At 41.0% G+C, this 72089-nt stretch overlaps 4 protein-coding genes across 4 annotated transcripts; 2 read left to right on the top strand and 2 right to left on the bottom strand.

Moving 5' to 3' along the window:
* Window positions 1-6431: 6431 nt before the first annotated feature.
* LOC135463037 (carbohydrate sulfotransferase 11-like) lies at window positions 6432-8212 on the top strand. Its single transcript, XM_064740356.1, has 2 exons — window positions 6432-6476; window positions 7019-8212. Exons 1-2 carry the CDS (start codon window positions 6432-6434, stop codon window positions 8210-8212), a joined length of 1239 nt encoding a protein of 412 aa, XP_064596426.1.
* Window positions 8213-11989: 3777 nt separating this feature from the next.
* On the bottom strand, window positions 11990-32206 carry LOC135463144 (uncharacterized). The gene is made up of 15 exons (XM_064740460.1): window positions 32157-32206; window positions 29108-29187; window positions 28524-28736; window positions 26368-26607; window positions 25450-25613; window positions 25220-25342; window positions 24231-24345; window positions 23768-23928; window positions 21255-21356; window positions 18151-18225; window positions 17575-17695; window positions 16398-16507; window positions 14545-14724; window positions 12756-12852; window positions 11990-12653 (listed from the first exon to the last, which is right to left on the bottom strand). The coding sequence occupies exons 1-15, from the start codon at window positions 32180-32182 to the stop codon at window positions 12502-12504; spliced, it is 1959 nt and encodes a 652-aa protein (XP_064596530.1). The 5' UTR covers window positions 32183-32206; the 3' UTR covers window positions 11990-12501.
* A 5974-nt stretch (window positions 32207-38180) lies between these two features.
* LOC135463089 (uncharacterized) lies at window positions 38181-59330 on the bottom strand. Its single transcript, XM_064740408.1, has 15 exons — window positions 59291-59330; window positions 55606-55724; window positions 53787-53990; window positions 52373-52612; window positions 50725-50888; window positions 49324-49446; window positions 48278-48368; window positions 47147-47307; window positions 46549-46650; window positions 45918-45992; window positions 45483-45606; window positions 44274-44383; window positions 42903-43073; window positions 40542-40638; window positions 38181-39483 (listed from the first exon to the last, which is right to left on the bottom strand). The coding sequence occupies exons 2-15, from the start codon at window positions 55721-55723 to the stop codon at window positions 39401-39403; spliced, it is 1863 nt and encodes a 620-aa protein (XP_064596478.1). The 5' UTR covers window position 55724; window positions 59291-59330; the 3' UTR covers window positions 38181-39400.
* Window positions 59331-65944: 6614 nt separating this feature from the next.
* LOC135463096 (transmembrane emp24 domain-containing protein 7-like) lies at window positions 65945-69451 on the top strand. The gene is made up of 3 exons (XM_064740416.1): window positions 65945-66215; window positions 68220-68468; window positions 69161-69451. Exons 1-3 carry the CDS (start codon window positions 66066-66068, stop codon window positions 69389-69391), a joined length of 630 nt encoding a protein of 209 aa, XP_064596486.1. The 5' UTR covers window positions 65945-66065; the 3' UTR covers window positions 69392-69451.
* The last annotated feature ends 2638 nt before the right edge of the window (window positions 69452-72089 follow it).

The following is a 72089-nucleotide window of genomic DNA, read 5'->3' on the forward strand; positions in this document are numbered from 1 at the left end:
GATTCAGGAGCTCGATGTGCCGAGTAAGTGCTCTGTGATATGATCCTGTTGTCCGATATGACAGGAACAAAGGTAAGCTGGCTGACTGACCCGCTGTCTGTGTACTGTGGCCTGGTGACCTCCAAGACTTACCGTTGATCTCCGTTCAAGTGTTGGCTTTACAAATCTCTCTGACCGCTTGTTAGTTCTTTGTATTCAGTACCACTGAATGATGCCAACTAAACTGGATAACAGCTGCCATGTAGTGCGCATTTCTTTGTAAGCAAAGCGGCTAACTTGTGTTTAATTCCTTCTAACACGTTAATACCTGACAACATCAAAGCGTGTGGTAAACAGGGCACAAAACGAACACCTGTCCGAGATTAAGTGTTTATCAGGATTCATGGATTAGTATCAGTGGAGTAGACTGAAACTTGTTGATAACGAACGCATTACTTGCTCTTATACACTGTTGTCCTGTTGTTAATTTTTAATTCTGACACCTAGGCTGAGATAATACGTTCAATCGAGGAGATCACAGACGGGATTATCACAGCTGGAAGAATGGCCTCATGACAAAATCTACCTGATAGCCGCCTGGCCTGAAGCCTCAGCCATAACTGTGAGAGCTGGATTCAAACGCGGAACTTTCCTAGGCTTTCCTATTATACAGCCATAACTGTGAGAGCTGGATTTAAACACGCAACTTCCCTAGGCATTCCCTATTATACAGCCATAACTGTGAGAGCTGGATTTAAATACGCAATTTCCCTAGGCATTCCCTATTATACAGCCATAACTGTGAGAGCTGGATTCAAACGCGGAACTTCCCTAGGCTTTCCCTACAATACAGCCATAACTGTGAGAGCTGGATTTAAACACGCAATTTCCCTAGGCATTCCCTATTATACAGCCATAACTGTGAGAGCTGGATTTAAACACGCAATTTCCCTAGGCATTCCCTATTATACAGCCATAACAATGAGAGCTGGATTCAAACACGCAACTTCCCTAGCATTCCCTATTATACAGCCATAACTGTGAGAGTTGGATTTAAACACGCAAATTCCCTAGGCATTCCCTATTATACAGCCATAACTGTGAGAGCTGGATTTAAACACGCAATTTCCCTAGGCATTCCCTATTATACAGCCATAACTGTGAGAGCTGGATTCAAACACGCAACTTCCCTAGGCATTCCCTATTATACAGCCATAACTGTGAGAGCTGGATTCAAACACGCAACTTCCGTAGCCATTCTCTATTGTAATAGTTACTCTTTATTTAAAAAATAAAACTTATAAATAAAAACGCGCTGTTATTTCAGTGAGTCTAACTTGAATTACCTACAAAACTGTGGCTAGAACCATCATAAAGAGAGTAAACTGAACTCTCAAACAAAATTTACTTATTTTATTGGGGTTTTTGCGCCGTGCTCAAGAAAATTACTCCTACACGCTCTGTGGTGGTAGGAAACTGAGCAGAGCCCGGGGGAAACCCACGACCATCCGCACGTTGCTGAAAGACCTTCCCATGCACAAGCAGACAGGAAGCCAGGATAAGCTGGACTCGAACTCAAATCGACTTCATTTATGGGAGACTCCTGGGTGATCGTAAACGCAATAAGACACTCACCATTAGGCCACGGAGGACCTACTCACGGACAGCTAAAGTAGAAAACTTGATTTATTTACGGTGAGTGGCCGAACGAATTAGGCCAAACCAAAATAGGCATATAAAGCTTGGCTGTTGTGTCAACTGCACTCTTTGTGGGAGGGTCACATTCACAGTGTCAGTGGTTCTGTTGGTATGTGGGAGGTTTAACGTTGTGCTTAACAATGTTTCTGTCATAGGACGAAGACGAATCACTAGCTGGGTGTACATACATTGTGTCTTCTTGTAGTAGGGCGAGTCCATACCGCCGAAGTACTGTCGCCACGGAAGTATCATGCAGAGGACACCAGAGATGACACCATCAATCGGTCACATTATACTGACACCGGGCCAACCATTCATGTTTCCTTGTTCTAGCTTCTCAGTGCTGACCGCCAAGCGAAGCAGTGACTCCGTTCGGGTTCGCTGCAGGAAATTACCTCACTGAAATGAAAACTGCAGACAGTTCAATAAAGTTAAAGGCAAGCCTAAAACACTCTCTGTGCACATGTGACAGTCGGCAATATGTGAACAAATTTGTACACGACTCAATCTTTATCCATCTTTTAGACAGCACAGCAACCAACCTACGGAGCTAACCCTCCGAATGTATAGAGACTTAGGACGTATCCAAACTACACGTATGCACTAATCAAGTCCTTTCAAATTCTGTCTGATCATCTTCTAAGACAATGGCATGGGCTAGAACATTAAAAACGGATTAAACTTTTCACTTAACTACCTGAACTTAGACACAAAGCAACCATTTGTTGTCCCTCTAGGCCATGCTAATCACATTTCGTGAATTTCCGACAACAGATGTGTCAAATCAATCATTCAAAGATTATTTCTTGTGTTAGTTACAAAATCTGTTTACAGCAAAATCACAGGTGGTGGAATGAATGTATGAAGGTGATTAAACATAATCATTTATACGTACGAGGAAAAGAAAAAGGTCTGGTCGTATTAGTTTATGCCATTATCATATAATTAAATCATTTCATCTATGTTGTGTATAGTAGCTGTTTGAGTCTTTCATTGTTGCCCTATGTTGACTATAAAGGAAGGCATGTTCGAATGCCAATTTACACCCATTTAAAAAGAAAGGTCAAGTTTTGAAGGCAAAAAAATTTAGGTGTAAAATCTGACTAATTTTGAAGACAAAATGACTTTGAAATAAGATGTCAGTTTTAATGATTGGTGTGTGTGTGGGGGGGGGGGGAGGGGGGGGGGGGTAGCGGATTGCAGGATGAACCACCGAACTTTTGGCAAGATACTTTTGAACTTTCCAATAAGTGACGACAAGATTTGTACACCATATGGATAGCCAACAACGCGATATTTAACGAACGCTCCTCACCGATCCTCACCGATCGCCTACAAATAGTCAAAATATTGTCCTTACTGCTGCTGAACGTCGGGCTTTCAGTCTCCTTAGTCCGATACAGTACATGATCCCTGAGGGCCTCCGTGGCTCAGTTGGTTAGCGCGCCAGCGCAGCGTAATGACCCAGGAGCCTCTCACCAATGCGGTCGATGTGAGTTCAAGTCCAGCTTGTGCTGGCTTCCTCTCCGGCCTTACGTGGGAAGATCTGCCAGCAGCCTGCGGATGGTCGTGGGTTTCCCGCGGGCTGTGCTCGGTTTGCACCCACCATAATTCTGACCGCCGTGAAATATTCTTGAGTACGGCGTGAAACACCAATCAAATAAATAAATACACGCTCCCTATACTGACATGTCGGTGATTAATTTTGAATTAGTAAATAAACCAATTAACTGGACTTAACGGAAGAAACACCGACTCTCAAACAGTAGGATCAGATCTATCATTGTTGTGGTCTGCGTTTGTGTCGATTTTTTCTGTGTTTATGTGTTTTTTTTCGGGTTTGGGGTGGGGGGATTTACTTATTTATTAAAACTAAGGTTTTTCGCCGAAGACAAGAACAATACATTTGCCAGTCGAGGGCCATCATGCCAGTGGCATGAAAAAATTTAGTTCAAGCAACAGAGCACCGCCTTTCGTCAGAATCCTGATAAGTCCCCAATAAACTGAGAGCCACAATCAGGCCTGCGAGTGTCCGGTTCAGGGACTGAAATTTGCGATTGTAAAAATTATCCCTGATTTATGCATAGTAAATTTCTACTATCTTGTCTTTAAAGCGAGTGTTAAAATGTCAACATTTTCCAAGTGTTAAAATTATAAAACACATGAAATGCCGTACAGTATTTTAAAAAGGTGATTGATTGGTGGTTGTAACAACTAGTTAAATTGTAAAAGTTTTAGCTTTTACAATTTCTAATGCGAAAAACGTTTAAAACGGTTTATTTGACAAAAAATAGTGTTAAATCACATTTTCTAAGCAATTCGTCAAGTGTTAACTTCAAGCCACGTGAACGTAACATTATAAACGAGTGGCCTCCGTGGCCGAGGTAGTTAGCACGTGAACCGCAAGCGTAATGACTCAGGAGCCTCTGACCAATGCGGTCGTTGTGAGTTCAAGTCCAGCTCATGCTGGCTTCCTCTCCGGTCGTACGTGAGGAGGTCTGTAAGCAGCCTGCGGATGGTCATGGGTTTCCCCCGGTTTCCTCCCACCATACTGCTGGCCGTCGTCGTATAAGTGAAATATTCTTGAGTTACGGCATAAAACACCTATCAAATAAATAAACAAACGTATTATACGAGTTAGACTTCCGTTTCCACCGCCACCGCCAAAGTGTTGGATTTAATATCATTAAAGTTATACATAGCATTTCAATTGTTAAAGAATATATTTGATTGGCGTTTTCGGCTGCACTCAAGAATATTTCACGTATACGACGGCGGCCAGTACTGTGGTGGGAGGAAACAGGGCAAAAGTAGTTGGGGAGCCCACGACCATCCGCATGAGCTGGACTTGAACTCCTAGCCACCGCATTAGTGAGTAGCTAATGGGTCATAAGAGATATGAATTGACGGAATGGCAAACAAACATTCTGTACATGTGGAGGCGACTGGCCACGGTCTAATGCCCTGGAGCCCTTCCTTCTCTTTCCCCGACATGCACTGTGTGGCTCAGGCCTGCAGACTGGTCTGCCATAGGCAGGTATGTAGGGTAGCAGTTCTCTTGTCTCCGGCCAATGCTGCCCGGACTTCCGGTTGCTAAGCAGCTATGTCGAACCGCCGAGGCACGCGGGCAAGCTCCCGTACCTTGTCTGAAGACTTTTCATATCGTTACTCTTTGTAAGAGCCAATACATGAGAAATAAAGACATGTGTATATGTGTAGATACATATATATCCTGTGAAGCTATGTTGGGCCGTACGGATACAAATCAGAAGGGCTACAAGTGAACATGTGCATGTCCAGAAACTGTTGTATCTGTGAATGCAACCTCATGTGAGTGTACGTCCTGGTAGACACAACCACAGCGGCCGGTTCTGATGAAAAGTACAACCACGGCGATAGCGTAAGACAGCCTGTTTGTGATGAGAAGTGCAACCACAGCGATAGCTTAAGAGAGTCTGTTTGTGATGACAAGTGCAACCACAGCGATAGCGTAAGAGAACCTGTTTGTGATGACAAGTGCAACCAGAGCGATAGCTTAAGACAGCCTGTTTGTAATGACAAGTACAAAAACAGTGATAGCGTAAGAGAGCCTGTTTGTGATGACTATTGCGACCACAGCGATAGCGTAAGAGAACCTGTTTGTGATGACAAGTGCAACCACAGCGATAGCTTAAGACAGCCTGTTTGTAATGACAAGTACAAAAACAGTGATAGCGTAAGAGAGTCTGTTTATGATGACAATTGCGACCACAGCGATAGTTTCAGGGAGTCTGTTTGTGATGACAAGTACCACCACAGTGCTAGCTTAAGAGAGTCTGTTTTGATGCCAAGAACAACCACAAGAATAGTTCAATAGAACCTGTTTGTGATGACAAGTACCACCACAGCGATAGCTTAAAGGGGTCTGTTTGTGATGAGAAGTGCAACCACGGCGATAGTTTAAGCACAACCACGTCCGTGCTACCTACAGTGTCAATGATGAGCCAAGCGCGATATCGACGCCTGTTCCTTGTGCTGCTGGCACTCGGTGTGACGTCATTCGGAGTGCACCTACTATGCTGGACAGAATCAGGTATCTGACCAGATTATGGTAAAGACGAACGGGAGGAAGGAATAAACGCCTGCGTCATTTTTCTACACATACGTGTTGTTTTCCACTAACAATCATGTGAAGGTGACGTCTTGTACAATTCTCACCAACGTTAGATCTAGTGGCAGGTCCTCTGCTGAGGTATCCAAACCATATCTGAACTAAAAAGCACATCCACTAGTTCAGATCTGGTAGCCGTTTTTTTTGTTTATTTATACCCAACTATCTATGAAGTTAAAAACCTAATACCAATCATTACGTCGCTGGTCCAATTGAATAATTGCTTTCATACTTTAGAAAGAAAAGTCGGTGTTTTGAAACAATTTGCACAAACTTATCACCTCTCCGTGCAAAGATGGGTCACCGGGCGGCTTGAAAGTAGAGATTTCTTCTTAGCTACATATTATTAGGTACAAGTGAGTGTAAAAAGCTGACTTGTTCATAGATCTGCCTTGCTGGTAATGATTCTCTATTACAAATCGTTAGCCTACAGATACACTATGCAAAATTAAAATTTCATAACGTTTTAAACGTCAATCTGACAGAATTATTGTGCACAAGCATTGAATGTGTTAAAAACTACAACACTGAGCAACAAATTTGTTTCGCTGATGATGTTTGTCTCAAATTTCGTAACAACTTAAAACTATTCTCTTTTACAGCGATGACTTCGTCCTACCTTCCGTCACAAAATACAACGTTCGCCCAGGTGAGTTCTATGAAACTTCACGCGAGGCCAGCAATGTAGATATATGTGCGAACTAAACAGAAACCTTTATAGGAACGTCTGGCTGGGTATGACAAACAATATTTACCCGCAATTAACAAAAAAGAGTTTAATATATGTAACCCTGGTTAAATTTAAAAACTTTAAACAAATTAGTTTTCCTAAAGCTATTCTGTACCATTGTGTGCCAACGTTTCAGTCAGAACTCTTTCTTGTCTTGAAGAACAAGTGCGGCCACAGGCCATTCATGGCGTAAATGAACAATGGTGTCTGATATGAAAAGTGAGGTCGTCAGTAAACACTGAGGTCGCGTGTGAACAAGAAGACAGTAAAGAGCAATAAGGTCACTGATGTGGATGGTGAATATTGAGGTCGCCAATGAAACAGTTTATAAGTTAACAATGAGGTTGCTCACGGCTTTGAACTTTAAGTGGTCGTTTTGATCGATAGCAATTAATCTTAACTGCAAGTTATCTCATTAGTCAGTATGTCAGTTAATCTCTGATTTCCTTTCACTTTGACAGGAAACAGGTGAACAGAGACTTGCCCTGTTGCACAACGCATGCAGACAAGATTTCCCAGAAACAGAACAACTGGCGCCATCTGACGGCGACAAAATCCTTGTCAGTGAAAAACACAGTCTAGGTTACTGCAATGTGCCGAAAGTAGGGTCGTCGTTCTGGTTTGCGACATTTGCCATCTTGGAAGACTCTGTGTGGAACACGTCGTCGCCAAATGAACTGGTGTCTCGACTTGTCGAGGATGTTCCGAAGAAGACTGCAGTGAAGTCTTATAGAAAGCTGAGTTCTACAGCTCGACAAGACCTAAACCAACACGGCCACATGTTTCTGTTCGTGAGAGACCCCTACCAGCGTTTGTTGTCTACGTACGTCAACAAATTCCTCAGCCCTAACGCCTTCTACTGGGGCAGCTTTGGTAAGCAGATAATAGCCGACTACAGACCCGGTGCCTCACAACACTCTAAAAAGTGCGGCCACGACGTCACTCTCAGCGAATTCCTCCGCTACGTCACGGAGTCGAATGACTCTGATCCTCACTGGACGTCTGTTTACCACCTCTGTTCTCCGTGCCACTACGCCTACAAGTTTATCGGGAAGGCGGAATCGTTTGAGGAAGATGCGGTCCAGCTGCTGATACGCTTTAACATGACACGCAAAGTTCTGTACAAGCCTCAGTACGACAAGGACGTAAGTTTTTACATGAGGTTGAAAATAGAGCAATTTATTGATCACTATCGTCGTGTAAAACATTGCCTTACTTTACCAGAACTAGTGGATCGACTTTGGGAAACGTTCAAAGCTAAAGGTTATCTAAAACTAACGGATAAGCCTCCCCTGAGAGCGCTATATCACTATGATATAGACTCTCAGGAATTCAAGGACGTGTTGTTTGAAGTGGCGGTAGCCAGATACAAGCTCCTTTCGTTGGATGGCCGGATGTCTAGCGTCGGGGAGCAGTTCGTACGACAAAGATTTGGACAAATAGAGCTGGACATCTTACACAGAATAAAGGTCAAATTCTGGGCGGATTTCGCTTTATTCGGTTACAACCCTGAACCAAGGCACCTGTTTCAGCGCCCAAACATATCTGTTTTTCTATTCGTTAACTTTCTGTTTTTGGTCTGCGTTTTCAGTTTATGCGCCGTTTGCTTCAAACTAGACATTTGCTCTTTTCACAAAATAAAACTACGGTTTTAAACCATAATACATAAAATAAAACCAGCACCTAGCATATCTTTAATTCTGTCTGTGTTTAAACTGCATACATATATTTATTTATTCATGATTCTTTTTTAATACCATATTCAATAACTCGATGGTAGCGGACCGTGGTTAAGTGGTTAAAATGCTCATACATCTTTCAAGGGCCTCCGTGGCGCAGTGCTTAGCGCGCTACAGCAGCACGTTGTCCAGGGGCCTCTCATCAACGCGATCGCTACGAACTCAAGCCCATCTTATGTTGGATTACAATCATATCGTACATGGGAGGGTCGGACGTCTGCCTGTAGATGGTCATTGGTTTCCCGGTAGAGAGCTTTATGGTGGGAGGAAACCGGGCAGAGTACGGCGGAAAGTGAAATAGTTAATGAAATTCTTTCACTTGAATCTCCGTGAGGAATGGCAGTTTATAGAGAAACCGCCATTAAAGATGTCCTCATGTGCGGTATGTGCACAAACCTCTAGTTAACAGTTGACACCTGGCTACATCAGTACCCTTTCTAAAACTGATGCACTTCTAAAGTAGCTAGGTTGTGACACAAGTATATAGCTCCTGGACCACGTCTTTCATTAAATCCAGCATGAAGTTGTGGAACATATGTGTGCTAGGATTGCAGTCACTCATTTTGAGTAATTCTATTCCAATTCTATTAAGCATTTACATGAACAGTCACACTTAAACCCTAAATGAGGTAAATTGACAAGAGGACATATTTCATCGGTTACATGTGACAATTTGTCAACTATCACCGCGTCGTCGTTACTCTCGGTTTACTCTCTATGCTGTAAGTCTTTCCGTATATTATGTGTCTGGAAGGTTTAACTTAAATCATTTCTTTCCGAAAGAATTTATGCATTTTAACTGTTCCTATGTAATGTGCATGTATGTTTTAATTGAATGGAGTTGGCGTTGTGGCAATGTTTTTGCAAGAACACGACAATAAATATTTCCAGCAGATAAACATAAGTCTGCTAAGAACTTTGCCCGCTGGAACAATTACGTATTTCTAATCTAGAGTATATTTGGCTATATTGAGGTTTCTACTAAAACAAATAAACACAGGACGAGCTGTACCAATCAACACATGATGTTATTGATATGAACTTTGGAGAGCAACCTCTCCCATCATCAGATAGAATACACACGATTAATTTGTTTCATCTGAAGGTCTGTAAGTAACTCTGGTTGAGGCGTTCTGAGCTTGTTTGGCGAAGGTGAATTGCATAAACAATTTTTAACAAGCTTAAACCAAGTATCGAGCACTCAAGGATCTACATTTTCCCGCCCTAATCGCTGTTTCACACAGTCTTCAAGCGCCGTGGCGACAACTGTTTTATTTGTTTTCACACTGATGTTCCTAAGGGTCTCTACACGTTGCCGTCGATTACGAAAACTGTTATTCTTTGCTATATTGATGGCACAAGTCAAGACGAAACACTCACCAGATTCACAATCTCATTTAGATTTGCCCAGGGTTTACTGGTACAAAAAGTTCCTCACTTCACTGGTCTGACTGAATATAGTTAAAGACTTACATCACAAAGAGAAAAAAAAACATAGCGGCGACGACAGTGTGATAACTGGAAAATGATCATATGTAACCGGTGAAATTCGGCCTCTTGTCAATTTACCCCATTTATGGTTTTATTCCAACTGTTTACGTAAATGCTTAAACAGTAGAAAATTGCATGCCATCTACACCAAAAAGATTAATCTGTTATATTTAACAGAAAGTCTGAGAGATGCTACAATGTATTCTGTTGTTATAACATTGTGTCACATTCAACATAATATCGTGTTAATCTAATAAAATGGTTATATATAATAGATGTGGGTTATATTTAACAGAACAATCCGCTGCAACAACAGAATACATTCTAGCATCACTCAGATAACAGACTTTCTGTTAAATCTGACAAATTACATTTTTGAGTGTAGCACCATGGCTTTGGAAGTGAATGTCTTGATACGTGATTACTCGGCAAACATTACCGTTATACAGAACAAAATACTACAGAGAAGGTTTGTGAGGTAGTTGCCGTAGGTCGGTGGCTCACTGTAAGTAACAGATGGACACCGGCTTAGACAACCTTGCATTCTTACAGGAGACAAAGTTGTGATAATCCCAACGGTAATCTCCCGGATTAAACGTGTTATCTCACTCCAGGTGTTTGATTTCACCACAGATAAAGTTGGCTTAAGAACATCTGATATGGTGCACATCAGTAAGATTCGGTCTGAACCACTCAGACTAATCCCTTGATCAGACTAATCCTTGGATCAGACTAATCCTTGGATCAGACAAAAGCTGAAATAACGCTTAATATCGGGATTGACTTGGTTCGTTCTTATAGCGTGTTTTATTGAAGTTGTTTAGGGCGACGGAACGCAGCGAATGCACGATAGTACCAATAGAGAGCATGAAAGTGCGAAGTGATGGCACGACAGTGCGAAACGATGACACGATAGTACGAAGGTATGGAACTATAGAACGAAGCGATAACACGATATTCAGAAGCGATGGAATGATCATGGTTATATTCATAGTATCATCGATTCATTCTATCGTTCCATCCAGTTGAAATGCGTCATGTCGCTTTGCTCCTAACCTAAGCGTCAAATTTGGCATTAATACACCATGGTGACACCTTCTAACTCGATAATCTAAATTAAACTTGCATTTTTTGGTGGGCAAAACATAGTTCTTAGAGTTGGATTGACGATTCCAGCATCTACAAGATCAGAAAGCATTCCTGCCCATATGTATTTGGTGGAGCAAATGAGGGTGTGGCTTGGCTTCAATGTTGTCATTTGTTCAAACGTGTATTTGGTTGTTCCACGGCACTGAATCACTGTACAAGGAAGCGCGTCGTTGTTGCATTTTGGGTAATTCTAGATCAGTTACATTTAATAAATTGCAATTAACATCACTGTATTTTTTTTTTTACCTTATTCTATTTAAGTCACAGTGCAGGGAGTGTGTGTGGGGGGGGGGGGGGGTGGGGGTGGGGGGGTAATTTGCTACTAATTAAGCTTTTACATGAACATTTAGAATAAAGCCTCAATTGAGGTAAATCCTGAACTACAACAAAATCGTCAAAATCATTCACACTGACAAGCATCTAAATCCAACATCCCCACTTTTATAACTTTTCTCGTACCATCCAGAGAACAAGAAAAATACAGAATTACTCAAACTGCGACAACGATGCACTTACTTATTTTGCCGGTTATTTGTGAGCATTTGCCTACTATCTCCGCGTCATTGCCGCTTTGATTTTGCTCTCTATGCTGTATCACCATAAAATATGTGGTCAATGCATAATATTTTATCAGGTACCTCAGATTACACGGCATACTTTCAGTTAAGTGTGAAAGACAAGCCCAGTTTTGTGATCCTACAATGTCAGATGTTAGCAACTTACTGGTAGAAAGCCACAGTTTACCCTCTAATACTTATATTCCCTTCAAGTAATTCCACCATATGAGGTTTGGCCCTTGACGGCGTTTTTTCTATCTGTCTGTCAGCAACTTGTACGAAAAGATTGTGCGCGGATTTGGATGAGATTTGTGCAGACTGACTTTGAGCAAAGGGCAATCCATTAACATTTACCCGTACTAGTGATGCAGGTCCGGGAATCCAGGAATTCGGGAATCCGGGAATCCGGGAATCCAGGAATAGCTTAAAAGATTTTCCATTGTTAGGAAGTAGGATAGAAATACAAAATATTGTCTCACTTGTCTACAGCGATCGGGAAAAATTGTACATTTCACTGGGGCAGCGAAATGCACTCTCGTTTATTGTGCTTTAGATTGTCACAGCTTATGATTTAAGAAAATACTTGACAAATGTCCATAGAAGTCTCTTTTCTGATTGAATGAAACAAGTAAACAAATAACTGGTTTACATACTGAACAAAGACAGGGTACTGAAGCTTTTCTGGAACCCTGTCAAAACCCTGTTAGTGGAAATCCTGAACAAAATCGTCAAGAATATTCACACTGACACGTAGCTAAATCCAATATCCCAAATCTGATAACTTTTCTCGTACCGCCCAGAGAACAAGAAAAATACAAAAGGTAAAATAATAGTTTTTCTCCGCATGCTTTTAATGACAGTGTGAGTCACTAAATCAACTGCACTGTTGAAATGAGGACTGCCTGACTTACAAAAGTGTCTGCACACCATATCACATTTTGAAGGGAGCAACTCACGAACATAAATACACGTATAAACAATAAAAGTTATTCATAATAATACATGGAGTTATTCCTTGGAATCCGACACTGGATTATCGAAGCTTTGTGGTGCATTTTTCGAAAAGCTTCCGCCATTTTTCCTGTATACCAGATACACGATAGCCCCGCCCAGCGCGAAGCCGATGATCGCCATAACCACGCCCAAGGCCGCCATGGAACCTGGATAAGTAAAAAGGGAAAGTAAAGAAACACGCGTCCAGCTGTCTGGTAGGGAAGCCGTGGAAGATTCTCATACTTTTCTTTCTGTCAGATGGTATTTACCTGCATTGTACCCTGTTGACGAGGGCGGGATGGGATTCTTCAGGTATTCCCGGACCTCTAACTCTTTAGGTGTGGGCTTGGCTGTCAGATGCAAAGGCTGAAAAACAAAATTGTCAATAAAACATCATCATACCCGGCTGGACCGGGTATTTGTTTACGTTTTGTTTTTGTTTGATTTTGAATTATGTTTAGCGCCGTAATCGGAAATGTTTCATATATACATCAGCGTTCCGGTTAACAAATGGTGAAAACCGGATTGGCCGAGAGCTGGAGTGGCCAGAACCCATCTTTAGACGAATGAGCCGGCAATAGACTGTCTGTTAACGTCACGCAAGTATTCGGCTCGCTGGAACAGATGTAGGATATAAAACACCGAAGTGCATTGAAATGAATTAAATAAAGAAAATATCATCACGATGAGTTTCAAGACTAACAACTGGCTGTGAGGAAATACTGAGTTCACTTTGTGGCTTTTCAATTCTGTATTCCGTGACCCATACCCGTCCGTTATTAATAGACTGACCCGGTAACACATTCAATGAGATGGTAGATGACTTTTAACTAAGTATTTGTGACTGATTGAGTCAGTGACTTATCGAGTGAGTCGGTGACTTACAGAATGAGTCGCTGACTTACGGAGTGAATGGTGACTTACTGATTGAATGGTGACTTACTGAGTGAGTGGTTATATACCGAGTGAGTGGTTACATACCGAGTGAGACGTAACTTACCCAGTGAGTCGGTAACTCACTGAGAGAGTCGGTAATTTACTGAGTGGGTCGGTGACTTACCGAGAGGCTTGGTGACTTACCAAGTGAGTCGGTAATTTACCAAGTGAGTCGGTCATTTACTGAGTGAGCCGGTAATTTACTGAGTGGGTCGGTGACTTACCGAGTGGGTCGGTAACTTAACGAGTGGGTCAGTGACTTACCGAGTGGATCGGTGACTTACTGAGTGTGTAGGTGACTTAGCGAATGGGTTGGTGTCTTACCGAGTGGGCGGGTCACTTACTGAGTGGGTCAGTGATATACCAAGTGAGTCGATGAATGCTTTGAGGAACTAAACAGTATGTGGGTTTTTTTTTTCAAAACATTAGATTGGGTTAAACAGATTGTGTCCATGACACACGGAGTGAGTCGGCCGCTTACGCAATGAGTCGGTCACTTACGGAATGGATCAGTGACCTTTTTTAAAACATGAGTAGGTGGATGGGTGGTTGGATGGATGGATTCATTCTTTGGGTCTTACGTCGTAGAATGTACTTTACAATTTTTCAGTCACAGAACGACAAGGAGTCAAGTGGGCACCAACACGTACCATTTTTAAAGTCGTTGTTATGACCCTACCCATGTTTGATCCCAGGTGTCCCAATTTCGAGGCAGACGCTCTAACCATTACTATCATGTATATGTCACTTTATACGTATACGATAGCAAGTTCCTGAGAAAATTTCGCACATATGACGGACAGCAATGCGTCACCAACAGGCAAAGAACTGTTACTTGGCCTCGCAGTAGGCCTACACATTGCCCTGATGAGAGCCAGATGAGGATGCACAGAGGTCACCGATTTTAACACTATTTGCATTAAAGACATGGTAAAAAACGACCATCCGCAGGTTGCTGCAGACCATCCCACGTACGACCGGAAAGCATGACTGCACCAGCTGGATTTGAACTCACAATAACCACATTGGTGAGAGGCTCCTGTGCCATTGCGCAGCGCTAGAGCGCCATCCACTTGGCCACTAAGGGAATATAGTAACAAACAGTAGTTAAAACTTGCCTACCTCGGTGAGAGACTTCACGGGCATGTCCACCACAAATTGTCCATCCTGTACGCTGTTGAAGAATATATTGGCGGCGTCGTCTAGCGGCGTCTCGGTGGCGCCTTTGTTCACGTCCCCACCAGGTGGCGCCGCGTCTAGCATTGTGAACGTGACTCGGATGGCGGTCTCATCATAGTCTACCTGTGGTGAGAAGACACAACGTTATTGGGTGGAAGTGTGGCTGGTGGACGTGTGGATGAAGTGTATCTGCTTGGGTGTTTGGGTGTAAGTGTGACTGAAGGAGGTGTGGGCGTGTAAAAGTGTGGTTGGTGTTTTGGTGTATGGGTGTAAGTACGGTGGGTGTAAGTGTGGCTGATGGAAGTGTGGGCGTGTAAAAGTGTGGCTGGCTGACGTGTGGATGTAAGTGTATGTGCTTTGGTGTTTGGGTGTAAGTGTGGAGGGTGTAAGTGTGGCTGAAGGAGGTGTGGGCGTGTAAAAGTGTGGCTGGTGGACGTGTGGATGTAAGTGTATCTGTTTTGGTGTTTGGGTGTAAGTATGGTGGGTCTAAGTGTGGTTAATGTAAGTGTGGGCGTGTAAAAGTGTGGCTGGTGGACATGTGGATGTAAGTGTACGTGCTTTGGTGTTTGGTTGTAAGTATCGTGGGTGTAAGTATGGCTGATGGAGGTGTGAGCGGCTAAAAGTGTGTGTGGTGGACGTGCGGATGTAAGTGTATTTGCCTGGGTTTTTGGGTGTAAGTGTGGCTGATGGAGGAGTGGACGTGTAAAAGTATGGCTGGTGGACGTGTGGATGTAAGTGTATCTGTTTTGGTGTTTGGGTGTAAGTGTGGTGGGTGTAAGTGTGGCTGATGGAACTGTGGGCGTGTAACAGTGTGGCTGGTGGACGTGTGGATGTAAGTGTATGTACTTGAGAGTTTGGGTGCAAATGTGGCTGAAGGAGGTGTGGGTGTGTAAAAATGTGTCTGGTGGACGTTTCGATGTAAGTGTATGTGCTTGAGTGTAAGTGTGGCTGATGGAAGTGTGGGCGTGTAAAAGTGTGACTGATGGACGTGTGGATGTAAGTGTGTGTGCTTTGGTGTTTGGGTGTAAGTACGGTGGGTGTAAGTGTGGCTGATGGAGGTGTGAGCCAGGCCTGGCTTCATTAAAATCCGTGTCATTGTTTTTTATGTCTATTATGCTTTGATCCGTCTGTTCTGGGGGCACAGACGTTACCTTTAATTTGATTGGACTTGGATGGTATCATTATTCACGAAGAGTCCGTCTCATAAATATGACCTCGGAAGCACTCTATACCACAGCCTTGCAGGCAAGGCATGCCAATGAACGGAAATGGGGCATATGCCTTGACACCAGAGAGGTTAAGCAATGCATTCATTGTACGAATACTAAATGACGTTGTCTTTGTTTGTGAAATTACGTCATACTTAGTCAGCACATGTATACATCTGGAAGTGAAGGCGCATTGTTTACTTTTTTTAGAACTTTGTAAAAAGTACGATAGCCAAGTATAACGTAATAAGGGAGATTAGAGTTAAAGGTCAAAACAGCCCTACTGTATTATGTGACTTGTAAGGCAACCTTAAAAATGATTTACCGATCGCAACGATTTCTCTCCAAATCTCTATAAGGCCTAATACGTACTAAGAGACGCTCTTAAAAGTCCAAAAATATTAGCCTAAACAAAGCAAATTAATTTCATCCGAACGGCGGAGAACGCATCTCCGGCCACCCAAGATCGTAGAGCTTCCGGGCCCTAGGTTGCCACTGGACCCTTGCCTATTTTCCACCAGTTCCACCTCCCATCATTTTCCACTAGATCCGCCTTTGGTGAGAAACCAGCATGTAAGAGGCACTAACCTGTATGTCCGATACCCTCACAGGTGAGATGGCCGTGTAGCCGATGACTGACAACAATACAGCGTATTTAAAACCCTCCTCGTCAGACATGACGATTGACTTGAAATCTCCTGTATGTAAATACAACGGCATGTGTCAACATTTTTCCCTATCAAGCGTGTTAGTTGCATTATGATCACGCGGTATGTATTAAATTACAGACGTACACGTGGAATATGACACAGGTAAAGTAAGGAACATACAAACACACCATATAAAGTCGTTACTTATTTGTTAATTTAATTGGAGTTTTATGCCGTACTCAAGAATATTTTGACTTATACGATGGTGGCGAGCATCCGGGCATTAAAACCCAAACTAAGGTAAAATGACGAGAGGCTGCATTTCACCACTTACGTGTGACAATTTGCAAAACTGTCACACCGTCGCCACTGCTCTGGTTTTGATTGTCGTGCTGTAGACCCATATGTTCAGTCTGGCAGTTTCGTGATCCTGACACCTGGTGACGCACCGAAATTGGTGAGGCACCAAAACTGATGACACGCCGAAACACGTCATATTTACGTCATAATTATAGTTAAAGAAGAAGAAAATTTAAATATCAAACAAATACCATGGAAAAGAGTATGCATTCCCTCGCAGGTGCACGCCATAAAAAATTCTAATATGTACCTCAAGTTGATAAATTATAAATAGAGTCAGCGCCAAAATCCGCTGTGGGTGACCCCATTTTACCTAAGAACTAGTTCTGAAGCCTTCTGTGTTACGAGGAGAACTGTCGTCGGAAACCGTCGAAGTGCAGTTCGTACAATTCCGGTAGAACTCTTCTTCCCAGAAGGTAGCGAACAGTACAGTTCCTTTTCCGCTTGACGATCGGGAAACCGAAATGTTGAACGTAGGTTTCGAGTTTACATGAACAAGCCGGCAGTTTTAACAACTATCACTGGCTGAGAGGCAACAAACCTCCAGCATAAATTACAGGGTGTTAAAGATGGAGAACTCGATGAACTCCGCGATATATGCTAGCTTTGCCGTTTTCAGACTTTACGTGTATGGCGAGGAAAAATCGCAAAATTATGCAGCACGCACCACCAGATACAAAAAATGTGTTCTTTTCAGCCTATAGTGTCACTGTGTTAGGTTTTCTTCTCCTTTAAGTGACTTGCTAAACACTCACCTGGTAGTTCAAACTGGAAGTGTCTCTTTTGACTGGAACTGAAGCAGTCACTAATATCGTATTCCCACATCACTGGCTCTGCTTCGTTGTAGTTGTAAATGTTGTACACCGCGTATAATTCCTGTGAGTGTCAAATGAGACTGATTGGTTGATATATTGTCGCGTAACGCCATGATTCTCTGCAAAACTGGGCAAGATCGTCTGCTTTCGTAGAGAGGCTATTTGAGCCAAGTTTTACACACGATCTTGCAATGTATTGATAAACAAATGATTGTAAAATATTTGCATATATAGGTATAGGTAAGTTTGGTATTGGTTTGGTATATTATAATCATATATATATATATATATATATATATATATATATATATATATATATATATATATATATATATATAGGAGAAATATGACGAACGCAACTTGTTGATTTAGCTTACTAATTTCACCGTATCATGACGGTTCGTCAGAGGTTTTTTTTTATTTCAACATATCTTAAGATAAAAAAGGTACGGTACCACTTTATCAATGTGTTGGTCTAATTACATAGAGTGTTTCCTGTCCGGAGAATTGGCTTACGTTATTAACTCTGATTTCCAATCTTTGTGGTTCACCTGCTTCGTAGAGATTCCCTGAGCCTTGTATCCATTCTTTCTGCAATCATATAAAGAAAACGAACAGGCATGAAATAGCCGTACAGACTTCACAAACCTTGGACATAATCCTTCTGAAACGATGTAAAGTAAACACAAAGCACTTGTGCGGATTTGCCCAAAACTAAACCCATTCTTTCTGCAACCATACCAAACGTTATATATGCATAAAGTACATCCTGTATGGACAATGTACAACCTGTATGGACAATGTACAACCTGTATGGACAATGTACAACCTGTATGGGCATTGTACAACCTGTATGAACAATGTACAACCTGTATGGGCATTGTACAACCTGTATGGACATTGTACAACCTGTATGGACATTGTGCAACCTGTATGGACATTGTACAACCTGTATGGACATTGTACAACTTGTATGGGCATTGTACAACCTGCCGGACATTGTACCCATACCTTTGGCAACAATTTCACGGTACGAAGTAAGGCTTTGTAAAGTTTTCCTAAACCGTGCGCATAACCTGTCTGCAAAGATATAAATGACTTATACAAGTACAGACTGAAAAAAATTAATCTGTTAATTTTAACAGAGAGTCGGAGTGATGCTAGAATGTATTCTGTTATTATAATACTGTGTCATACTTAACGAGATATCCTGTTCATCTAATAGAATCTTTATGCTGAATATAATAGAATATGTGTGATATACTTAACAGAATAATCTGTTATAATAGCAGAATATAATTCTAGCGTCACTGTGACAACAGGCTTTCTGTTAAAATTAAAATTTTTAAGTGTAAATACAATGTGTACAGATTCGTCAAAATCTATGCCTGATACAAGGATATAGAAATAGTCACCGAAAATGAATGTCTAGGGTTTTACGTCGTACTAAACAATTTTTCAGTCATATGACGACGAGGAGTCACTAGGTATATGCACATATACCGTGTGTTCTTGTGGCAGGTCGCCCATGCCACCAAACTGTTGCCACCACTGAAATATACCAGACATGACACCTCACCCGGTCTTATTATACTGACACCGGGCCAACAAGTCATGTTTCCTTGCTCAAACCTCTCAGTTCTGAGCGCCAAACGATGCAGCAACAAGTATCATTTTTAAAGTCTTAGTTATGGCCCGACCTGGGCTTGATCCCGGGGGTACCGACATCGAAGTGGACACTAACCTTTAAGCCACCGAAGCGGTAAAAACAGTCAATAAATGTTACGTATAACTTCTACAGATTCTCTGAACTTTTCCCCCCAAGCACCCAATTTTTCCTGCATCCAGGGACTGAGAATCAAAATCAAGCAGTTCTAACGCAAAGGTTCTAAACATTTTGGACGACCTGAACGCAAAAAGGGTAGTGACATGGCCGGCTTAATTAGGCTGATCTTACTTCTGATTTAATTAGCGAACGGACAGTATAAGGAGCTGCTACTCAATCTGTCTTCAGTGAGACTGGGCACGCATCCGGTCGTATAATCAGCGTGTTAATTAAGACAGCCATGTTTGTATATCAACACTTGATGTGCAAACGCATCTAGATTTTGATACTGATGAAATTCATGGGCCTAGAGCATTCCTTGCGCCATTGAAACTGTTAATTACTTCTCTTAACCTGAATTCATCCTAATCTATTACTCTACATAATTTCTTAGTTCTTTGGCGATTTGTGTTCAAAGTAGTTTTTGGAACTGGTCTTGTCAATACCTACCCAGAACATCCAAAATGTTATGCGGCTGGAATGCGAATATCTGTCAGGACACCTATATTACCAGCTACATATGCCTAGTATGGCAATTGTCGTTGACCGCTGGTATACGAATGTCTGTCTGGACGCCTACATTACGGTTTACATAGACGTACTATGGCAATTGTGGTGGGCGGCTGGTACACGAATGTCTATCACAACGCCTACATTGCCGTTTACATAAGCCTGCTATTACGGCAATTGTGGTTGACGGCTGGTGTACGAATGTCTGCCAGGACGCCAACATTACCGTCTACATAGGCCTACTATGGTAATTGTGGTTGACGACTGGTATACGAATGTTTGCCAGGACGCCAACATTGCCGTTTACATAAGCTTGCTATTATGGCAATAGTGGTTGACGACTGGTGTACGAATGTCTGCCAGGACGCCAACATAACCGTCTACATAGGCTCACTATGGCAATTGTGGTTGACGACTGGTGTACGAATGTCTGCCAGGACGCCAACATTACCGTCTACATAGGCTTACTATGGTAATTGTGGTTGACGGCTGGTATACGAATGTCTGCCAGGACGCCAACATTGCCGTTTACATAAGCTTGCTATTATGGCAATTGTGGTTGACGGCTGGTGTACGAATGTCTGCCAGGACGCCAACATTACCGTCTACATAGGCTTACTATGGTAATTGTGGTTGACGGCTGGTATACGAATGTCTGCCAGGACGCCAACATTGCCGTTTACATAAGCTTGCTATTATGGCAATAGTGGTTGACGACTGGTGTACGAATGTCTGCCAGGACGCCAACATAACCGTCTACATAGGCTTACTATGGCAATTGTGGTTGACGACTGGTGTACGAATGTCTGCCAGGACGCCAACATTACCGTCTACATAGGCTTACTATGGTAATTGTGGTTGACGGCTGGTATACGAATGTCTGCCAGGACGCCAACATAACCGTCTACATAGGCTTACTATGGCAATTGTGGTTGACGGCTGGTGTACGAATGTCTGCCAGGACGCCAACATTACCGTCTACATAGGCTTACTATGGTAATTGTGGTTGACGGCTGGTATACGAATGTCTGCCAGGACGCCAACATTGCCGTTTACATAAGCTTGCTATTATGGCAATAGTGGTTGACGACTGGTGTACGAATGTCTGCCAGGACGCCAACATAACCGTCTACATAGGCTTACTATGGCAATTGTGGTTGACGACTGGTGTACGAATGTCTGCCAGGACGCCAACATTACCGTCTACATAGGCTTACTATGGTAATTGTGGTTGACGGCTGGTATACGAATGTCTGCCAGGACGCCAACATTACCGTTTACATACCGTGGCGAAGTACCACTCCCATGATGACGGCACCTGCGCATCCGGCGGCCAGTCATCACGGAACGTGATCCATACATGACTGTCAACACCATGGGCTTGTCGCTGAAAGGAAGGGAAAGTAATTTATATACTACTTTAATTAAATGAATGAAAGAATGCTTGGGGTTTTATGTCGTACTTAATAATTTTTCAGCTATATAAAGAATTAGAATCATTAGGTATGCGTAAATATAATGTGTCTTCTCGTGGCAGATCGATTCCATGCCGCCAAACTACTGCCGCCACTGAAGTATCATGACGAAGACACCAAACACGGCACCCCATTATACAGACACCAGGCCAACAAGGCCTGTTTCCTTGCTCTTACCTCTCAGTGCTGAGCGCCACGCTGCAACAAGTGCCATTTTATAGTACAAGACAGCACCTGACTAAAACATATTTCAAACAAAAGCAGGATTCTCAAACTTTTTAAAAGTGTCATACTTTATTATTTATGATTTCACCGAATAACATATAGAACAAAATGTCAATACTGCACAATGGTGGGTGAGTGAGGGAGTGAGCAGTTGGAGTTTAACGTCGTATTTTTAGCAATTTTTTCAGTCATATGGCGACGAAGGAGTCCTTAGGGTACATGTACGTGTAATGTGCCTCCCTGTTGCAGGACGGATTTCCACCGCTCCTTTTTCTAATGCTGCTTCACTGAGACGACTTACCGAAGGCAAGTATCCCGCAAATGGCGGGTATTAATCGACGCAGACATCTTGAGAATTTTATCCAATCAAACACTTTGCTATCAGATCGCGCGGTCTAAGCTGTGAAGTAACCTTTACCCATTCACCCCATGAAATGACATATGATAACAGAGGACTACTGCATAAGACATCATTTGGAGATAGATTACAAAGACTTCCGTACGTGTAGCCGAGGGAACACTTCACACAATGTTGTGGGACAGGTCTGTATCATTTACGGACCACCTCAGACGTAATATCAGCTGACTTACAAGCCGTGTAATATTCAACGACTGTATCACAAATTATGATAGACAGCAGCATATCTTCTCGGCCCAAACTACATTCATCAGCCTGGTAAACCCTAGGCCTACTTAGACACGCTGTTCAAATTATACAAATACATTTTCTGTCGTTCATTTTACCGCTTAGTCAGCAATTTCTAAATATCAAATATCACTCAGTGAAAAATTCATTAGGGATGCCGAAGGTCTGATGGGAATGAGAAGACGACATCTCAACGGAAAATACTTAAAGTTAATTAAATCTTATGATACAATTTTCTTTCTCAAAGTTTATGACAATTAAAGAATTTGAAATTTTCTCCTTTGTCTTTCTTGTACATAAGATTTTTTACTGTTTTCTTTAATAAAATACACCAAAATGTTTTAAACGCCATGTACAAGCCGTTTTGGACGTCTGCGATAACTAGTTTAGCATAAAATTCAGCGACAGTCGAATGCCAAGATCAGCCTCAGTCGTGCCTGGATTTATTTCCATTTGTTTCAGAATTGAGCCTGAATCTAGTTGTACAACAATCCTAATGTAATTCTGTAAATATGTAACAAGGGTCATAATCACCAACACAATCCCTCCGGAGGCTACGACCTCAACCAGGAATACCCCAGCCGTGCATCGGCAGGCTTTTCAAACTGTAAATGACATATAGCAGGCTTACTCTATCAATAGTTCAAGGAGTGGAAGAAATATCTTTCCAATATGTCCACTTTCCGCGAAAGCTGTTTATCGCTTGGACCTTCATCGCCGAAGTTCACAACTTTTATCTGCCATAGGTTACTGCTTTCATTATAATAGGGAAAATAACTTCGACGTTAGAGAGTTAGAGTAAATGTGACCTCGCCTTGCTGTCGATAATGGAGACGCACTGAAACTGTGTCAAGAGGAAGTTTCACTAAACTTTTACTGGGTTGAAGAAAATCTAAAAAAAATATTTAATACCGGTTTATGATACTTTGAATGGTAGTCTTTCAGTGGACATAAACATTAGTCAGGTGCTGTCTTTCATTTTAACGTCTTTGGTTTGACCCGATTAGGGTTTCATCCCGGGTCTCTCGACTTCGTATTTTAATTCATCAATTAATAAATTAATTAATGTATTTATGTATGCAGTATTTATTTATCTAATAAATCTGTTTTGAGGAATTCAACAGTCTAACATCTCCATGAGGGCAAACACATGATGAGTGAAACCACGTGTATTGTGATATTCTGTACAACAGCCTGACAACGGAATATATTTATTTATTTCTTTGATTGGTGTTTTACGCCCACTTATTCGACGATGGCCAGCATTGTGGGAGGAAACCGGATAGAGCCCAGGGGAGACCCACTCCCATCTGCACGTTGTTGGAAGACCTGCCCACATACAACCGGAGAGGAAGCCAGAATGAGTTTGACGACCTCTCAGCGATGGCATTGGTGAGAGGCTCCTGGGTCTTTTTACAATACTTTCACGAAGGGATTTACAGTATGACTCACCACACCCTCGTACTGGAACGAGCCGATGTTGAAATCAAAGAACTCAGCCGGCGTTCTCATTCTGACCGTGTTATCGTCCACCTTCACCGCATCCACAGCCGTCGGGTCGATCACCGTGGCGGTGCAGTTGCCAAGCAATCGGTCAGTATTGTAAGAAACGCCTACAACACACCACATGTCAATGTCAAAGATAAAGAAGTCTAATGTCGTCTAATACCTGTCGTGTTGTTTGGTTGACGTAAAAAGTATTGAATATAGGGTTGTTGCCGAACTATGACGCTGAGATCGTCCCAGCTACTTCTGTTGAAATCGTTGACGGTGGACAGACGGTTAATGCCGGACTGTGACCATATACCCCCGCCCCCATCCCTTCCAAAAGATCGACACACCTACACGTGTTGAAGTGGTGGACGATGGACAGAGGGTTGTTGCCGAACTGTGACTCTGAGATCGTCATACCTACCTGTGTTGAAGTCGTGGATGGTGGTCAGAGGGTTATTGCCGAACTGTGAGCTTGAGATCCCCCCTAGAGGTTTCCAGTCATAGCGGAAAAGCTTTGTGGTGAAGTCGTACCATTGCTCAGAAACAAAGACAAAAAAGATTAAATGTTCCAAGCGTTTTTGACCCAAGAAATCAAAATGCCATGATGCTGTCTTTTCACTGTCAGAAGACAAACAGCTCTTTGTAAGCATAAGCATTTTTTGGGGGGCGGGGACGGTTATTTGAGAGGGTATAAGAGGTTATTAAAGGGAGGTGGAGGGTTTATTATTATTTTAGTTGGAATATGAACGCGGCATTGAAGAGTACTTCAATTATATACTGGTACATGAGTGGAGGAAACGGGAGTACCCGGTGGAAAACACTGGCCATCAAAAACCTCACCAAGACATCTAACAAACTTACTGACGTAAAATATCAGTCAAACAAGCCGTATTTAAGTAATCGTCCTCATTCGCTATGGGCCGATTGGTGCGAGAGAAACCACTGGGATATAGCTGGATGATTGATGAGTTGATGGGTTTATTGATTGGTTGATTGATTGATTGATTGTTTGATTGGTGTGTAAAACCATAATACAGAATTTTTCACTTGTAAGATGGCGGTCAGCTCTTTGGGTGGAAGGCCTGGAATGCCCGAACTAAACCACCGACGTTTAAAAAGTTACTGACGAACTTCCCGACGTGTGTCACACATATCTCACACCATATTGGTGGAAGACCGCCCGACTGCACAAATACCTACATGGGCGTAGACGACCAGTTATTGTCACCAAGACCCCACAAGCTGTGAGAGCGGGAAATCTGAAAACTCCGAACCCAAGGCCGGATTTGAACCCACACATCGACCTGCATCTTACTTTGGAGGCGCAGTTTACACTCCCTAAGCTAGCGGAGGGAAGAAGAGTTCTTGCAGAAACTTAGCTATTGTACCCCTGCTTGTCCGTGAACTCACTTGTTGATGACTAATGATCTTAGCCTCTGGAATCACGACTTCAGCTTCAAAATTGAAATAGTTGGACGGGGTGGGCAGTTTTTTAGACATCTTCCTCCCGGGACACAGCGTTCCTGCTGGCACCTGCAGTCACAAACACAGTAATTAAGGAAAACCTCAATGTTTTAAATTCTTTTAAATTAACCTGTGTAAAAATAGACCTGTGTAATTCCAAGCAGTGGTCAATTCACCTCGAACACTTTATCGGCGGTGTCAATGTAAGGTCTATAATGGCTGAACTCGTAGATGTGATGATAACTGTGCATCTGACCGGTATCGTCCTGACCCCTCCCTGTGATCTCACACCGCACGGGCAGCTGGTCCTCATCGATAGCCTCCTGCCAACCGCTACTGTCTGCAATACAGCAATTTTGTATTTTTTTTATTCATTAATTAATTAATTTATTTATTTATTTACTTGATCGTTGGTTAATGTCGTGCTTTAGAACATTACACTTATATACGATATGGCGAACAGTTTTATGAGAGCGGAAACAGTGCCAGGTGTAAACCACCGACGTTTGGTAAGTTACCGACGAACTTTCCCTCGAGTGACGTACAGATATGCTCACCTTACGGCTGGGCAGTAAGTTGTTTTCAACGGACGTTAGACTGTGTTAATGACAGCTTAGTGTCACCAAGGTCCGACAAAGAATGAAAGCGATGTAAAATTAAAGACGTACAACATGAGAGTAAGACCAGAGCAACAACGACTCTGTGATACTTGGCAAATGATCACACGTATCCGGTGAAATATGGTCTCTTGTCAGTTTACCTATTCGACGTCAGTGGTCTAAAAAAATAACGCTGATGACAGCAGAAATATTACTACATATACTACAATAAGGTTGATGCTTTTTACAATGGCAATAAATTTCGTAAACAATAATAATGACAATCCTAATGCTATAGATCACAAAGAATTTATACTGGAGATCTGATGAATATGTATTAAATTAAATACTACAAAGGTGTTAAATAAATTGAGTTTTTCTTCCATTTGAAGAAATATGCACTGCGTTGCAAATTACCTTTTACAGAAATACTGGACAATATATCAAACATAATATGTGTAACTGGTAATTTATTCAATGAGTGGGAAGGCATACCTGTGAAGTACCACTTGACTAGGCTAGTCGCTTGCAGGCTGGGCCAGTATGTGCAAGACTGCCAGCCGTCCACGCGAATACCTCTGACGACGAATTTGCCCAGGTATTTCTCTTTGGTATCACCCCCAAACCTGAGCGCCCCATTAGCCGTGAAGATTCTAGACATGGAGCTATTCACGGCTTTGAAACCGAACAGGAAGTTGTTTTCATCGGTGGTCAGAGCGTCAGCCGTGCATGTGTCTGTGGATAAATCATAGAAACGACAACAAGCTTTTAGTACTGCCATCCGAGTTATTGGGTCTCCACGGGCTCGTCACTGGCTGGGCGCAAGTACGCCACTTCCACACGACTACACGATTAGCTCGCCGCTAGCAGACATCTGACTTGTCAATAACACACCAATAACTCACCAATAGCACACCAACAACTCATCACCAGCACACCAATAACTCACCACTAGCCGACACTAGCACACCAATAACTCACCATTAGCCCTCCACTAACTCACCAGATGCACATAAATAGCTTGCCACTAGCACACTAATAGTTTGCTCGGGAAACCCGGAATCAAAACCGGGTCGGGTCATACCAAAGACTTTAAAAATGGTATTTGCTGCTTGTTTGGCGCTTAGTGCGGAGAGGATGGAGCAAGGAACAGGACTGGTTGGCCCAGTGTCAGTATAATGTGACTGGATGAGGTGTCTTCTGCATGATACTTCAGTGGTGGTAGCACTGGCGGCATGGACTCACCCTTCGAGAAGAAGACACATATGTACATACAAATAATGACTCCTTGTCGCCACATTACTGAAAAAAGGTATGACGTTAAACCCTACGTATTCAATCACTCAATTTTACTAATAGCTTGCCTATTGCACGCCAGTATCCCGTAATTAACGCTCCACTATAATGTCAGTAGCTTGCCACTATCACGCTACTTGCTCGCCACTAACACCAAGATAAAACACCACAAACACCACACCACTAGAACGTCATTAACTTTCCTCCACAGTCTCATTAGCTCGCCACTATCACATCCCTAGAACGTCAAAAGTTCGCCACTAACACCCGGCTAAAACATCAATAGAAGGTCATTAACTCACCACGAACAAACCACATGCACACCACATGTTTATTATTAGCATAACACTACCATACCAGCTTACCTCTATCACACCAGCTCGTCACTTGCTTGCCACTACACTACCGCTAGCCCACCGCCAGCACACCTCTATAACACGTCGCTGGCACACCTTTCGCACGATTCTACCTTTCCATTACATACCAAAACTGTCACCAAAAGTTACCGTCTCATTCATCATACTGTTTAACTCACTGGGTTCAATGTGAATTACAAATTTTGAAGCCATAGTGCATGACATCTTTCACACAATCTCACTAAAGTCAGATCTAGTAGCCGCTCCCGTACGTACTTGTCGCCAACTAGACCTAAAGTTAGATCTTCCCCTCTTGGTTCAGTTGAATTTTTCATTACGTATTTTCGGCGAATGCGCTCATAGGCCTATGTGTAGTGAAACAAGTATTTTAATTGGTTCTAAAATCAGACGTCTCAGCTGGCCTCAGACTGATCTTCTCCAAAGTAACATTTGACAAACTTTAAACTGAAGTCACCTTTCTGAAAGTTCCTCTAACAATTGTTCCGTAGAACCAAGCCTGCCTTGCGTTATTTGGCCTCTAGCCAACAGTTTGTAAACGGATCCGTTAAATTGTCTCACTCGGCTGTTCAAAACCATGTGATACGTGCATTTTGGTGGATTGTTTTATCGTGTGTCCTTGATTGCCGTGAGGTCAAGTTAAGTTCATGCTGGCTCTCTCTCCGGCTATTAGTGAGAAGCTCTGTCACCCACCTGCGGATGGTCGTGGGTTTCCTCCTGGCCCTGCCCGGTTTTCTCTCACCATTATGCTGTCCGCCGTAGTGAAAGTGACACATTCTTCAGTACGGCGCAAAACACCAGTCAAATAAATAAAGGGATGAATGTCCATGGTTGTTTACACACTAGAGAGCAGGAAAACATTTGAGCCCATTTCATGCCACATATTTTAATCATTTGTATGTAAGTTGTTGTTGTATTGGGAACGCGAGACGTTGCGCGATTTTGCGTGATAACACCAACAGACGACGACGTTATACTTACTGTCGGTGAGGTCGACAGTAAAGATTTCGTTGGTGTCGTAGTTATAAATGAGCTGTCCCGTGCTGTTGTCCTGTGTCTGTACAACTGAGCCTCGATTGTGCTGCTGATCAAAGTACTCGATCACGTCCGTGGTGTAGTTCCGGTCCATCAGATTGCACTCCACCCGAGCCGTGTAAGTCTTTGCCAGGACCGGCTTCTTGGGACCCCCTTTAGCTGTGAGCGACACAAATACAGGAAGAAACGAGAAACGTTAACTGCTGTTTTGCCACGTAACTAATCGTTTTTCTCACTGTTTATGTACGTTTCCAAGAGGTTGTTTGAACAGAATAGAAGGCCGAAGATAACAGCAAATGCCAAAATGAATATAGAATCTCGCTTTGCAAAATGTCACACTTGAGGGAAATGGCCATGCGAAAAAAAAAGTGATCATCACGTGAAAGAGCATTGAAAACTTTATCTGAAAAAAATAAATTGACTTTTTTCACCGAATTTAATATAGCCAACTGTTTGGACTGTAAGGTGGGCTTTATCAACGGAAGGTGCAATCTACTGAGGACCCTTTATAGCGCTTTGCCAGAACTCACAATCAGCGTCAGAGACGGGCGAACACACGCTTGGGTCCCCGTCAAAGGCCGTCAGGGACCCCCAAAGGCAACTGGTGAGACTGAAACAGACGAAAAAATGGGGAATATACATCCAACTATAGAACAACAGATCTCTGACATGTAGACAAATGGACTGGATTGTACTGATTGATGTCTAAAACCATACTTAAGAATATTCCTTCCCCCGGGCACCGCCCAGTTTCCTCCAAACAGAATGCTGGCCGCCGTCGTATGAAATATTCCTGAGTATGGCGTAAAACACCAACCAAACAAATAAAATAAATCAAAAAATAAGAATATTTCACTTACAAGATGACGAACAGTTTCACTGGTGGGGGAAACTGGAGAGCCTGGAGCAAAAACTACCGGCCTTTGGCAATTTATTTTAGGACTTGAGTTTATCCACCTGTTTATATATTATACACATACTTACTTATACACATACTTATCAATACAATATTTTTTTTCTGATTTAGTTCAGGAGAACTCCATTTCGCCTTTGGCGCGAATAAATCAAGCCTTAAATTATGAAGTATTTATGTATTTTAAGCGACTTTCTTTACATTCATTTATCCCATCGACTAGCCAGGTGTATAGATGAGGATTAAAAAAAAGTGCTCGGGTGCCTCAGTGGCCGATGTGTTAGCGTGCCAGCGCAGCGCAATGACCCAGGAATCTCTCATTATTAATGCGGTCGCTGTGAGCTCAAGTCGAGCTCATGCTGGAATGGCCTCTCAGCAACCTGTGGCTGGTGGTGGATTTACCCGGGGCTTTGTCCTCTTTTTCCCACTATAATGTTGACCACCGTCGAATAAGGGAAATATTTAATGCAGTGCGGCGAAACACACCAGTCAAATAAGATAAAGAAAAAAAGTGCAGTGCTCTGTATTAGGAAAATTATCTATTGCTTTTGTAAAGTAGGTAATAATGATGTCATAGATACTGTACGAAAGAGAGGTAGATATGCCATTTACAACGTGTGGCAGATACTAGTATGAATATTCGCTGCTATAAGCATTGTCTGCCTGATGATAATTTCAAAATTATTTTCCTGCGACTATGTCGGTAGATCGATGGTGTCGAGTATTCAGATTTAACCCCTACTAACGAGTGAATGAGTGAGTGCTCAGGGTTTAACGTCATTCTTAACAATTTTCCAGTCATACGACGACGAATGAGTCGTTAAAGTGCATGTAATGTGCCTCCTTGTCGCAGGACGAAATCCAGCACTCGTGCTGCTTCACCGAGACGATTTAGCGAGGTCAAGTGAGTGGCTTCACCAGAACCTTTACACTGATACGGGTCAACCAGTCGTTGCACTATCCCCGTAATACTGAACACCAAGCTACAACTTCCTCATTTAAGGTCTTAGGTGTGACCCGACCCAGGTTTGATCCTGGATCTAGCACCCCCGAAGCGGAGGTTCTATCAACTGAGCCATCTTGGTAGGTTGTCCTTACTAACGAACATTCTGGCTTGAAGCCATAGCCAAACCTGCGAAAACTGGATTCGAGCCTGCGACCTCATTCGTCTGGGAGCCGATAGACTACGGGATGCACTTTACACCAATACGATCACCTCCTAATCCGGAGTGTCACGCTGGATAGAACCAAGATGGTCATTTTTTAAATCTCAAATATAACCAAACACGGGTATAAACACTGACTTCCCGGGCTCGAGGCGGGCGCCATTGTACATATATCTTCAACGATGATAACGGAGCACAAAAGCAGGCCGGCTTGTCCAAATGTAGACAACGTTATCTTTGTTCAGAATTTATTTGTTTGTTGTTTAATCTTTGTATAGGACTAAAGTCATGTGAATGATTTGGTTCTCGAGCTATAAAACCAAATGTTACTTTTAGTAAAAAAATATCACGTTCTCACAGTCAGTATATTAAGTCTCGCGTATTTCCTGCACAAAAAACATGTTATAATATAGCGACGAAATATGTTTAAACTTGCCAGCAACAGCTTCCAAAATACAGTTTAAAAAATACAAAACCATTTTCTCCTACGAGCTTCACCCCGTAGACCCTCACCAGTAGTTTGCTCAGTACCTGACCCCGGGGCATCCAGCCCCTGAGCCCCGGGTTTCTCAATTCTTTGGTCCTGTGTTGGTTGACATCTCTGTTGTTAGCTTAAAATTGTGTTAGACTGTATGGTTTGCTTATCGACTAGTCAAATGAAGTCCATTACGCTCAAAAAATTGATCTGTCAATTTTTAACAGAAAGTCTTTGGCGTTTGTGATGCTAGAATGTATTCTACTATTTCAACATGTTATTTTGTTAAATATTACACACATATTCTGGTAATCCAACATAAAGATCCTATTACACTACATGTAACGGCATATTATGTTGAGTATAACAGAGTATTATGTTAGAATAACAGAATACATTCTAGCATACTCAGACAACAGACCTTCGGTTCAAATTAACAGATTATTTTTTGAGTGTGCTCGGAGGGAAATACGACAAATGTTATTTTGTAAGCGCCGATGCGATATGTCGAAATGTACACATTATATAAATTAAAGTTTGTCCTGATTTTGTTCGATTAATCCAACTCGACGTATCGATACAGCGAACCATGCAGCTTTAGCATGATTGTATATCAACAGTTCAGCTGACACTTTATCCGTAATGAGGTGTATGTCTTCGTCGAATGTAGCTGTTACCCACCTACTCACACACACGAAACACTGAGTACAGCTAATCCACCGATTATGACCCTTAGTGAATGCGTCAGTTTAAAGCTTTAAAAGAGCAGATACACGAAGAGTATACGAATCCAGACAGCAACGACTACAAAAGCATAAAAAAACAACGGCAGCACTCAAGTTCGAATCTTTGAAAAAAATGATCTGAGATTTCAGATAAATTACAATTTAGTACGTTAACAGTATGGAGAAATTGTGTAAACCACACGCAGTAATAGGACTGAGATAAATATTACAAATAATTACTTTCAGGAGGGTTCTTAGCTTCGCCAGTAAATTGCACCGTTAGAATTAGGGTCACTTTACCTGAGTAATACAATGAGGTGCTCCATCTTGAAAACGAGAATGGAACAGAGTTCTTCAAACTACTCACAGGCGCAATTAGAAATTTGGAGATAATCTCTGCCATTTGGTAGGAGAGTTTCACAATGACTTCAAAGGTCAGGAACTTGTAGTAGTTTCTGAACTTGCCTAGGTAACTGCAACTAGATTCACTTCTAAATCTTCTATACAAAATGGCTTAACGTTTAATGTTTCGATTAGAACTTGACATTGGAGTGTTAGGTTCTTACGTCAGAAGTTAGAAGATGCTTTTCTTTTTATGCTAGATTTCTCTGCTTGATATTTTAATTTGTTTTTGACAATAAAGAAGTTGTTTTGCAACATCTGTTTTCTCACTCTGTTTCCATGATTTTGTTTTGTTTTGCTTATTTTTCCTCACGCCCAAGCGTTCTTCGACGATTAGTGGCTTCAAAATGGCGGTGAATACACGCAGAGATTCTAGGCAACCGTACGTGGAGATTAGAGTCCTCCCTCTGCACTGTAGCTGGTACTCGCCATGTACCATGAACTTGAGTATGGGAGATAAGAAGTGATTGTAGATAAAACAATGGGCGCCCGTGATATCACACGACTGATAAACACCCAATACGAACACGGGCTGATCTGCTGGACTCAGAGTTACATATGCCGAACTATGCATACATCAATGCACACTGTACTTTAATATATATATATATATATATATATATATATATATATATATATATATATATATATATATATATATATATATATATATATATATAGTGCAACGACTGGTTGATCCGTATCAGTATAATGGCTCGGGCGGGCCGCTTACTTGCCTTCGGTAAGGCGTCTCATTGAAGCAGCACAAGATAAAAGAGCGGTGGAAATCCGTTCTGCAACAAGGAGGCACATTACATGCATTTTAAGGATTCTTTCGTCGTCATATGGCTGAAAAATTGTTAAGTACGACGTTAAACCCTCACTCACTCAATAAATGGCCAGTCATTTTTCTCTAACCATAAAACTAATAGCCATCGTGTAATAGGAAAAATCAACATGGCTTTGAAGGTGAAGAAGAAATAAGCATGGTGTCAAAATCAGACGAAAGAGCCTGAAATCTTATTTGCAAACATGGTCTTCGATTTTTCTTTCAGGAGAAAAAGGTGTTTGAAAATGCTTTTGTATGGTGGGTATTTGGCACTTCAGTCTGGTATATACCGTTTTTGCTTAATAATGTTCTAAATAAGGATGCGATTGCAGTCTAATAAATTCATTGTAATGCAAATTCGCTGTTTACTTCCAAGAACATGCCTGTAATCTGAATTATATAAAAATATAAATATGATCAAAATCCAGGTTGAACACATTTGTTAACTGAAAAGGCTAACTTCTAGCCCAAGAATATTTATTAAACATATGCTACATCCCGATATATAACATTATTAAACAAAGGCAATAGATATCAAGGGGTGGCCCCAAATATCAACCATACAAAAATTATTTTCAAGTGTCTTCTTCTCTTTAAAGGCAAATTGAAAAAAGTACTGAAGACCACAAGTTTTCGCTCTCTTTCATCTCAGCTTTATGTAATCTATGATTTCTCTGCATTTAAACAACAATCAGATAAGTAATATATATGTATCACCCTCATTAAAGAGACCGGTGTCTGTGCTCCATTTCCATAATAGAACGTTTTGTGTTTGTCTGTCCATAATATTAACATTTCGACAAAGATAAGTCTATTGGCGATGTTCAAGGGCAAGAACGCACCTGGATTAAATTTCCCTTTGATAAATTATTGCCCAAAGTGTTTAAGAAAGTACTGCAATATTTTTCTTTTATCTCAACAGAATAAAACCAGCGCTAAACATCGCCATAGCGCCAAGTGGGAAAATCTTGTAACGTTTTTGAAGTGATGTGAGAATGCTACTGCTGATAGGTAATGACTGAGTCAGAGCAAGGCCACGTCAGGTGCAAACAGATTTAATTGGCTAAAATTGGATTTGCTAACAACCCTTCCCAGCCGCTGGCATAGGAAGGTCCAGATTTTGAGGGTCAATCAACCTGTATCAGTATTTTTATAGCTGCTTTTTCACAGGTTGGGCAAGGTCTGCACCAAAGCTTATTGGTCACGGAATGTTTAGGGCTGAGTTACAGCACTAAAGGTTAACATTGTAAAGTATGAAGACTCTGCCATACCGTAGTTGGCTGTTTCCGTGGGGTAAGAATACGCAGACAAAGAGGCACGTGACCACTTATGTCTATATCACGACATCGCAGACAGGAGAGCTCAAAATCCAGGTCATTCCTAAAATCTCCGGAGGAAGTACCTCGATCATTACTGTCCACTCAGATTATCCTAATTTCATGACCGTGTCCTCTTCAACCCTGTAAGGTTCTGATCACAGAATATATAAAGATGATGTAAACTTTGTTAAACAATATTTGTAAATGTGGTGTTTAACATTGTTTTTCCATTCTTCTTAATTTTGAAATATTTAAACATTTATTTGAAAACAGCGTTTGTGGTGAGTATTCCCCACCACCCTTTGGTTTGTATGGTCTTTAAATTATAACCTTTTCAATGACGATGTGGTGTGGTGCTAGCCGAATAAATTTATTTGAATGTAAGTTTCACGTAAATCTGAATTATAATAATATGTAGGAATGCCTAAAAATATGAATTTGGTTAAAATTCTGGATTAGCATATGGGTTAGTAGAAGAGACCATATTCAATCACAAGCGAATTTGTTCGGCGTGCGTTCCCCCTCAATCATCACATTACCATGCAAACATAATATATACCAAGAGGTGTTTCCAAACACACACCATACAAAACTTTTCTTAAAGTCCGTTTTTTTTCTAAAAGAAATATACTGATGACTATATTAACATGTAGTATTGCACATCAGTCTTTCAAAAAATTACATCATGTTTCGTTATTTACACCTTTAAGGTTTTCCAGCAACCTGCGGATGGTCGTGGGTTTCCCTCGGGTGCTGCCCGGTTTCCACCCACCATAATGCTGGACCCCGTCGTATAAGTGAAATATTCTTGAGTACGGCGTAAAACACCGATCAAATAAATAAATAAATATTTACAATAACTATCTAAATAAATATCCGCGCTGCCCAAGGCATCATCAGATGTCAAGGCTAATCATACCCATTGTTCAGCAAGTCACTTGCTTTTTTTTTAATAATTATGACTTCACTCCAGGTAATAAGTTCTTGGTGTCGAAAACAAGCAAATGTAGCAGCATTATGAATTCGAAAACGTATTCTAAACTCCGTTGTATTTGCAATAGCATGGAAGTGCCACCTATCGAGTGGGTGCTTGGGATTTAACGTCGTGCACAACATATCGAAGAGTATAGAACGTGTACGTTACGTGTACTTTACGTGTACCTGACTAAAGGCACTTTTGATGGAGAGTATGGGGAATTTCACGAAAAGCTAAACGTAGGCAAATAGTTAAAACAAACAAGCTATAGATATAACACATATATATCAGAAGTTTGTCTGATTTGGATGAACTGAAAATATTTTATCCAGAGTTACTGCCCCTTCCACATGAGGTTACCAAGGCGACAAAATACTTCACTTCCAGCAGAAAGAGCTGAAGACAATGGCCGTCATGTTAGTTTGGTTTCTTGACACCGATATGCTGTACGGAAAAGTACAAGAAACATGTGGCGGTAGGACAAGGAAAATCGATGCGAACGTGTAACACGAAGGAAGACAAAAGCTTACGGGACCGACATGGCTCAAGTGACGGACCCGGATGGCCGCTAACGACACTTTTCGGCCCCTGATTGATCAGCCTCAATTTGCCTCGGTGGAGAGGTGGGTATTTGGATTTGCCCGTGAAATGTCATTTATATAATTTATATGGAAATTTGTTTATTTCGTGTTTAACGCCGTAGTCACTAATGTGGTACTTGTACCACACCCGACATTTTGGTGTAATGGTGTTTAATGTCTTAGGTTCTACTCAGAAACATTTTTTAAAAAAAGCGATCATTTTCATGGGAAAACAGCGTGGCCAAAGTATATAGCACCTCCCTTCAAAAGGTATCTGACAAACTTTCGAGAGCTGGATTTGATCCTACGACCTCTTGATCACATTACGATCAGTTGTGATGAGATGAAGAATTAAGCTGACTTACACAGAGTTAGGAAACGAGCTGTGTCAACATGGGCGGACCATGCAAGCCATAGGTTAAAGTAATTAAACTAATCTTATAGTTATGAACGGCTGCTTTTACATGCAGTTCATTCTGTTCATTACTAAAACACAAGTTAAGTCTGAGAGCCCCAAACTGAGACCACCAAACAAGTTATCAATCGTCCTTTTCGATTTTAAAAATGGTACTCCTGTTGCTGCCTCGCTTGATGCTCAGCACTGAGAAGTTATTTGCTGACACAGAACGGGACGCCCGGTATCGGTGTGATGTGGCTGGGTGGGGTGTTTTGTCAGGTGTTTTCGGCACACAGTACACTACAGTAGCGGCAACACTTAAACGACATGGACTCGCCCTGCTGCAAGAAGACATACTATATGTACACACACCCAATGACTCTTCGTCGTCATATGACTTAAAATTGCTAAGTAAGACCTTAACCCCAAGTGTTCATTCATTCATTCCTTTCAAGGGTGTATTTAGTTTCAAATTTCCCCAAATTTCATGTGTGCGGACGGCGCTGTGTGTGGCTAGTCGAAATGAAATTGGCAATCAGCGAAGTGTGCATAGTTGTCCATGCGCGGGCAATATTTATGTTTATTGTGACGTTATGGTCCTTCTTATTGGTGAATAACTAGGCGATGCGAAGTCAGGATACCGGTAACTGTAGGATTGAAGGAAACCTGTTTTTGTGTATCTCGTATGCAACATTACGTTCTGATATACAGGTCTACACAAGTAGTGCTGTTCAACCTTGATTTATGCACTAGGACCTTTCTGTTGATTATTGATTATAAAGTAACATTGTCCAATTTACCATCATAATTTAAAGTAAAAACGCAAATGTAGTTCGCTTCATGTAAGTGGCCTTAACACGGCTGATATTACCGGTAGTAATTTTTGATCTTATGACGATCGCATCTTACAATATCAACAATTGAGACATTTAGTGATTTGCTATCAACTTAAGTTGACTACACACCTGTTCGTATATGGCCCCAGTACGGCTGGTGGACTTAGGATTTCTACGATCCATTGTCACACGGAACAAATACACATAAATTAGTTTACATGGCGAAAGGTTGTCGCACATCGCTGAAAGAAGTTCAAGTCCAGCTCATGCTGGCTTTATCTCTTGTCTTACGTGGAAAGGTATGACAACAACCTGCGGTTAGGTCTTGGGTTTCCGCCCGGCTCCTGCCTGGTTTCTTTAAGCCACAATGCTAGTCGCATTCGTGAAAGTGAAATATTATTGAGTACGGTGTAAAACGCCAATCAAAAAGAAAAAAAAAAGATTGAATGAGTGTTTGGGGTTTAACGTCGTACTTAACAATTTTTCAGTCATATGACGACGAAGGAATCCTTAGAGTGCGTGAAATATGCCTCCTTGTTGCAGGGCGGATGTTTTTTACCACTCTTTTATCTTGTGCTGCTTCAGTGAGACGCCTTACCGAAGGCAAGTAAGCCGCACCGCCCGAGCCATTATACTGATACGGGATAGTCGTTGCACTATCCCCTTGATGCTGAACGCCAAGCTACAACTTCCTCATTTAAGGTCTTAGGTGTGACCCGACCCAGGTTTGATCCTGGATCTAGCACCCCCGAAGCACAACTTCCTCTTTTAAGGTTTTAACTGTGACTTTATCCAGGATTTACCCTTGATCTACCAAAAAAAATAAATAAATAGATAAATAGATAAATTTCGCATCGCTTTCACAACCAGATATAGGACATATCAAATAGGTTTATTCATTGTAGTATATACACCAAAGTAATAAATAACGATGTTAACACTAATCTGGCAAGACACAGCAAATCTCCAACTTGTTCTAATCAAAAATCCCTGACGTAGAATTCAGTATGTATGTCATGCGTGGTCTCAGACAATGTATGTTGTTAAAATACGCGTGCAATGTAATTATGAGTGTTTTTTAACATATTAATAATTATACAAAATAAAGGTAGCTGTACACTTTGTGTTTTTCTTTCTTTATTTCATCATTTTTTTTTAAATATTAAAGAAAAGTATGCCACTCAGAAAATCAAATTCATTTGCGGGAACAAAACCCATTTTGTGTGCATATCCTGACTGTATAAGATATACTAGACTACCCTCACAAACGGCTAGGTTTGTGAAAAGCCTAATAGTTGAAGTCTTACCACATGCATATATGTAAATGAGCAGGATTTAGTTACAAATCATTAGAGGTCTGCTCAACGTCACTTACTCCTATTGTAAAATAGATATATGCATTAAGTGACGTTCACACGGTACTGTCCTCGAGTCGACACATCTTATTGGACTAGAGTCGACATAAAAAGGACATGCGCTACTCCATGCGATGGTAGCATTCGACAAATCGCATCGTCTTTACCTAGCTACCTTTAACTTACAAGTAACACCGAGCATTAATCTTCATAGAACGGTTTTACCTCCCAAAACAGAGACTCGTGCAAAAGGTCAACTGACCAGTATTCTCTTGCAAAACGTGTGTACTAAGTAAGCAGTTTGACCACAAAACGTGTGCACTACGTAAGCAGTTTGTCCACAAAAACGTGTGTACTACGTAAGCAATTGGTCCACAAAACGTGTGTACTACGTAAACATGTTTGTCCACAAAACGTCAGGGAAAATACAGGAGGCTATATTACAGCATTGGCCGGAATTTAGGTAGGCGGTAAATGTTCCCTAATTTATGAGCTGTATATTTTAGAAGAAATCAGTACAGTGTCTATCATGTAATACGTTTTTATTTCGCTTTGATAGAAAACGTGTCAATAATGTATGGTTGTCAACATAACTAACCCTGTAAATATGATCCACGGGATACTCTGAATTACAGTCAAATGGAAGATAGAAAATATCTATGAAATGAAAAAAAAAAACTGCGTTTTTAAAAAAACGAACACGATATAGCCCACCCAGCAGTTACATGACAGCGTTTGCTGGGTTTTAAAAACTGCTTCCTTTTCTTCAATGTCTTTATATTCAGCCATACAGTGCTTAGAGGTCAATCGTTGTTGTTGTCGTTGTGCTTGTAGTTGTTGTTGTATGGATCACTTAAAGAAAAAGAAGGCGGCCACTGCCCCGATTATCCCTCCTACTATTGGCATGGTGATGCCTATAGCAGCCATGGCGCCTGTGGTATAAAACAAAGTGACCGGGTGTTAACATAAGCAAAATGACCGGGTGTTAATATAAGCAAAGTGACCTGGTCTTACTATAAGCAAAATGACCGGGCGTTACTATAAGCAAAATGACCGGGTGTTAATATAAGCAAAATGACCGAGTGTTACTATAAGCAAAATGACTGGGTGTTAATATAAGCAAGTGACCGGGTGTTACTATAAGCAAAATGACCGGGCATTACTATAAGCAAAATGACCAAGTGTTACTATAAGCAAAATGACCGGGTGAAAAAGGACTGTGTTTTTAATAAAAGCAAAAGGACTGTGTTTTTAATAAAAGCAAAAGGACTGGGTTTTTAATACAAGCAAAAGGACTGGGTTTTATTAAAAACAAAATGACTAAGTTTAAACAAGAGCAAAAGGATTGGGTTTATAATAAAAGCAAAATGACCGCGATTTAATAAAAAGAAAAGAACTGGCTTTTTAATAAATGTAAAGTAACTGGGTTTCAATGAAGGACTACATGCAATTTTAATAACGGCAAAATGTCACAGACTCAATCAGTCTAAAATTCAGTTCTTGCCAGTTATGTTGCATCTCTTAAACCAGGAGTTTTATCAGGTATATCTGGAGAAAGGCGGCGCAACTCCACCGGTTTCCTCAACCCATAAACCCAATCACCGTAGTTTAAGTCATAAAGCCTTGCGTTCGGCATTTAACGTCAATCGCAACTTAAGACACAGTAAAAATAAGAATCATACAAAGATCGGATCCTAGCTGGCACACTGGATAAACTGCCTGCTCGCTACAACTATTAAGGTCCAGTGACCAGTGGGGTCTCGTGTTCGAATCCAGCTCTCGCTGTTTCAGCTGCGCTTTTAAGTCATGCAGTTTATCAGCAAGCTGGTGAAGGGCTGTGGTTCACTCATTGCATACCGGTTTCTTCCATCAGCCTCAAGCCTTCATCAATTACAGTAAACAGGCTAGAATCATATGACGATTAAATCCTACCAAAAAGAAAATATATGGTTACTTAAAAATGTTCAGGAAAACTGTCGGCGACGGTTACCTGGGGTGTAGTGGGCAGACTGAGAGTCGGGCTGAGCGGTTCCCGCGACGTAGGTCAGCGTCTGTAAGCTATCCTGTATGGCCACCAGGTAGACTTCCTGTGAACACCAGGGAAGATGGGCGAGAAACAAGTCAGCGTCAAAATATGAGAAATAATAGTCTTTTCTTTACAAGCTAGCAAAAACCTTACTGACCAGCCTTTACATTATACACTAACAGGAGCCTTTACACTAAACACTAACAGGAGCCTTTACATTATAAACTAGCAGGATAATTTATATTATACACTAGAAGGAACCTTTACATCATACTCTAATAGGAGCCTTTACATTGTACTTTAGCAGGATCCTTTATATTATACACTAACAGGATCATTTACATTATACACTAGCAGGAGCCTTTAAATTGTACACTAGCAGGAGCCTTTACATTATACACTAGAAGGAGCCATTACATTGTACACTATCGGGATCATTTACATTATACACTAGCAGGGTCATTTATATTATACACTAGCAGGAGCCTTTACATTATACACTAGCAGGAGCCTTTACATTATACACTAGCAGGAGCCTTTAAATTGTACACTAGCAGGAGCCTTTACATTACACACTAGTAGGAGCCATTACATTGTACACTATCGGGATCATTGACATTATACACTAGCAAGAGCCTTTAAAATACACACTAGCAGGAACCATTACACTGTACACTAGCAGGAGCCTTTACACTGTGCAATAGCAGGAGACTTAAATTATACCCTATCAGACTCCTTTATATTATACCGTATCAGAAGCCTTTCACTTATACACTGGCAGGAGACCTTAAATTATACACTGGCACAAGAGCTTAAATTATACACTGGCAGGAGACCTTAAATTGTACACTTGCCTTTAAATTATACACTATCCTTTACACTGTGCAATAGCAGGAGTCATTCCATTATACACTAGCAGGAGCCTTTACATTATACACTAACAGCATCATTTACATTATACACTAACAGCATCATTTACATTATACACTAGCAGGAGCCCTTACATTGTAAACTAGCAGGAGCCCTTACACTATAAACTAGCAGAATCATTTACATTGTACACTAGCGGGAGCCTTTAATTATTCACATGCAAGAACCTTCACATTATACACTAGCAAGAACCTTCACATTATACACTAGCAAGAACCTTCATATTATACACTACCAAGAACCTTCATATTAAAGATCAATAAGAGCCTCTACATTATACATTACATTATAAATGAATTACATTATAAACTAGCAGGATCATTTATATTATACACTAGAAGGAACCTTTACATCATACTCTAATAGGAGCCTTTACATTGTACTTTAGCAGGGTCCTTTATATTATACACTAACAGGATCATTTACATTATACACTAGCAGGAGCCTTTAAATTGTACACTAGCAGGAGCCTTTACATTGTACACTAGAAGGAGCCTTTACATTGTACACTATCGGGATCATTTACATTATACACTAGCAAGAGCCTTTACATTATACACTAGCAGGGTCATTTATATTATACACTAGCAGGAGCCTTTACATTATACTAGCAAGAGCCTTTACATTACACACTAGTAGGAGCCATTACATTGTACACTATCGGGATCATTGACATTATACACTAGCAAGAGCCTTTAAAGTACACACTAGCAGGAACCATTACACTGTACACTACCAGGAGCCTTTACACTGTGCAATAGCAGGAGACTTAAATTATACCCTATCAGACTCCTTTATATTATACCGTATCAGAAGCCTTTCACTTATACACTGGCAGGAGACCTTAAATTATACACTGGCACAAGAGCTTAAATTAGACACTGGCAGGAGACCTTAAATTGTACACTTGCCTTTAAATTATACACTATCCTTTACACTGTGCAATAGCAGGAGTCATTCCATTATACACTAGCAGGAGCCTTTACATTATACACTAACAGCATCATTTACATTATACACTAACAGCATCATTTACATTATACACTAACAGCATCATTTACATTATACACTAGCAGGAGCCCTTACATTGTAAACTAGCAGGAGCCCTTACATTGTAAACTAGCAGAATCATTTACATTGTACACTAGCAGGAGCCTTTTATTATTCACATGCAAGAACCTTCACATTATACACTAGCAAGAACCCTCACATTATACACTAGCAAGAACCTTCATATTAAAGATCAATAAGAGCCTCTACATTATACATTACAGCAAGCGTATTTGTGTTTTATAGCAACAGGAATCTTTAAATTATACATAAGTACAAGACTTTTCATTATATACACCAGTAATAGGCTTTGTTAGAAATCTTCATATGAGATATACGGCTCACCTCATCTCCTAACAATCGTATCACAAACTGGCCCGCCGCTATAGTGTCGTTAATTGCTGCAACTGCCATAAATAAGGGCACCTCTTGTGTAGTGCTCTGAACGTCACCGACCTTAGGGGCTACGTCCAAAACCTCAAACTCAACCGTCACGTTTGTATCAGACATCACAAACTACAACAACAAAATTGAAGGTTAAGGATAGTGCACATACAGCACACAAAGCCTCTATTAGTCTATCAAAATGCTATGTTCAATATGACACAGTATTACGCAATACACTCACATTACACATCACTCAAACAACAGACATTTTGCTAAATTTAACACTGTTTCATCTTCAGATTTTGTTCGGGCTTAACTTGACTTTTAAAACCATTTCGGTACGATCATGGCGGCATTTCCAGTGTAATACCGGCTAGTCAATATGCCAACATGGCGTGTATGACGCCCTCCTACTCCAAAGGGGCACCATGCCGAAACGACCCAGTCAAATAACACTGACAGAGGGGAACATAATCCTTGTGGCGGCCATAAATCACTGCATTTAGAATATAGATTTCAATACAAGCTTTCAGAGTGGTTGATTACACAATATTCCAGACAGTTACGTTATAAAATGCTACAGTTTAGAGAGTAATAACCAGGGAACCGGAAGAACTGTGATAGCTGGCCAATGGTCGTATGTAACCGATGAAATAAGACCTCTTGTCAGTTTTCCTCAGTTACGGTCTTATTTTAACTGTAAATTCTTAAAACTCAGTAACTCACACGCCCCTAGCACTATCATTCAAACAGTGCTAGGTAAATTAGGCCAATGATGTAAATTGCAATTTATTAGAAATCGCTGGTCTAGAATTGCTGAAAAACTGTGTTGCCACACATAATAAACAACGACATTAAGACAGTTCAAAGAGACCTGGGCCCAGACATTTTTTATCGTACATTTGTCCAACGATTTTTTGTGCGCCACAATTACGTAACCATTGGCCTATATGCGCGATTATTGCACATGTACGACGTCTTTGTGAAGCTGGACATAAGGCCCGAATTTATCGAGCAACTTAAGTCATAAATTGCAAGTTCTTAAATAGCCTTAAAAAATCATAACAGGAGAGAACCCATGTTGAGGTTAGTACATTGTTCTGCAGTAACGAATCAGTGTACAAATTTTAAACTTTCGAAAACAAAACGTTTTATTTGCAGCTGTGTTTGAGTTTTTGACTTAAGTCTTAAGACGTTTGATAAATACTGGTCCAGGCCTCGGAGAATCATAGTCCACTAGCAGACGTACAATAATGGAGACTTCAGAATGGAGAGTGTGATTTCAAGATACGCCTTGACTGAACTTTTGCTCGCTAGTGTCAGACTTACATTGAGGTGAGCTATCCGAACTGGTGACACCCCGGCCACGCCCGTAATCGTCAGTAACAGGGAGTATTTGAAGATACTTCTGTCCTTTTGAATGAAATCGTTGTAAACCCCTGAAAATTGAATTGACCTTGCACTGAAACTTTCCAGCGATTTTACTTCAAATTGCCGCTGTACAATTCCACAGTAAACACGCTGAATAAACACATAGGAAGCACCGTAACTACTATGATTCCTTTCACTGCAAAGACTGAGTGAAAGGCAAATATACAAGTTCAACGATGGACGAGTATATAATAAATAAGCGTGCACAATACCATTTTGTTGTTCACATTGTCGTGGGGTACCGGCCGCAATAGCGTACGCTTCGGGAGCGGTAGATCCAGGGTCAATCCTGGGTCGAGTAACACCTAAGACCTTAAAAGAGCAAGCTATAACTTCCTCGCTTGGTGTACAGCATGAAGGGGAGAGTGCAACGACTGGTTGACCCGTATCAGTATAATATCTATAATTCTCTGACATGGTACTGGTTAAGGATAAAATGTCTTACACTTGATCTTAATCTATAAGTGTATAATGTGGCCAGCGTTCCGTGGCCGTTTAATTTAATACTTTCTGGTGCACACCTTCTGCTTCTTGACCAGTAACATCGCAGGTTAGAATTTACCCGTAGCAAATTCAATTTTGGCGTAACACTCTGTGTTAAAGTGAAACATTCTTTAACACAGAGTAAGGAGGCTGTCCACAAATGCATAAATCTATAATCTACGTGTATTCTGTGAATGGCGAAGTCTTTTATTTATTTATTTGATTGGTATTTTACGCCGTACTCAAGAATATACGACGACTCACTTATACGACGGCAGCCACCATTACGGTGGTTGGAAACCGGGCACAGTCCGGGGGAAACCATCCGCAGGTTGCTGACAGACCTTCGGCCGAGAGAAAGCCAGCATGGACTTGAACTCACAGCAAGCGCATTGGTGAGAGACTCCTGGGTCATTTCGCTGCGCTAGCGCGCTAACCTACTGAGCCACGGAGGCCCCTGGCGAAGTCATGCAGCAGAGGTATGTTGTAATCTGAAGAGAGGGTTAAAATGTGACTCACTTACATCCATATAAATCTCAAACACATAATCGTTGAAAAGTGATAGCTACAGAAGGAATTTCAAAAGCAATCGAATTATTTTCATCGAATCAGAGCCACGCTTACCCGGCAGTATGAATGTGACATAAACTCTGTCCCGGAAGGCATAACAGTTACTGACGTCAAACTCAAAGATGTCCGGCTCGCCTTCGAAGAAGTTGTACATGTTGTACTGCATGTGCATGTTGTACTAGGAATACAAAGAAGAGCAGTCCATGTTAATGTGTCCTTGTGTTCAACAGCTCTAACACAATCTCTATTACCCTAGTACTACAATTTATGTAGTGGGGAAGTGTGAATAGGTAAATCGGAACTCAGTTTAAAGATAAGAAAATGGTTTTGTTTGACCATGTAGTATAAGGGGTTCTCTCAGAATACAACTGGATTTCGAGCATTGAGTTCTCTTGTTAGGCTTTATCATTCTTTCGGTTGACACTTAGTTCGTGAGTTCCATTTTCATTTTATAAACATCAGTTTGTCTCTAAGGCCTGCTGTACTCACTGAGGGTATCTCCACTTTAAGGCTAATAGGCTCCCCATCTTCCAAAAGATTACCGCTAGCCTCAATCCAATCCGTCTGGAGAATAAAGGGAAAACGAGGTGAAAACATAGTGAAGACGAGGTAAAAACAAAGTTTAAGTGGTGAAAACATAGTGAAGACGAGGTAAAAACAAAGTTTAAGGAGGAAAACAAAGTGAAGACGAGGCGAAAAGAAATTAAGACGAAAAAAAGAAAAAAATTGAAGGCAAAATGAAATCAACCTTACTACAAAGTGAAAACACATTGAAAACAAAGTGATGGAGTACTGTTTTTCCATTTCGAAACTTAGAAGAGGCAAATAATATCAGGGAAATCCTATATCTGATTCTACACTGGTAAGAGAGTACAGTATGATTACACAATTGTTCATATCTTTCAGAGTGTGGTTGATTTTGCTGTCTCAGTTATTCAGTGTATATAATACTGTAGCTAGATGACAGGTGTAATCTTGAAAGATCGATTGGTTTAGATTGTTGACAAGGAACGATCATTATGGCTGGCGACTGGTATATGAATGCTTTTTGAATTCTCGGTCAAATACAGAATGTTTTTTTTGTTGTAAGGAGTCGGACAAATTCGTCGTTTTCACTCACTGTAGCGAAGTACCAGGTCCATGTGGAGTTAACCCCAAGTCCTGGGGGCCAGTCAGTTCTTGTCGCCACCCAGGCGTCGCAGTCGATCAACCGCTCCTTGTGCTGCAACAGTACAAGAAGAAGTACAATCCGTAGGAGAGGACCGTAGTGTAGTGGTTAAAGTTGCTTGCAATGAGTTGAGGGTTCAAACCTGGCGTTAGACAGTAAATTTGGGATCTTGGTGACAATGAGCTAATTTGAAGAAAAGATCTTTTCTACCAATATGGTGTACGTATCTATAAATAACTCTTGGAAAAGTTCGTCAGAAACTTGACTTAGGTCGGTGATTTACTCGGGGCTTTTCCACTTTCGCCAACCCATAAAAGTGGCCCGCAGTGAATAATTGAAAACTCGTTAGAGTATAAGATAACAATTAAATAAATAAATGAACAAAGAACAATGTAACCAGTAAATTAGCACCAATGTAGACCTACATAATACTGAGTCACACAAAGTGACATGGGAAAGATAATTTACTTTGATGGGAGAGAAAAGGAAGTATAAGCAATCACTAATTTTTCCATCAGCAATCCTGGTTGCTGAGAACTTTTTTCCTTACCTTCCCTATATAGGTATACCGCGTGTTGTCGAAGGAGAAGAACTCGTTTGCAGTCCGCATCCGAACGTGAGCCGAGTCCGTGTTTTTCACGTCAAATCCGCCTGACTCTATTGGTTTGTAAGTGCAGTTGCCGACTAAAGGGTCGTTAACGTAGGCCACGCCTGATAAACAAAGAGGTGCACAAACTGATTATTTCTCTTTAGAGAGAGAGAGAGAGAGAGAGACAGACAGACAAAACTTTCGGTGTTTATTAATAAGATTCACGCCAAAACAACTTCATCAAAGAAAACGCTACAGGCATACATGCAACTATTAGAAATATATTTGATTCGTGTTTTATGCCGCACTCAAAATATTTCACTCTCGTCCATGGGCCAGACCAGATATTATTACCACCTGAGATGACCAAATCTAGTTGGTACTAATATGTTTACAGGGTCAGTAGAAGTAAATTAAGAAATAATAGCCTTTCTGCGATGGTAGCTTTATCACGCAATTTGATAAAATGTAAAACCATCTTAAAAGGCGTTGTGCAAATTACAAAAAGCAAGAGAAACTTCAATATATCGTGGACCCTCACTTAATAATACAATTAGACCAATTTAAAGGGGTGATTTGTATTCTTTACTAAGGGTAGAAATTTAGCAGTCCACATTATTTCTGTATTTCATGTACGTTATTAGCTGAATATTCAGCTGACCTGTACATTTACATGCAGGTTTTCAGCTGGTTTGATAACAGTTTATCAACAGTTTACATGGCCAGCTTGTTTTATCTACGCCCATCATTACGGTAAGTTAAGGTAGATTTGCTCAGGTAAGTAAACGTTCATATCATTTCCTTTATACTCCTATAAATACAGGCAACATTATAAGCACAGTGCATCTGAAGAATGTATTTTTTGTATAATAAGACATTATGTTAAGTCGTGGATGTCAGTCACCTATTGTGCGGTGGGCTGTGGGTATGAGTGTGTGTGTGTGGGCGGTGGGGGGGGGACATATGTCTCAAAAGCTTTCTTACCTGTGTTAAAGTCGTGGATCTCAGTCACCTATTGTATGGTGGGCTGTGGGTATGAGTGTGTGTGTGGGCGGTGGGGGGGGGGGACATGTGTCTCAAAAGCTTTCTTACCTGTGTTAAAGTCGTGGATCTCGATCACCTGGTGCGCTGTTGGGGGTTTGTATATGTATCTCACAAGCTTTGTTTTCAGGTCAAACTCTTCCTGGAAATAAACATGAGGTAAATACATAAGGCTATACAATCCCTAAAGGAGCAACAACGACGTATCAACGGGTGATATTTGGCAATGGTCCCACCTAACCGGTGAAAGACGGCCTCTTGTCAGTTCAGCTCAATTAGGGATTTTTTTGTTTAACTGTTCATGTAACGCTTTAAATGAAAGTAACTTACAATGCCCCTAGCAATATAGCTAATTCCCTAAAACGCCCGAAATGTAATATGTCAAAGCGAGCACCGGTAAACCATCTTTCAACAGTTATCCAGCCGTTTAAACTTTCGAATCGGACAACTCAAATCAACATCTGCCATGTCTGGATTTTTTTTTTCGACGTCGGGCACGGTGATAAGCTGCGAAAATCTTATCCTACCCAACATTGTCTTTAAAGAATTACATGCCCTGTAAACAGAATGTTGGGTGGGATAAAGTTTTCGCGGCCATCAGGTAGGGACGTCCAGCATAGCTTTGGGCTACACACTTATCGTATGTTTAGTCCAAGTGTCGAATTCGTCGAGCCGATTCGATTCGACAAATCGCATCGTGTGAACAAATCTCGTCGGTTTCGATGAATCGTACACATTACAGCAGCAGATATTTCCTCTCCATGTTCATAGAGGAGTTAGTATGTACTTTCATCTCCAATATATCATACAAGAATAACGGCAGTTATTTGCATAGATAAACTGAACACACACTAAGGTTGTCACTAGAAAACGGGCCCAGGCATTCCTTGTATAATTAATGGAAGGAAGTGTTTTCTTAGTTACTAAGAAAACATGGCAGATTTTTTTCGTATAATTAATGAAAAAACTCGGACAGACATTGTACTAGTGTAAAGTTCTACGTTACCTTAGTTCATGTAGCCATAGAGGTATCATATACCTTCACGATGTAGCTGAATGAGAAAACGTGTTCAGACATTATACAAGGTCATAATTACCTTCATGTAACTGATCTCCTTAGTGTCGTAGTTAACCACTTCACTCATGAAGGAAAAAGCCTTGCTGGGCACCGGAAGTGACTTCGTGTTGATTCGCCCAGGACATGGATAGTCCATCGGCGCCTGCACACGAAACAAATATTACTATTAAAAATTGCAGGAAACGTCTCTGTCTTAGAAAATAGGCTGATGTTGTACGTTACAGGGTTGTCAACCAAAATGAAAACTGATTCACTACCTCACTGTCTTGGTAGAGATGGGGTGAGGCAGCGAGGTACCCAGTCAGAAAGGGAGCGAGGTCTGGAGTTACCAAGGCAGAGAGGGAGTGAGGCCTGGAGGTACCGAGGCAGAGAGGGAGTGAGGCAGCGGGGTACCGAGGCAGTGAAAGAGCGAGGCCTGGAGGTACCGAGGCAGACAGGGAGTGAGGCAGCGGGGCACCGAGGCAGTGAAGGAGCGAGGCCTGGAGGTACCAAGGCAGGGAAGGAGCGAGACCTTGGGGTACCGAGGCAGAGATGGGGTGAGGCAGCAAGGTACCCAGTCAGAAAGGGAGCGAGGTCTGGAGATACCAAGCCAAAGAAGGTGCGAGACCTTGGGGTACCGAGACAAAAAAGAGAGGTTTGGAGGTACCGAGGCAGAGAGGGAGTGAGGCAGCGAGGTCTGGAGTTACCAAGGCAGAGAGAGAGCGAGGCCTGGAGATACCAAGCCAGGGAAGGAGCGAGACCTTGGGGTACCGAGACAAAAAAAAGAAAGGTCTGGAGGTACTGAGGCAGAGAGGGAGTGAGGCAGCGGGGTACAGATGTAGAGAGGGAGTGAGGCAGCGGGGTACCGAGGCAGTGAAGGAGCGAGGCCTGGAGGTACCGATGCAGAGAGGTTATATATCTGCTCCCATATAAATGCAAATTTCATAAATTCTGCCTTTAAACTTCACGCAAATAAAGTAAAGTGATGAGTCTTATAAAAAGTTACATTTTTACTCACGGGTTTATTTTGGGTAAGGTCATACCAAACACCATGAGTAATCAAGACTCGAAATAACAAAAACGAATGGTAGTCGTAGCTCTGTAGCGCCATCACCTCAGATTCTAACACCATCAGTGATCGTGCCACAAAACTGGAAGATCTCACAATAGCACTATAGTGCCCTCACAGACCTCAATTCCATCAGTGATCGTGTCACGGAACCGTAAGATCTCACAATAGTACTATAATGCCCTCACAGACATCAATACCCTCAGTGATCGTCTTACTGAAGTGGAAGAACTTACAATAGCACTATAGTGCCCTCCTCTCAGACCCCAATACCATGAGTGATCATGTCTCAGAGCTGGAAGAACTGACAATACCATCAGTGATCGTGTTGCTGAACGGGAAGAGCTCACAGTAGCAGTATAGCACTCCTACCTCAAAGACCCCAACACCATCAATGATCGTATCTCGGAACTGGAAGAATTCATAATAGTGCTCAAAGTTGTGAGGTGTCTCTCCCTGTTTGTTCACTATACCCTTCACCCAGCACCGAACCGGAAGTTGCTTACGCCCAATCGATGTGCCCCAAGCGTTGTTAGCTGGAAACAGACCAAGCATTCAGTTTCAAAGGATGCATCAAATAGCAATTCCCCGAACTAAAGGCATTCAGTTCAAATCAGAGCACACAACACAAAAGCTGAAGAACATTTAATGGCCCATTCTATACAGAGGATGATCCCAGAAGTCATGTCTTCTTTAACTTTGCTTTGTATCCGTTAATAAGGGCGTCTTAGCCTAGGTCATGACCGTTAGTGGTTCACCATGATACGAGTTCTCTACATTTACAGTCATTTGGTCTGGACGTTAAAAAAGCAAAACTGCACACAGAGGACCTGCATAGAGAGACTTTCACCTAGTTCATCTCTGAAGTACTGGTGGATCTACGTACAGGCATCCTCCTGGTTGATTTCGTACTTCACCTGTGAAGTACTAGTGGGCCTGCTTAGAGGCGCCTTCGCTAGTCCGGTACTGACATCACTCACCTGTGAAGTACCAGTAGACCTGCATGGAGGCGCCCTCGTTAGCCCCGTACTGACATCACTCACCTGTGAAGTACTGGTGAACCTGCATGGAGGCGCGTTCGGCCGCCCAGTACTGACATCACCTACCTGTGAAGTACCAGTAGACCTGCATGGAGGCGCCCTCGTTAGCCCAGTACTGACATCACTCACCTGTGAAGTACCAGTGAACCTGCCTGGAGACGCGTTCGTCCGCCCAGTAATGACATCACTCACCCGTGAAGTACCAGTAGACCTGCATGACCTCGTTAGCCCAGTACTGGAATGATGCGCGACTGAAATACTTGTTTAATTGTTATTTGACATGGAACTCATTCACGGACTACGCATTTGAACTTTGATATGGAATTGATGCCTTGAATATTCATTGTCTGCCCGGCATCATTGAAAACTGATGACCGCTTCTCTCTTGTGTGTTACCGGCTTTATTTCTTATTTGTATAATTTCTTACATACCTTTGTCTTTGGGAGTTAGTGTTAAACGTTGTTTTGGAAATGGATCTTGCGATTATCGACTTGGAACGCCCTTTACGGACTACGAATGGTATAGGAATGTCGGACTTGACGCTGATATTTACCTGTGAAGTACCAGTGAACCTGGCTGTAGGCACGTTCGTCCGCCCTGTACTGATGTGATTCACCTGTGAAGTACCAGTGGATCTGCATAAAAGCGCCTTCGTCAGCTCATCACTGACATGATTCACCTGTGAAGTACCAGTGAACCTGCATGGAGGCGCGTTCGCCCGCCCTGTACTGACATGATTCACCTGTGAAGTACCAGTGGACCTGCCTGGAGACGCCCAGTACTGACATGACTCACCTGTGAAGTACGAGTGGACCTGCATGGAGGCGCCCTCGTCCACCCAGTACTGATGTGATTCACCTGTAAAGTATCAGTGGATCTGCATAAAAGCGCCTTCCTCAGCCTAGACATGACTCACCTGTGAAGTACCAGTGGACCTGCATGCAGGCGCCCTCGTCAGCCCAGTACTGGCATGACTCACCTGTGAAGTACCAGTGGACCTGCATGGAGGCGTCCTCGTCCGCCCAGTACTGGCACGACTGCCAGTGATCCACTATTATCCCACGCACCACATCTGTTCCTACGTAGTTTTCCTGGATCTGAGGGTCGGACCAGTGAAGAGCACGTGCTGCCGAAAATATCCGACCTTTACCGTTGACCATCTGATAGCCCAACAGGAATCTCTGATCTGTCGAATCCAAGGACGTTACCTGGCAACGCTCTGTAGAACGAAATCAGCCAATTAATAAACGTGTAACACGTTTTTTGACAGGAATATTTTCCTGGCTTTTGATCTTAGTTGGCAATGATTGCAATCATCACAGGCATAGTTCAGTGCACAGCAAATGTGTTGTGTTTTTCTTTTCGGATTCAAAGCAGACAGGGGGGGCCTCCGTGGCTCAGTCGGTTAAAGCGCTAGCGCAGCGTAATGACCCAGGAGTCTCTCACCAATGCGGTCGCTGTGAGTTCAAGTCCAGCTCATGCTGGCTTCCTCTCCGGCCGTACGTGAGAAGGTCTGTCAGCAACCTGCGGATGGTCGTGGGTTTCCCCCGGGCTGTGCCCGGTTTCCACCCACCATAATGCTGGCCGCCGTCGTATAAGTGAAATATTCTTGAGTACGGCGTAAAACACCAATCAAAAAAAAAAAAAAAATCAAAGCAGACAGTGAATACCCACTTTTTTGGGATTTTGTTGGCTTTTTCCAACATCATGCAGTAATGGATACCAAGTCAAACTGTGCTTTTTTGTCAAGTGCAAAAACTATCTAATCTAGTGAGTAAGTACTTGAGGTTTAACGTCGTACTTAACAATTTTTCAGTCATATGACGACGATGGAATCCTTAGGGTGCAGGTACGTATAATGTGCCTCCTTGTTTCAGGACGGATTTCCACCGCTCTTTTATCTAGTGCTGCTTTACTGAGACAACTCCATATAATCCGCCCCGGCCGAACCGTTATACTGATACGGGTCAACCAGTCGCTGCAATATCCCCTTAATGCTGAACGCCAAGTGAACGCTCTACCGACCGTGCTATCGGGGCCGGTCTATGTAATCTAGACTAAGTCATATCATTATAAGATTGCCAGGCCCCTGGATCACAAAGTTGTCCTAGACATAAGTCAGACTTAGTCTTGACTTGTTCTACAAATCCTGAACTTATTTTTGAACTTAAGCAATAATCCGTATTTTTGCCATGAAAGTCTAAGACAGCCCCAAGTATTAAATAAAAATCCTTTGATAAGTAACAATTTCAAACTGTAAACTGGTTTCAAGCTATGACTAAGTTTGGCTTAAGTCTAAGACAGGTTTTTGATCCTGGGGCCTGGGCTACATCGTACAAGACAAGAAATCATTTCACACGACCCTTAAAAACAACAACAAGACGTATAATTACGCTCGTCTGGGAAATCCATGATGAATTCGTCATCCACGTAATCGTAAATTGCTCGCAAGTTAATGTTGAAATCGGTCTGTTGGATGGTGCCTCGATTATTGGCCCCGTCATAATACTCCACTAGCTCGGTCGTCTGGTTTTTGTTGATAATGGTTAGTTCAATTCGCGTCTGGAATTGATCCGGGAAGTTCGGTTTGGACGGACCTGGAGTATAAGAAAAGCCATACATTGATTATCTTTGATTCGTTTAGGACAGAACTGCGGTGTGATAAAAGTAATATATTGGCTAATTTTGGTCCGTCTGGCGGTATGAGACAAAGCTGGCTAAGACACTAACATCTGCTATGTTGGTTCACATGTGACTTGACGTTGGGAACCAGGGAAGTGTTCAAGTATAGCCTAGCAGTGGCAGCTGGGCCTGAAGCAAAGGGCTGTGCTAACTAAAAGTTTATGTATACTAATACTGGGGGAAGACAAAGGATCCGCTGGTAACTTTTTTGCACGACAACTTAGTTAAATAGCACCTAGGCCAGGGAAACTTAGAGGGTTCCATGTCTAAAGCTGGGACTGAGCCAACACCTCGTGTATCGCAGTGACTGAAATATCAGCGTCAAGTCCGACATTCATATACCATTCGTAGTCGCTAAGAGGCGTTCCAAGTCGATAATCGCTAGATCCATTTCCAAAGCAACGTTTAACACTAACCCCCAAAGACAAAGGTATGTAAGAAATTATACAAATAAGAAATAAAGCCGGTAACACACAAGAGAGAAGCGGTCATCAGTTTTCAATGATGCAGGGCAGACAATGAATATTCCAGACATGAATTCCGTATCAAAGTTCAAATTCGTAGTCCGTGAATGAGTTCCGGGTCAAATAATTAAACAAGTATGTCAGTCGCGCTTTAATTGCAACTGCTCATAAAGACATCATGCTGATGTAATGAGCATGGCTACCTTTACGGCCCCTAGCCCCAGGTTAAGCGGTATTTGATACACCTTGAAAATGACGAGCGTTACAGACCCTAACCGATCAGATTGTGATTCAAAAGTAACGGACGATTACGTCTTTCCCGCTAATATGTGAAGATCTCATGCTACAAGAGGCGCCATCTATGATGTTACACATGATATACAAGATAGACGGTTACACTCAAGACACTCCGCTTAAGGGAGAAGAAAAGACAAAAATGATGCAAATATCAGCTGAAAGAACGTAAAAGATCATTGCAAATATAGTCTTTAATATTTTTTGCTTCGATTTTCTCTTCCAGGGGATAAGGGTATTTGAAAATATTTTGTATGATGTGTATCATAGGACCACCTCTCGTTATATACAACATCTTTGCATTGTAATGTTCTAAATAAGGAAGTGATGAATGTCTGATAAATTTGTTTCCATGTAATTTTTTTCATTTATATTCATAGACATCCATTTAATCTTAATCATGATAAAATATAAGAATGCATTAAAATATAAATTTGATCTTTAGAACACTATTATCCATAGACAATAAGAGGTTGTCCAAAATATCCGCCAGTCTAAAATTATCTCAGTAAAGAAAAATCGAAAGAAATGTTTAAGACCATATATATGACTAACTTTTCATCTGAAGATGTAATTTATATGTTTTCTAGACCTTTAACGTCCACACACCTTACCTTACAGCCCCGCCCCCCCCCCCCTCCTCCAAAAAAAACCCTCGCACCTCACTCCATACACTACTACTTCTACGTATTCTCTGCCCACTATCCGAAATAATGCTGACATTGATGCGCAGCCAGACACACTCCAGGCGTGAATAATTCAAACCGCTTACCTCCAGATACGGCCCCAGGCTGAGCACTGCTACACACTGTTTGGTCAAAATTACCTGACGTCAATCGAAAGAGGCTGCAGACGATTAGGAAGACAGCGTTTACACTTCGTGACGTCATGCTGCAAGGATGTGCAAAGGAAATACTCCAGAATGATACGCTTTTCGTGTAGGCCTACCATACTCATTATGTTTGTCATGGCCCTCGCAGACTCGAATCTTCATTCGGTTGCGCAGTTTACCACATGATGTGGGATTGACTCAGGTATTATGGTTTAGACAATTCTGAAAATTGTTATGCCTATCTTTGTTGTACAGAAAAAGTGGTATGCATATGACGAATAATACTTCAATGTATACCTAACTATAAGGAAAATAAGATTATTTTATTTTGTAGCGTTACTCATGGACACCCGGGTGAGTGAGTGAGTGAGTGAGTGCTTGGGATTTAACGTCGTACTCAACAATTTTTCAGTCATATGACGACGAAGGAATCATTAGGGTGCATGTATGTGCCTCCTTGTTGCAGGACGGATTTCCACCGCTCTTTTATTTAGTGCTGCTTCACTGAGACGACTTACCGGAGGCAAGTAAGCCGCCCCACCCGAGCCATTATACTGATACGGGTCAACCAGTCGTTGCACTATCCCCTTCATACTGAACGCCAAGCGAGGAAGTTACAACTTCCTCTTTTAAAGTCTTAGGTGTGACTCGATCAAGTATTGATCCTGGATCTACCGGTCCCGAAGCGGACGCTCTACCAACTGTGCTATCCGGGCCGGTCGACACCCGGGTGAAAGTGGGAAGAAAATCTATGGTAAGAAATCCTTGATTGCTGACGGCTACAATGCTGGCTCTATTAGATTGTCCTGCCGTTGGTCACGTGTTCGAATCCAGTCCCCGCTTCTACGGCTACTGTTTTAAATCAGGAGATTTGTGAATAGTTGCCAACCACTTTGCTGGTTAATATTCCAATCAACTAGAAAACCTGAATGTAACAGCGGTAATGTTTGGGATCTTTGTGAGCCACAACCGTTATCTTTAACCCCTTCTATGCATACCCACTACATAACAACTGCTGTATAACTGTGCAGTCCTGCAATAAGGTATGCACCTCCCTTATTCCGCTTGTAGTGTGCATTCGCAGATCAATAGGTCCAGTTTTTGGTACCAATGGGTTTCAAGAAAAATACTATGAATGACCAGGCTTTGAGAGTAATGTAATGAGAAACATATAAGGCGTCAGATCGATGTGCCTGAATTTCACGCCACATAACTCTTAAAACTAAAATGTTACGTTTAACACTTGCAAGAGTTATCAGACCACTTTTATTGAGTGTTTATGTTTCATACGCTTCAAACGTATTCATTGTCCAACTCTATTAAACGAGTTAATTTTCTAACTTTTCAAGTGTTTGTTTAAGGTATTGATTAAGCAAGAGCTCAAACACTTTTAATACAGTTGGAATATCAAAACTTCAAAGAGAGTTACAAAACTAACATTAAATAAAAAGTTATAATAAAAGTGGCTGGACAACTCTTATAAGAGAAGTCACTCTTAACAGTGTCAAATGTAACACTTTGGTTTTAAAAGTCATCTTAGTATTTCCTTGGCTTGACGCTCATGATAACCGGGTAGCTCGTCTCGTGAAGTGAATGGTCTAAAGATGGGATGTCAAATATTTGACTGACATACCGACAGAGAGACCGACAGACCGACCAACCGACCGACCGACAAACAGACAGATAGGCAAACAGACAGACAGACCGTCCGACCCACGGACCGACAGTCAGACAGAATGTCACAGAAGAACGACGAATATAAATAGCTATGGGGAAAAGGCACGACCACGTCGCAAGGAAGGCATGGGGGCAGTGGATTTGATATCTAATGAAGAAACAGCGATGTACTGTATTGAAATAACCTAAAATCTCGTGCTTGACTACTTTGCTCATTCTTACTGCTTCCGAGATTTCTGTTAATCTTAGACAGGGATTTGCAGGTTTGTTTGAAGTTAAAATCATGTGTAATTAACTGAAAAAGTGCAAGTTTTAAGCACATGACTTAATAGTTTCTAGCACTTATTGGCCTCTAAAATATTCACCTTTTCGAGTCGAATTTTTAAGTTATTTACCGTAATGGTCTCCCTGAATGGCCTGTTTTGTCTGTCTGTCTGTTCGTTCGTCCGTCGGACGTTGTCCTGTTTCAAAATTATTATACTCAGTGGGAACACAGGCACTTTAATTCTAGACAAGAGATGTCAAATTAATTGCAGTTAACTTCACTGTATTTTTTTACCTAATTCTGCTTTATCCATTGTGCTTGGGGTGTTTACGTTGCTGCACTCTAAAAAACATTGTGTTAATTTTACCGGAAGGTCTGTTATCTGAGCGATGCTAGAATGCATTCTGTTATTGCAACAGACTGCTCTGTTAAATGTAACATATTCTATTAATTTAACATAAATATTCTATTAGACTAACAGGCTATTACGTTGAAAATGACAGAGTAATACATTATAATCAAAGAAAACATTCTGGTATCACTAACACAACAGATTTCCTGTTAAAATTAACAGATTAATTTCTTTAGTGTACTATTTAATTATTTACACGAACTGTTAGAATAAAACCCTAATAAGCCGTATTCCAGAGTTTACGTATGACTATTTGCCAGCTATCACACTGACGTGGATGCTGTGGTTTTACTCTATATTTATATTGTTATCAGACATCGCGCCTGTCCCTGGTTGGTTGTACATGTCCTGATCAGACCAGGTGAGATCGACTGCTGTTATCAAAGCCTGATAGAGACAACCTTTGAGAGGTACGGAAAAGAGATTGAATATGGTGGTAGAGGGAAGGAGCGATAAACAGTACGTCACAGGGTGGAGAATCTGGATCGCTCAGATATCGATCTGTAGTCAATACCTAACACCAGCTCACTCTCAGAGACTCGGTATCAATCTCCTGATCAAATCGATACTTCGGGAATTAGAATTACTTTTACAACGAGACCGTTATTTTTATATACCGCGAAAAGACCAGATTTGAAAGAAGTGAATGATGCGATATTCAATATTTGCACCTTATCTAAATCAAAGCAAACAACAAAATAGCTTGGTATTATCCCCCCCCCCCCCCCACGTCCTCTCGCCATCCCCGCCCCTCGCCACAACACCACCACCAGCAAACACCCAATACATACTGGCAGAAACAAATGGATTGGCAATACATTTAAACAGATATACGAGTACATAAGATGTAACTCTTTTTTGATACAAAAATGCAGTCTGGGTATATTTTTGAAGAAAGCTAAAGGAAAGTGCAACTTTTTCCCCTTTGCTCTGTATTCCTTCCATAAAAGGAAATTGGTTTCAGTTTTTACAAACCACACATCACATCAGGGAAGACAAAAGAAGGAAACTTACTGGGTAATGTTTGTCACAATATGACAGTAAAGGCTGTGCTCTACAATGCCGCTGATAATATACGTGAAGATAAACACGTCGCACTACTTGTTAATGTAAAACACGTATTTCTCATTTACCCGTTTAACATGAAATGACTTAGTGAATATAAGGCATGTAGGCCTTTGTGCGGTAAATGGTGAGAAACAATCTGCAGATATATGTGCCCGAGAAAGAAGAAATAGACAGAGACAATTCCGAAGTGTGTAATGACCTACCTGGTAGTTTTCTGTACGAGAGAAATGCAGTCTTCCACCATTAACCACAACCCACGTGAGATCAAAGTCAGAGATAACTATACAGACAAGGGAGATAAGTGAACGAACATCATCATCATTGATATCATCATCTCGTCAATACCGCGTTCCCCACGGTGCGATTTTTCGTATCAATTTTCGAACTCCACTGGCGGTTTGCATACAGAGCAAGTTGTATTTGACAGGCCACGTTCTCACAGTGCGATTTCGTCTAATTCTACAACAAATATGAAACTGTGTTTGCCTCATTTTCATTCGAAGTGCCAGCTCTTGTTTTACAATCGCTTGCATGAACACACGTAGCACGGGAGAAGAATTGCATCGATAAATATTCACAAACACAAACCACAAGTAATCCAAGTCTTGCAGCAACCCATCATTTAATGCGCATGCATTCAAATGTAGAGCCATGCGGAAATATCTTATGACGATGTCCATCTGCATTCAAAAGATACACAAGAGTTTGACTTCAGCCAATACAAAATAAATAACTCCTTTAGTGATTATGAGTTACGGGTTTCACGTTACAGGCCTTGCCGTCCGATACATCATCGTCTGAAAATAATCTGCAGTAATAACTGAGGATTCATATCATGTATTCTGTTTTCGGGTGTTTAGGATTTCAGATTTATTCCAGAGAAAGTATAGTCTCCGGAATGTTGGCACTATAATTTGTATGTTGGCACTATAATTTGTATGTTGACACTATAACTTGTATGTTGGCACTATAACTTGTATGTCGACGCTATAACTTCTATGTTGGCATTATAAATTGTACGTTAGCACTATTACTTATATGTTGGCACTATAATGTGTATGTTGGCACTATAACGAGTATGTTTGTACTGTAATTTGTTTGTCGACACTCTATCATGTGTGTGTTGGCACTATAACTTGTATGTTGACACTATAACTTCTATGTTGGCACTATAACTTCTATGTTGGCACTATTACCTGTATGTTGGCACTATAATGTGTATGTTGGCACTATAACTTGTATGTTTGTACTATAATTTGTAGGTTGACACTATAATGTGTGTGTTGGCGGTTTAACTTTTATGTTTGTATTGTAATTTGTATGTTGGCACTATAATTTGTATGTTGACGCTATAATTTGTGTGTTGGCATTATATTTATTTATTTATTTATTTGACTGGTGTTTTACGCCGTACTCAAGAATATTTCACTTATACGACCGCGCCCAGCATTATGGTGGGTTGTTAGCATTATAACTTGTATGTTTGTACTATAATTTGTATGTTGGCACTATAATCTGTATGTTTGTATAATATTTCGTATGTTTGCACTATAAGATAACCACTATAATTTGTATGTTGGCACTATAACTTGTATGTTGGCACTGTTACTTGTATGTTGGCACTATAACTTGTATGTTGACACTATAAGTTGTTTGCTGGCACTATAATTTGTATGTTGGCACCATAACCTGTATGTTGACACTATAATTCGCATGTTTGTATAATAATTCTTATGTTTGTACTATAATTCGTATGATTGCACCATAAGATAATCACTATAATTTGCATGTAGGCACTATAACTTGTATGTTTGCACTTTAATTTGTATGTGTGCACTACAAGATAATCACTACAATGTCATACATACTGTAACTTGTATGTTGGCACTGTTACTTGTGTGTTGACACTATAACTTGTATGTTGACATTATACTTTGTATGTTGGCACTATAATTTGTATGATTGCACTATAATTCGTATGTTGGCAGTATAATGTGTATATTTACACTATAATTTGTATGTTGGCACTATAACTTTTATGGTGGCACTATAACTTTTATGGTGGCACTATAATTTATATGTAGGCACTATAATTTATATGTTGGCACTATAATGTGAATTTTGGCACTATAAATTGTATGTTAGTATTATAATTTGTATTATCATGTGTGTGTTGGCACTATTGCTTGCATGTTGGCACTATAAATTGCATGTTTGTACTATAAATTGTTATTGGCACTGTAATTTGTATGTTGACACTATAATTTGTATGTTGGCACTATAACTTATATGTTGGCACCATTACTTGTATGTTGGCACTATAATGTGTATGTTGGCACTATAATTTGTATGTTGACACTATATGTTGTATGTTAACACTATAATTTGTATGATGGCATTATAATTTGTATGTTTGTACTGTAACTTGTATGTTTGTATAATGATTCGTGTGTTTGCACCATAACATAATCACTATAATTTGTATGTTGGCACTATAATTCGTATGTTTGTATACTAATTCTTATGTTTGTACTATAATTTGTGTGTATGCACCATAAGATAATCACTATAATTTGTATGTTTGCGCTATAATTTGTATGTTTGCACTATAATTTGTATGTTTGTACTATAAGTTGTGTGTTTGCACCATAAGATAATCACTATAATTTGTATGTTTGCGCTATAATTTGTATGTTTGCACTATAATTTGTATGTTTGTACTATAAGTTGTGTGTTTGCACCATAAGATAATCACTATAATTTGTATGTTTGCGCTATAATTTGTATGTTTGTACTATAATTTGTATGTTTGTACTATAATTGGTGTGTTTGCACCATATGATAATCACTATAATTTGTACGTTAGCACTATAATTCGTATGTGTGCACTGTAATTCGTATGTGTGCACTATAAAATAATCACTACAATGTTTATGTTTACACTATAATGTGTATGTTTGCGCTATAATGTGTATGTTTGCACTATAAATAGTGTGTTGGCACTATAATTTGTATGTTTGCACCATCAGATAATCACATGAAACATAATCCCGTACCCATTCGGAACACCGGCAATGCCTCCAATTATTTAGTTTTGGTGTGACGTTTTGGATCCATCCATACACTGGTTAAAGTGGCCCTAAACGTGGTTTATACCTAAATGATTTTTGTTTTCTTTACTTCGTTTTTTCTTTGCTTGAAATACAACTTTCATTTCCTTGTTTTCTTTAGGATATTTGAAGAGCTACGTCAATCGAAAAATCCCTTTATCTTAAAAACTAGATGAAATGATAAGATACGTGTACACCGAGTTGCTTTCCTAAAGTGTATACAAATTGCTATGTATTAAAACCGTTATATGGCAAGTTTCATGGCAGAATATAGAGGACAAATGTCTTTACTTTCCTCTGTGACCAAGAACACGTGGCACCATCCATGGCTGGCGTATAGTGACACATGTCGGTGTGCTTGCACTCATTCCAGCCTTATTAGACATAACAGTACCGACAGAAGCGCTACAGTTTTTTGAGTAATTCTTGACCAGTGACGCCTAATAAAATACAATTAACACCACTGCATTTTTTCACCTAATTAATTAATTACCTAAACTACCTGAGTCATAGAGCTAGGTGGTGAGTCAATTGCTACTATTTATGCATTCATATGAACAGTTTGAATAAAATCCTGATTGCTTAATGGACAGGAGGCCGTATTTCACCGGTTACCATTTGCCAGCTTTCACACCGTAGTCGCTGCTCTCTATGCTGTAGTCGTATTTCACCGGTTACGTGTAACCATTTGCCAGCTTTCACACCGTAGTCGCTGCTCTGGTTTTACTCTCTTTGCTGTAGCCGTATTTCACCGGTTATGTGTGACCATTTGCCAGCTTTCACACTGTAGTCGCTGCTCTGGTCTTACTCTCTATGCTGTACGTCTTTAATTACATTGTATTCCTGTATTAACCAGGATTCTGCTAGTGGACTCAGCGTCCCCGAGGCCTGGTCCCTTTGCATTGTTTTAATGTAACTGTATGTTACATGTGATGATAACACAGCATTTTGAGTAATTCTGATTTGATTTTATTTATTCACCACGATGGAATATATTACAATCAAAATTAAATACTAATGGTGGGAACAATGCTCTTAGTAAAATGATTTTATCCTGTGAAAATGGAACAGATATACTTAAAAAAGCAAAACATAGTGTACGTGATATATTATGGAAGACATCCAGAGTATTCATTTTTTTTTTAATAAAATAATGCGTCATTGTAATGTAATAACGTGTGCGCAACACACCAGTAAAGTAGAAACAAAATTTCCAGTAAACATTTTTTGGCCTCAGATTTAAATAGAGAGGTTTGACGAACTAGCCGTAGGTTTGTGGTAATTTATTCCATTCCCGTGGGCATGATTTATACAGGGAATGATAAGATAAGTTGCTTGGATATATCGGCCTATAAAAATGTAAAGGTCGTCCTCTGGTATTGTATTGATGGGTGTGGTCCATTTTGGTCAAATAAAATGAGTAACTCGGTGGGATACATTCTTGATGATAAAAGAATTTATGTGACTGTAATAAAGTTGAATACAGAATCAGGTCAGTAAGTGGTAGAATTTGAAGATGGCGGAAACGAGGCGCGGTGTGTTAAAGCCATTTAGATAGAGTAAGGGTGAAAATTAGTCGTTTTGCAATAGCTTGATTAGTTTAGAATGAGCGATGTAAGTGTTACCCTATTTGACAATTCTATAAGAAGGTAAGGGTAGATAGCTGAGTAATAAAGGATAAGGAGATTTTCTTATTTACGGCATTTTTTATATGGTTAAGTATACCTATATTACGGGATACCTTCGTTCAGGTAAAATCAATGTGTTGTGCAGTTCAGCTTATCGCTCAAGAAAAAACCTAAAACTTAAACTTCTGAACTTTTTCTAGATTATTATTTAAAATGGTTGAACTTGGTAATGCATCTGTATTTTTTCTAACTAAGAAACAGAATAAACATATATTTTGTTTTTCTTGATGACAGACGATTTGCACAAAGCCAAGTCCTGAGTTTCTCTAGTTCATGGGACATGATGTTTATGGCGGTTATAGCGTCGTTTGAAGAGAAACTTGCGCTATTGTTATCGGCAAAGAGAATGAGATGAAGAAAGTATGTCGCTTCTGAAATGTCATTTATGTACAACAGAAAGAGGAGAGGCCCAAGAATGGTACCCTGTGGTACACCACATATTAAAGGTTTTAGTTCGGAAAGCGTATGATTAAATGATACACGATGGAATCTGTTTGATAAGTAACTCTTAAGCCAATCACTACAAACACTCCTGGAACCGTAATATTCTAATTTCTTAAGTAAAATACAATGATTGACGGTATCAATGGCTTTTGATGAATCAAGAAAAGTGACAATAGAATACTTTTTACCATCACCCAGTAAGCAGTTCAAAGTTTATCGTATAAGGAACATGCGGCATAAGTCGCGGAATGATTTGGCCTAAACCATATCGCATTATGTGATTCCAGAAAATCATACATTGCAGTCACCAGGACTTTTATCAAATATTTTACTAAAGCATGTAAGCACCGATATCGGCCTATAATTTTCGAGGCAGCCATCTTGAGAACTTTATCCAATCAAACACGCTGCTATCAGATTGCGAGGCCTAAGTTCTGATTTAGCCTGTACCCATTCACTCCATGAAGGGACATATGATAACACAGAACTATTGCATAAGGCATCATTTTGAGATCATTTAAAACGATTTGATTATGTGTAGCCGAAGGACCATTTCACACAGTGTGCTGGGACAGGTCTGTATCATTTACGGGCCACCTCAGACGTAAAATCAGTTGATTTACAAGCCGTGTAATATTCAACAGCAATATCACAAAATACGTCAGACAATAACAAACTGTCTCGGCCTTGTCCCAGCACAACGTAAGTTGTACACCACGACCTCTACAGCCTTGTTCCAACACAACACAAATTCTACAGGACGATCGCTACAGCCTTGTCCCAGCACAACTTCAGTTGTACACCACGATCTCTACAGTCTTGTCCCAACACAACATAAGTTGTACACCACGATCTCTACAGCCTTGTCCCAACACAACATGAGTTGTACAGCACGATTTTTACAGTCTTGTTCCAACACAAGTTCTACAGCACGACCGCTACAGCCCTGTTCGAACACGGAAAAGGTTTCACAGCACTATGGCTGCAATCTTGTTCGAAAATAGGTTATTGTATATTTCAAAGGATTGGAGATATTTGAACGTTAATGTTTGAAAAAGTAATGACTGGTCCCTTTGAATCGCCGACCGCCTATCGCCGACCGCCGACAAACATTTCTGATCTTGCAGATCTGTACATCACACGCGTCGACCAAAGTCACGGTGGTAGGCCTCTGCTCCAGGCACTCCCATTTTCTCAACTGGCCGCCACCGCATAAGTTGTTTATTTTTCCTCCAGTCATGTAAATATGAGAGCCATAGAGTGAACTTTTCTTGAGCATGGCGTTAATGAACTATGGCATAAATATGGTAAGACATAAATTATCATCGTGACGTGTTGTGCGTTCATTCATTGGTTCAAACTTGAGTTATACTTCCGACAGCACGGTTAGGCTTCTTTTTGCATCAGACATCCGGTAAGAGTTAATCTTCCGCGTGATGAAACTGCTAAAGGCTATAATTAAGTAAACAAATCAGCAAGGTTTTTTATCCCCCGTTTTCTAGTAGTGAATCGATTGGGGCGATCAAGGGAGGTGACTCTGTAGAGCATATTGACATTTCCTGTTCAACATCCGGGCGTCTGCCACGTTTCCAGCTCCGCCATTTTCTATCAACAAGTCACCGGCGAAGTGCATGTGGCGATAAACTAGGGCCACTAAATCGATAATTCTTGTCTCTTTGTGGCAGTCTGTCACTTTCTTACCCCCTGGCGTCGAATCCGAGGCACCCCAGCGTATCATGGAGTCCGCTTTTACGTTGATAACGTTGCTGGTTGTTTTTGTAGCACATGTTCTGTGTGGAGAGCTGACGTTTGAACTCCCTGATAATGAACGAGAATGTTTTTTCGAGCACATAGAAAAGGGTATCCAGTGTACATTGGAGTTTCAGGTGAGTTTTAGAATCCAGTCGCCTGTGTCAACTCACGATCAGGAATCAGGGATCACTTTTAAGTGTCAGATGAGAACCTAACAGCCAGCTGTACTCGATTATCAACAATGTGCTGTTGTTGTTGTAATTGGAAGGCTAACAGTCGGCCTGTAACACCGTGTTTCTATACACGTGGCGTTTTAATTACGGGCATAAGGAAGGCTTTGTCCACGTTGTTTATAACATCAAAGAGAATATTGCGCAGTGTATACGACTGTACGGCGGTACCGTTAGATGCCGAATTGTGACATTGTGATTACATAGATTACACAGTTATCAAGCAACAATCGTTGTTCATAAGCATTTGCCCCAATACCTGCTATTGCTGCTAAGAAAATGCACCATAGCAGTTCATGTAGTTATCCGTGCACATAATATATACTGGCCTCAGAGTGGCAGGCAAGCTTGAATAACATTTGTTGTATTACATAAGGTTAGTGTAAACACATGTTTATTGAGAGATGAGAGACACAAGTTCTCAGGAGTTTCACGTGAGGGCTCTTGGCTTATACTGGAAGTTCGGGTTAGGAAATGCTCCATTCGCCCAATGCCCGTGTGCAAAGGCTGTGTACCGCCAGGGTTCTAATTCCAGCTTCAGGTATACGTGCGAGGGCCACCACTCGGAACACCTGTATCTCTCACAGGCCCTTTATGACTGTTTAATTTCTTTTTATCGTTCTTTAGCCTGTTTTTTCTTTGTTTTTGGGGGTTTTTTTTGACTAACATATGCTATCAATCATTTGTGGGCCATAAATATACTGCACAAGTCAGGAAAACCTATATAATTTGCCTTTGCTTTGTTCCCCCTGAATTTGGGAATATTACAACTTCACAGTGATCCTGGTTTGTTAAGATGACTTCTTTAACAACTGTTACCTGTGTAAAACTGTGATGTAATGACATTATGAAAACAAAGAGAGATAAGCAATGGACATGTTTGTACAACATTGGAGTGGATATCATAAAAGTGAAGATTTATGTTGGAAATACTTCATTCATGCATCATTTTCACAAATAAATTTTCCATAATCTATGAATACATGTAAATATAACAAGCCTGTTGACAACAATTTTTCTGAAAATGTAAAGCATTGGACTGAATATGAATTAAAAGTCTTGCACAAACTAAGAAAACTAGAAAGAAAGGAATGGTCTGTGTGGTTCAGACAAAATGGGGAGAGTGGGAAGATCTGAAGAGGGGACATCACTCACTGTCTCTCTCAGCTTAAGAGTTAACACACCGCCTGGTTCACTCTGAACACTGATGTGACAGACTTGAATCTGACTGTGACAGGTTTATGGTTATGGTCAGGAGGTTTGTCAGGTACCCGCTGAAGGGTATTGGTTTACTACAGGCACTCAAGTAAAACGTCATGTGTATGGCATTCAGCCTCAATGAGATGAATAGATATCTCTGTCAGAAATGTTTATGGGGGTTCAGGGTCCTGCCAAGTGTCATTCTGATTGTTTGTGGGTTAACAATAAGCATGGTGGCTAATTTCTATCTTGTCTTGCACCAATACGGTGTGCATATCTGTGTGGGTCACTAATGGAAAAGCTGGTTAGTAACTTGCAAAATGTCTATCCAGGCATTCAAATCCCCCCCCCCCCCCTCCCCCACCCACCTTCGCCATACTGCAACTGAACTGCCATCATATACTGTGCTTTACCTAACCTTTAGTGCACGTTGCACATTTGGCCTCCTTTTGAGAACACTGTTGATCTTAGAAAGGAGTTTGAGGTTTGTTTGGAAGATGGGATGACATCCAGCTGATAAAATGTAAATTTGGATACCAAAAGATAATGTTTTGCAACCTTTATTTGCCTCTAAAACTGCACTTCGTGTGGAGAGAGGGATAGAGGGGTTAGGGGGAAAACAGTAAGTGAAACATCCCTGAGTATTTCATCGAAAACATTAATGAATAACAGATGTGTATTGTGATGAGATGTGTTGTATTTTTGCAGGTAATAACCGGGGGTAACTATGACGTTGACATGGACCTGTCCGGACCTAACGGTCAAATCCTATACAAGGACATGAAGAAGCAGTATGACACATTTACGTGGACCACAGACCAGACAGGCGTCTACAAGTTCTGCTTCAGCAACGAATTCTCCACCTTCACCCACAAAGTGGTGTACTTCGATTTCCAGGCTGGGGACGACCCCCCGCTGGTGCCAGAGATGGCTGGACGCGATACTGCCATGACACAGGTCAGTCGTTAGTTCTTCCTATCACCCTTTCCCTAGCAGCCACGCACATATCTGTCTAGTTCAGTTGTTCAGTCAGTTGAGTTCTGCCTGTATGTACGTTGTCACTTCCATCTTGTGTTCAATACTCCTGTGTTGTGTTTCATTCTTACACTTATACACTGACAGCGTGTTTTAATACATGGCTTCTGCATTGTCCTGTGGATGGTCGTGGGTATCCCCTCCTCAGTTTCCTCTGACCATACTGATGGCTGCCGTCATAGAAGTGAAATGTTGTTGAGTCACCAATCAAATAAATAAATACACATTGCCATGATACAGTGTGATAGTCTACTGTCATTACTGTCAGTTAATACCTTAGGGTTACCTCAAACATATCCAACAAATAATTTTACATGTATAAGGATGGATTTCTTTCTAGTAGGATATTATATAAGGAATCGGTCAAACTGTGCAATGAAAATTTAGGTTGAATATGTTAAAATTGCATTTCTTAGAGGTGAATTAAGTACTGCTTTTGGTGTTGAAACCCATTTTCCCGTAGGACATCATCCTACCTTCCAAACAAATCTTAAAACACTTTTCTTTGATCAGCAGAGTTCTCAGAATCATTGAAAATGAATAACCTTGTACAGGACTTAATTTTAGGTGAAATAGGGTAAATAAATAAATAAATATACGTGGTATGATTGCAGATGGAGATGGCATCCCAGTCCATCCACGAAGCCCTGACGAAAGTCCTGGACTACGGCACGCACTTCCGGCTGCGGGAGGCTCAGGGGCGAGTCTTTGCCGAGGACTTGAACGAGCGGGTGATGATCTGGTCAATCGGCGAGTCCATCATTATCCTGTTGATTGGAATTGGTCAGGTTTTGGTGCTACGAAGCTTTTTCACGGACAAACGCTCTCAGCCTGTCAAGACGTGAGGCTGGTGGATTAGTTAGGCTTAGTTCTGTTTTATCATTGGGGAGGTCACACTGAACAGGCTGGGTGGGGTGGGTGGGGTTTGGGCAGGAAATGTAGGGAGTATGGGGTGAGGAGTGTGGGGTTGTCAAGAAGTGAATTTTGTCAGTCATTGGATTGGGGTACAAAGTCAGTCATGGCAGTTTTAAGGTTTAAATTTAATAAAAAAAAAAAAAGAGTGATTGTGTTGTAAAATGTCAAGAGAAGCTTCTTCAGTAAATCATTATATAAGTGTGGAATTTCTGTTTTTAAAAAGAATACAAACACAAGATGTTATTGTAACAGCTTGTCATTGCAGAAAGAACCATTCTTTGGGAGGCCAAGTTGTCCATGATAGATTGTCTTTAATGTTGACAGGCATTAATTCTGTTATCTAATATTCCATAGATGTATAGATATGCATGTGCAAATGTGTTTTCATGGTTAACATGGGTTACCTGTTGCTTATGTACACGTAAACAGGGATGCACATGTAAACAGCGCTGTGCATGTAAACGGGGATGTGCATGTAAACGGGGATGTACATGTACCAGCCTTTCTAGGTCAAGCTAATCCCTGTACTTGAAGAGGCTAGTATACCAGAGACTTTTTAGCAACAAAATCAGTCATCGCAAATACAATCAAATTTGTGCTATTATTTTATAATAGCCCAAATAATTACCTTTCACAAAATATGAGCCTTGTCTGTGTGCATGTTACCATCCAAAATGGGTAATAAAGTTTCTAAATGTCTAAAGCAAGATGGATGATAACTAATTGGCACTGTAGAATTGTTTTAACACTGTTAGTACTGTAATTTCTAAAGACCGAATATCAAGGCAATTTATGGACATTTTTAATTTCATTTTGGACACAAAACTATATTTGTTGGATGAATGAGTTTCAGGGCTTCACAAAAAAACATAATTTTATCACTCGTCACAGAATAATGCCCTCAGAGTATTCTTGAATAAACACCTTGCAAACATGCAAAAAGGTTGAAGAATTACAGTAGTGCAGGTATAAGTCTGATATTTAGTGGCAGGGAATTATTTGAGTGATACTTGGTAAATTTGATTTCATTAGGGAATATGGGTTTTTTTGTCAAAATAAAAACAAATGAGTTATGGTCCCTTTAACTAGCACTTTGGTGTTAAGTCTGCGTGAGACAAGAAGGTAAAACCCGAAGATTCAAGTCCCATGCACAGTCTTTTAAAAGTCGATTAAAACAAAAACATAGGATTACAGTATCATACTTGGTCGATTGTCATTGAAGACGTGAGTTATCTTCTCCAAAGTCTAGTGATGCATTGGCCGCCATTAAAAATATGTTTGTTAGGCATAACCTGATCAACAATCTAACAATGACCTTAATGAAGTTCTTATTTTCACTTTGATGGAGACTTTCTTATCTTCTCACAATGTTGATATGTTTAAAATTCCCATCTTTTTCCTCGGGCAAAAAAATTACCTGCTAACAGACCCTATTTTTCCTGATAGTGTCAGGTTACACTTAACAACTAATTGTTTGAGATAGCCATTTATGACGATATCTCTCTGTATTGTGGGAATGGGTGAGGGCCTGCTCAGATCTGATTGGTTGATGATGTATATATTTTGTGTAACATTTTAAGACTCTTTGTCTTTGTTCTCGTCCTTGTACTTCTATGTAGATGTCCAAGATGTGAATTTCTTGCTTTTCAAATTCTTTTTTTTTTTCAAACAATTGAATGGTGTCATGTCTGTTTATACTCGTTGAACACATTGTTGATTGTCAATTGCTCACTGTATTGTTTTTACTGTACATTCAAGATGTAGTAAATCAAACAAACCTTTCGTAACCTCAGATTTTTTGGGTCACAGGATATCTGCCTTTGCATGTCACGTTATTGTTGCTCGGCCGTTGAACTAATGCCATTGAGTGGAAGATCACTAGGCCTGGACTAATGAGGTCGAAGGCTCGAATCCGTCGCTAGGTAATTTGAATGCGCGTTAACGTCTGTATTTTTATGAGATACGTGAATCGTGAGGTCTGACAGACCCTATTTGCTTTCTTCCATCCAATTGCCTGTCTCAAAGAAGTGAAATATTCTCGAGAGTGGCGTAAAATAGCAGGATCAGGTTTCTTATATATTGACTGGTAAAGTTGATAAAGCAGCGATAGATATATCTATTACAACGCGGTCCCAACAAACTTCCATTAAAGGGAAGTAAATCTTGCAGCCCATGGAACAGAGGCCTGTGCGATCAGCACTTTCAGAAACAGAAGCAGAAAACCGCTGGTCAGTTTATTCGTTTGCGCACTTCTCTAACAGGAAGCTCATCAACCTCTTTTGCACATCTAGTTAAAGAGCCAGAAGAGAAGAGCTGGCTCAAATCGAGCTAACCGCCATGATGTTCTCTGTTCAGCCTGTTCGATTGGGTAGACAGGTCTTCCGGAAGCTACTTCGATCTTCACAACAGCTCAGATTGCATACATCTCAGCAGCGCCCTCTACCTACTTGAATTACAGTACCAGTTGGATGTATGCTTTATTTTCAAGATCGCTGGTGTTGCCATTAGAGTAGGTAGAGGGTTCAAGTGTTCCTAAAGGTACACGATTTGCCTCCCTTTGCAAAGAGCTGGTGACCGCCATTTATGTGACCGCCAAGGATTTTGGATTCGTATGATCATGAGCAGTCG

The sequence above is a fragment of the Liolophura sinensis genome, chromosome 2 (assembly GCF_032854445.1).
Source record: "Liolophura sinensis isolate JHLJ2023 chromosome 2, CUHK_Ljap_v2, whole genome shotgun sequence".
In the NCBI taxonomy this organism is placed as follows: domain Eukaryota; kingdom Metazoa; phylum Mollusca; class Polyplacophora; order Chitonida; family Chitonidae; genus Liolophura; species Liolophura sinensis.

Bases quoted from the DNA above. Each gene is read 5' to 3' on its own strand.
- LOC135463089 (XM_064740408.1), bottom strand. From the start codon at position 55,723: ATGACGTCACGAAGTGTAAACGCTGTCTTCCTAATCGTCTGCAGCCTC. The intron at 50,889-52,372 runs GTGAGTCATGCC...GTCTGTTTCCAG, and splicing joins GGTCCACTGGTACTTCACAG to CTAACAACGCTTGGGGCACA. The intron at 40,639-42,902 runs GTGAGCCGTATA...TGGTGTTCACAG, and splicing joins TACGATTGTTAGGAGATGAG to GAAGTCTACCTGGTGGCCAT.
- LOC135463096 (XM_064740416.1), top strand. From the start codon at position 66,066: ATGGAGTCCGCTTTTACGTTGATAACGTTGCTGGTTGTTTTTGTAGCA. The intron at 66,216-68,219 runs GTGAGTTTTAGA...GTATTTTTGCAG, and splicing joins AGTGTACATTGGAGTTTCAG to GTAATAACCGGGGGTAACTA. The intron at 68,469-69,160 runs GTCAGTCGTTAG...GTATGATTGCAG, and splicing joins GCGATACTGCCATGACACAG to ATGGAGATGGCATCCCAGTC.
- LOC135463037 (XM_064740356.1), top strand. From the start codon at position 6,432: ATGACTTCGTCCTACCTTCCGTCACAAAATACAACGTTCGCCCAG. The intron at 6,477-7,018 runs GTGAGTTCTATG...TCACTTTGACAG, and splicing joins AAAATACAACGTTCGCCCAG to GAAACAGGTGAACAGAGACT.
- LOC135463144 (XM_064740460.1), bottom strand. From the start codon at position 32,182: ATGGAGCACCTCATTGTATTACTCAG. The intron at 21,357-23,767 runs GTGAGTCATACT...CCTTCCTTTCAG, and splicing joins CGTTCCAGTACGAGGGTGTG to CGACAAGCCCATGGTGTTGA. The intron at 17,696-18,150 runs GTAAGCCAATTC...TGACACTCACAG, and splicing joins TGGAAATCAGAGTTAATAAC to GAATTATACGCGGTGTACAA.